This window comes from Pelobates fuscus, chromosome 11 (assembly GCF_036172605.1).
Source record: "Pelobates fuscus isolate aPelFus1 chromosome 11, aPelFus1.pri, whole genome shotgun sequence".
Lineage (NCBI taxonomy): Eukaryota > Metazoa > Chordata > Amphibia > Anura > Pelobatidae > Pelobates > Pelobates fuscus.
In genome coordinates this window covers 10,503,709-10,575,797 of record NC_086327.1, presented here as the reverse complement: position 1 = coordinate 10,575,797, position 72,089 = coordinate 10,503,709, and the positions used below count along the sequence as shown (strand labels likewise).

General features: G+C 43.0%; 2 protein-coding genes across 11 annotated transcripts in view; both read left to right on the top strand.

Annotated features, from left to right (window-relative positions):
- The window catches only part of DDI2 (DNA damage inducible 1 homolog 2), a 24,821-nt gene extending 10,592 nt beyond the window's left edge, over window positions 1-14,229 (top strand). Inside the window, exons 6-10 of one of the 3 annotated variants that reach the window (XM_063436621.1) lie at window positions 355-483; window positions 5,814-5,917; window positions 8,680-8,869; window positions 10,184-10,243; window positions 10,605-10,694. In XM_063436621.1, the coding sequence (XP_063292691.1) occupies window positions 355-483; window positions 5,814-5,917; window positions 8,680-8,869; window positions 10,184-10,200 (440 nt within the window). In that variant the 3' untranslated portion in view covers window positions 10,201-10,243; window positions 10,605-10,694. Of the gene's footprint in view, window positions 1-354; window positions 484-5,813; window positions 5,918-8,679; window positions 8,870-10,183; window positions 10,247-10,604 lie in introns of those variants that run through there. The other 2 variants (XM_063436620.1, XM_063436622.1) reach the window with 2 other exon arrangements.
- Window positions 14,230-32,949: 18,720 nt separating this feature from the next.
- On the top strand, window positions 32,950-69,682 carry PLEKHM2 (pleckstrin homology and RUN domain containing M2). 8 transcript variants are annotated; one of them, XM_063436214.1, is made up of 20 exons: window positions 32,950-33,080; window positions 40,384-40,490; window positions 51,168-51,277; window positions 53,116-53,215; window positions 53,299-53,386; window positions 53,565-53,751; window positions 54,195-54,254; window positions 55,572-55,845; window positions 57,095-57,778; window positions 59,104-59,173; window positions 59,271-59,361; window positions 59,459-59,523; window positions 59,613-59,701; window positions 63,793-63,925; window positions 64,225-64,409; window positions 64,490-64,555; window positions 66,147-66,306; window positions 66,429-66,608; window positions 67,658-67,774; window positions 68,910-69,682. In XM_063436214.1, the coding sequence occupies exons 1-20, from the start codon at window positions 33,021-33,023 to the stop codon at window positions 69,042-69,044; spliced, it is 2,961 nt and encodes a 986-aa protein (XP_063292284.1). In that variant the 5' UTR covers window positions 32,950-33,020; the 3' UTR covers window positions 69,045-69,682. The 8 variants fall into 8 exon arrangements, with proteins under 8 accessions (XP_063292284.1, XP_063292280.1, XP_063292283.1 ...); XM_063436210.1 differs by having other exon boundaries at window positions 55,434-55,845; XM_063436213.1 differs by having other exon boundaries at window positions 53,565-53,766.
- Window positions 69,683-72,089: the final 2,407 nt, after the last annotated feature.

Genomic DNA, 72,089 nt, shown 5'->3' with positions numbered 1-72,089 from the left:
GAATATTGCTTCAATTCTCAAAACAGAGTTTATTGCTGCTACCAAACTATTAATATTTTCAAGCGATTGTATAATGTTACACAATGATATCCCTGCTGCCTATACAGTTATGCTTTATATTAATGTACATATCATTACAGCAGAAAATGCATCCTGTGTTTTACGTGTAAATGTCTGTAGAAAGGCTATTTATACACAGCCGAGTTCTAGTGATTGGCAGATCTGTTACAATATGAACTACACGTACATTACATCTAAATAGAACATGGCACAATTCTGGTTCTGTGTGGGTTAATTGCATAAACAGCATTGCAGATATATTGTTTTGTGATCTTTCAATTTCTTGTGTTGTAGGTGCCCAGATGACCATTATGAGTCAGGCCTGTGCGGAAAGGTGTCACATCATGAGGCTGGTGGATAGGAGATGGGCCGGTATTGCCAAGGGTGTGGGAACACAGAAAATCATTGGTCGGGTACATCTAGGTAAACGTCTTCTAACTACTTTTGTCCATAAATACTGTGTTTTCAAGTGAAAGCCAAGCCAGAGAGATTGCAACCAACAAGTATGTTAAAGGGACCCTTTAAGCACCATAACCATCACTATAGGACAAAAAAAAAATTCCATTTGGTCACACCGTTTTATGGACGGAGGACTACGTGGCACCCAAAGTCTACCCCTGGGCATCATGATCCGGAAACTCTCTCTTCCTGTTCCACTGCAGTAGAACAAAAAAATAATTACATAGATATTCCCCCATCGAAAACTTGCATGCATTCAATTATGGATTTTTCATTGGGGTTATATCTAAATACAGCTTGTAAAACCAGCGTATCTCTTGTCTGCAGCCTTTTCAAGTCCTCCCCTTCTAATCCTAGACTTTCTGTGGCTGTCCAATCACAGACTTCCAATGCAGCTCAATGAGAAGTCTGCAAGGCAGGTGCTCTGGGCAATTGCTGTCTCTTGAGTTTATCTCCACTGGGCTAAACAAACCAGGAAGTAAAAGGACCGGGTGTCTGATTGCCAGCTAGGGGGTATAACCAGGTTTATTTATAAAAGTGCCAAATGAAAAAAAGAGAACACTTCACAAATCAAGCACTTCTGCAAGCTAAAGTGCTTTAGGGATTCAGGGTGTCCCTTTTAATTGTTTTTTTGGGAGCCGTGCATGGAGTCTCTCACTGCTGGCCTGTAGTAAAACTTTGCAACATTTTAAAAGAGGACAAATAGCAGCTGATTTGATACAGGCTCACCTACAGCATTATGAAGATAAAAAAGGGCTGCGCAAATGGACAATATAAAAAAAATAGAATTTTGGAACAAACAAGAAATAAGTCAATGTGATAGTCCTCACAAATAATAGTCTCTTCATAGTAGACGTTTTAGTCTTTAGTACAACAAGTATAATTGTAGAAAGTAATACAGGCACTCCAAGTGTTCCAAAAGATAGGCAATTTTATTGGACCCAAGATCCAAGAAACGGGGGCGGAGCCGAGCACCCAGACTGAGAGGTTGTGCTGAATCTCAGCTCCTGCCTAATCCTGCACTTTTAGGGGGTAATCCCCCCCCAAAATCTATCATGACGGGAACACCCAGGGGAATCACCTGATACCAAAATCAAGCATGCAACCCCCCGGGGACCCGACAACGTAACCCGAGGTCTGCCGGAGATCGAGCAGCGGGGAGACAGTCGCTCGCCGCGCTGACTGACCTGGACATGGATAATTTGGGGTACTCACCTCCTACCCCCCCTCCCCGTATGGACCGATGGGGGTCATCTCGGTCCACATTAAGCAACTGGAGAGGCAGTAAAAAGCAGCAACACCAGGACAACCGAGCACATGGCATACCTAATATGGCGGCGGTGAGCGCGCCGTGCAAGACATCGGGGTGCCGGATTGCTCGGCCACACTAAATGCTATATTTTGAAGCCTTTTGGGCGAAACTGGAGATCCGGGCACGGCAGATCAAACTCAAAATAAGCCTAAACAACGAGACACTCAGGCAACCCAGCCGCAACTGCTTCTTACCCACACAGGGCCTCAAGATGGCGCCGCAGAAGGAAATGTCCTCTGCACAAAAGCCACTGCAAGAGAGGTAACCTAGCCCCAGACCGCAACCACAGAGTGCTATGAACCCTCCACATACCCGGTACCCGACCGCACTCTTCTTCCGAGCTGGGAGCTCACCTGGAGGTAGCTCTCCACCACCACCCATACACCCAGGGAGATGCCGGGACCTGGTGGAACCCTGGGCCCACAACCCTGATGATGTGGTCAATGGACATGTGGTAGGGACCCCTGCTAAGGCCTCGGACCGAAGACACACGGCAATACTCAGAAGGAATAGGAGAAAAACCGCAACAAGGAGGCTCAAGCGACCGGATGGTCGGAGCGGGCAGGCAAAAGAAGCAGGACAGCCTCTTAGCAGAGTGCGGGCTAGAGGGAGCTTCCCCCCACTGCCTGATGGACTGGCTCTCGTTTCTTGCACTGCCATCCCACCCTGTCGTGTGGGCTGATTGCTCAAGTAGACGACTGCAATGCCCATCACCCTAGACTCCTACTAATAATTGCAAGTGTTATAACCTTTACCAAAACTGGTGCTAGATTTGCAAATGTCACATGAGGCCTAAGCCTCATCGCATAAGACTTAGCAAAGTTTTAATAATTGTGTGTTTCCTTAGTTAATCACATAAGTATAGCCTATGCTAATTAACATGTTACTCTATGAGGAAGTACTAGCTAAGCTTTGTGTAATTAGTTGCTTATAATTTTGACTTAATCAGATGCGCAGTTTCCTATGCCTAGGCCCAGAACCCAGTGGTATAACGTTCTCAATTCATGCAAGACTCAATGTTTAACTACACAGACACATCTGCCTAGAAATTTTTAGTCTGATGTCACTAGCCTGTATAGTTACACGAAAAGTCATAAGCTTGTAATCAGCGATTCGGAACACCAGAGTATAGCATGTCTTGGATAGCAGTCTATGTACCTTAAATATACACTACTACTAACTAATCTATCCACACTAACCTGTTTAATTAACTAGTATAATGTACCCACACTACATATATTGTTACTAGAGCAACTTAAAGGAACACTATAATCACCTAAATTACTTTAGCTAAATAAAGCAGTTTTAGTGTATAGATCATTCCCCTGCAATTTCACTGCTCAATTCACTGTCATTTAGGAGTTAAATAACTTTGTTTCTGTTTATGCAGCCCTAGCCACACCTCCCCTGGCTATGATTGACAGAGCCTGCATGAAAAAAAAAACTCGTTTCACTTTCAAACAGATGTAATTTACCTTAAATAATTGTATCTCAATCTCTAAATTGAACTTTAATCACATACAGGAGGCTCTTGCAGGGTCTAGCAAGCTATTACCATAGCAGGGGATAAGAAAATCTTAAACAGAACTTAGGCAATAAAGAAAGCCTAAATAGGGCTCTCTTTACAGGAAGTGTTTATGGAAGGCTGTGCAAGTCACATGCAGGGAGGTGTGACTAGGGTTCATAAACAAAGGGATTTAACTCCTAAATGGCAGAGGATTGAGCAGTGAGGCTGAAGGGGCATGTTCTATACACCAAAACTGCTTCATTAAGCTAAAGTTGTTCAGGTGACTATAGTGTCCCTTTAAGTATTACCTTGACAAATGTACCTTACAGTTATGGGTGTGTTAACAATCTACTTATTCTTTAAAAAAAAAAAAATAGGCAGACTCTTCATGGAGATGATATCAACTGTACTGTTATTCCCCCGTTTGGAATGTATTTTAATTGTCTCCCATTCTTTCTTATGTTCCCATGCAACTATATGCGTCCAATAAAAGAAAGAACCAGAAATCAACGTTTCGACCCCTTAGGGCCTTTGTCAAGCCCTAGGGGGTTGAAACTTTGTTTTTTGTTTCTTGGGTCCAATAAAATTGCCTATCTTTTGGAACTTTTGGAGTGCCTGGATTACTTTCTACAATTATACTATAAATTTGGGCTCTTTGGTACTTGGACTGATCCAAGAGCACCCTAGGATTCCAGAGCAAAAGGCTGAGTGCAGTTCCACTACCTGTATATTGATGTTTTAGTACAACAAGGACTTTTCTTTGGGTAGGGCAGCTGTCTTTTTTCTTCTTGTTGATGTATATAGAAAGACAAAAGCAGAACGGGCGGAAATAGTGTAATACGTCAAATCTAGTTATGTAATAAAAAAATGACAGTATCACACTCACATTTTATAGAGCCTTAGCCATCTCTAGCGTGTATATAATCCCCACTTATAGGATATATTAGAGGTGTCCGTTTGGTTCACGAAGACACGAACCCAGGAAGAAATAGATAAGGCGACAAATAGTGTTCTCAATAAAACAAGTGATGTATATGATAAAAATAGTTAAAACTGACAAATTTAGAGCAGACTAATTTCTCTATGATGACAGTGTTGGTGGTTTGATCCCCATCTAGGATTGTTTTGGAGTAGAGATAAAAGATGCCAGGAAGTATGAAAACCATATTAAAACTGAATAAAAAAGATAATTGGCACAGCACACAAGTGTAGTGATCTAAATCCTTTAATAGTTAAAATACAAAGTGGCAACATCCATTAAGGCATTTACACCAGTATGGCTTTTTCAAATGGAGTAAAAATATACACCTGGCTAAAAGGGGTTTATATAGGCATAAAACCACTTAAAATTGGCACCAAAAACACAGTGTAACAAGTGGGCCAATGAGCTGTTAGCGTAGACTAAACATAGATTAAAACAGAATAAAATACATATGTATGTATTAAGAATAGTAAAAGGGGCCCAGGTATATAATTTATTATTAAAAACAAGCATTCGGAACAAATAGGAATAAACAAACCTTTTTTTTTTTTGTGGAAAAGCCCAGGCGCGCACAGCCTTATGGCGGCTGTAGTCTTAGGGAATGTGCATCCTTGCAGAGTGACGACTCGCGACAACGCCCCAGGGGGGCAGTAACATATGAGCACAGCATGTGAGCCCAAATAATGGGTGTCAGCAAAGTAAGAACTAAGTTGAAACAAATATTGAAAAAAACAGGTAAACAGTCATCTTGGTGGGGGTGGGGGAGATAGAGGCCAATAGTAGCGGCCATACGCCTACATCAACCTATACAATAGCATCAAAATAATGAAATTTGCTTATTAGGATGTGTCTAGGTTAGGAAGTGGGTTTCAGGTGCTGATTAATCTTCAAATAAACAGGGCCTTCTACCATACATTGAAAAGGCCTCAATAAACCGTTTAAGTCCATAGAAAGTTGGTCATGTTAAAGGGACACTATAGGCACCCAGACCACTTTAGCTCATTGAAGTGGTCTGGATGCATAGTCACAGGTCCCTTAACCCTGCAAAAACCTGGTGTAACTCTATTTTCAGGATGTGCTTTGGATGAAGATGTAATGTTTAGCAGGGCTTTGACTTTGGTTATGTAAAGTTCACCTGCTCACTGCTGCTTATTGGGGTTTAAAAGGTGCCTTGATTTCCAGTGATTCCACAGTGATTTCCTTTATGACCTGAAGCATTTGGGCTTTCCAGTGTTAGAATTTCTTAGCAAGTTATATTTATATATGAATTTTATATCACAGAGCAGTTTGTGTTTTGTTTTTCACAGTGCACTTCAGAGTGTTTTTTTTTTTTTTTTGTCTCTTTATAAATCCTATGAATTCAGGTTCTGTCCACATATTTAGCGTATTCTGACTATATATTGGAATGGTGTATTTTGAGCTTGACTTATGTTGTCACTTCTTATGATCCTGTTTCCAATCTCACAGTCTAACATCTTGATCTTGTTTACCAGCTCAAGTCCAAATTGAAGGGGACTTCCTGCCCTGCTCCTTCTCGATCCTGGAGGAACAGCCCATGGATATGCTTCTTGGCTTGGATATGTTAAAGAGACACCAGGTACCCGTGTCTTTAGTGACTTGAAATTGATGTTTAAATGACGGATTACTGATCTTTGCCTGTATATACAGACCTGATAAACCATGACGCCTATTGTAGTGGCTATGGCAGTGGTGTATTTTGGTTTCGTGCTGCCCTAAGCATGACTGAACCTGGGCACCCCCCTAATCTAAATTTGCCCCACACCTTCCTGTCAAGGCTGCACCTCCTCCTGATTAAGAACCCACCCCTTCCTCTTTAGACTCCACCTTTTCCTACTCCTTTTTAAATGGATACTATATTGCCAGAAAAACACAGCTGTTCCCTATAGTACCCCCGCTACCCACTCAGCACTGAAGGGGTTAAAACTCCTTATTCACTTACCTGAATCCAGTGCTGTTGTCCCTCAGCGCTGGGTCAGGCTCCTCCTCCGCGCTTGAATTAGGCTTCCCCATAGGAAAGCATTGTATCAATTCTTTCATATGGGGAATTAGCAGACGCTGGATGTCCTCATGCACAGCGTGAGGACGTCCAGAATCGGGTGACTTTTGCTTGCCAAACCACGCAGAAGTCCTTCTGGTAGACTAGAGGTGGAGTTAACAAATTAAGGTAATTATTGCAGTTTTTCAGAAACTGCAATAATTACACTTGCAGGGTTAGGGGGACTGGGACACTGCACCCAGACCACTTCAATGAGCTGAAGTAGTCTGGGTGCCTATAGTGCACACGTTGTGATCAAAACAAAACGTAAACAAAACCTGGAATTTGTGCTATATGTCTGTTCAGACATAATTCGCCTCTTTCATATTATGTGCACCCACACTTATTATATATCATTTTATTCAGGGGAAACAGGGCATTCATTTAGCATCAAATATTTGGGTATGAAACCTAATTTAATATGAATAAAATATAAAAAAATGGGAGAAAATAAGAATTTAAAAAATATATTTTTTTTAGTTCTACGTGACATTTTGACTGTGAATATCATAACGGTTTGCTTTTACTGCAATAAAATACACATATTTGTTTTCAGTGATGTCTCATGTGTAAAACAGCACCCCCTATGTACAGGTTTTATGGTGTTTTAGGAAGTTACAAGGTCAAATATAGCATGTTACATTTTTCAGTTTTTTCACATTGAAATTCACCAGATTGGCTACGTTGCCTTTGAGATGGTATGGTAGCCCAGGAATGAAAATTACCCCCATGATGGCATACCATTTACAATAGTAGACAGCCCAAGGTATTGCAAATGGGGTATGTCCAGTCTTTTTTAGTAGCCATTTGGTCACAAACACTGGCCAAAGTTAGCGTTAGTATTTGTTTGTGTGTGAAAAATGCAAAAAACTAATTTGAACGCCAATTTTGGCCAGTGTTTGTGACTAAGTGGCTACTAAAAAAGACTGGACTTATCCCATTTGCAATACCTTGGGTTGTCTACTATTGCAAATGGTATGCCAACGTGGGGGTAATTTTCATTCCTGGGCTACCACAGGGTCTCAAAGGCAACGTAACCAATCTGGCGAATTTTAAACTGTGTTTTTTTTTTTTTTTTTTTTGAGGCAGCAGGGGGAGTACCTGTCATTCCAGGCACTCCCCCTGCTGGCATTGCTGTGGATGGCTATGCCGCCCACATGATCGTGAGGTCCTCGCAAGGACCCCGCGATCACATGGCCCAGGAGTGCCGTAACGGGAGCAGGGGTACTCCCTAGGATGCCAAGTGAGTCCCCCCACCGCGATTGCCAGCGTGGAATCGCTGGCGACCAGGTAAGTGAATAGGATGGCGGGGACGTGCTACGCCATCCCCGGCATAGCACGCCCGCCGTCCTTAAGGGGTTAAGCACACACTCTGACAGACACACACACTGGCTGATACACACGGACAGTCACACACACTCAATGACAATCACACAGACGTCATTGACACACACATTCACTGACTGACACACACACTGGCAGATACACACTGACAGTCACACACACAGACATCACTGATTTGGCAGATACACACACACACACACACACGTCACTGGCAGACACAAATTTACTGGCAGACACTCACTCATTAACAGACACACACACACACACAAACAAACACTGACAGACACTAATCAGTCGTCTACGGGAGCCAGAATATGACGTCCTATTCCAGCTCACGTGGCATTGGTAAACTGTGTGCGAGGGAGCAGAGCAGGGAGACCACAGCTCCCTCACCGCCACTGATTCTAACACAGCTGCACGCCTCCCAGCAGCCCCACTGGACCCCAGAGACAGGGCGAACACCCGGAAAGCCGGAGTGGGCTTTGGGGGTGGCATTTTTTGCTGCCCCCTGGTTAGTGCCGCCCAAGGCAAATGCCTAGTTTGCCTTGGTCTAAACACACCAGTGGGCTATGGTGTATTCAAGCAGTTTGAAAATAATAAAGTGACTCTCTGCACTCAAAGCCTGGCTTTTCTGATCCTGAAAGATAAAATGTGTTTTTATGTCCTCATTCCTCAAACACAGCCTTCCACCATAACTACATCATTAAGCTGTTTAGTGTGCCCCATTTCTTAAGCTACAAATTTGTAGTGTGATATATTTGCTGCTCGGCTATCTATAGCTATGTTCACAGCTGTCAGTAGCCAGAGATTTAATGAGTGCACCAGTGCATTATTCTGTTATTTAATGTCAGCACAATTTATTGACCTCTGGCTTTAAATGTCTTTTCTATTAAAGGAAAGCTGGCTTCTAGTACTGTGATTAACTGCAACGCTTTGTTCACTCTCCACGTCTTCCCTAGTGTTCCATTGATCTGGAAAAGAATGTGCTAGTTATTGGCACTACAGGCACTCGTACCAGTTTCCTGCCAGAGGGTGAGCTTCCGGAGTGTGCAAGGCTGGCATATGGGCCGGGCAGGGAAGATATGCACACAGAGGAGATCGCAGACAGGGAATTAGCAGAAGTGTTGCAGAAATCAGCAGAGGAAGCAGGTACTGTTTGTGATCACATTTGTGGTTTGCATGGAATTTAATATGTATTGGTTTCCATGCCGTTCATGTATGTGATGTGTGTACTGGTTTCAATAATCTTCTTGCAAGTTTTTAACGGATTATCTTATTCACTAAACAAGGAAATTACCAGAAAAAGTTTTAGGCCAAAATGTTCAACGTGGAATAATTCTCCAACTCGCTTATTTGTCCTAAATTTGAAAACTCTTTTGTCCCCAAGTTACTGAATAACCCTGTGCATTGCCAGTGATTAGCACTCCTTGGGAGTAAAAAAAACCTTCTACCAATGTTTATCTGCCGGAATAAATTATGTTTCATATAACACGTAGAATGAAGTATTAGTTTGAGTATTTTCATATTGCATGAAGCTGGCAATCCGGTTTCTTTTTTTGTCCTGACCGACAATGGAGCGTAAGACAAAAAATGACATCTCCCGTCCTACGCTCATATACCCTATTCTTTTTGGAAATGTGGAAAATGTTCCACGTGCTATTTCTTGTTCGAGAGGCTTGTGTTGCTTCTCTCATTTTAAACTTTTGTGTTGGTTATTTTTCCCCAATAAAATCCAGAAGGCTTTATTTATGAAACACTCTTTAGTTTGTATAGAGACAGCGTGTAAACATTATATAACAAATTGCCAAGTTTAGAGATCCTTACTTCGTTTACCCACTTTTTGATATTGCACTGACCCAGGTCCTAATTTTTATCAAGTAAACCTGTGCTTTCACAAAGAAATTGCTGTCAGCCAGTCACTAATTTACTGTTGATACTGATGGGACAAGTCCTGCCCATGGCCATAGTCATACATGGGCTTGTTTGTCCAGTAGGAATAAATAAGAAACTGATTTTTTAAAAACAAACTGGTACACTTCCTTGTAATTGTCACAAAACATATTTTCTCAAAAAAATGATTTCTGTGTGTTTATTTACCCAGTGTTCTATTAAATGCATGCTGTGCTTTTAAATCTGGAGAGTTAGTTTAATATCACTACCCCAGTCATATAATATGAACCTTTAACAAAATGTGTGTTTGGCCTGTAATTAACAGACATATTTACATGTTCTATTTTAGTTTTGCTTTCAGAGAATTAGTTCATGTTAATTCCTGGGGTTGTGAAGTTATGATTATGTAAACCTGTGGACATGACACTGACTTTGGTGAATTAGATGGTGGTTCCACACTAGTGCTTAGTGTGGGTTCTGAATGCCAGTCCCATCATCAGTGGATGCTAACCCTGCATGATGCTGTGTTTTCACTTAACATCAGTTTGCTGTTTTATTGTCTAATCCTCACAGACCAGCGAAAACCTTGATGCATGTGTGTGTTTGCTGGAGCAGGAGAGGGCAACGCTACAGGTATTTATGAGAAATGAGTATCTCTGTTACATCTAGACAGTGAAATGATGGCACTTTAAAGGGGTTTTTAACAGATCTGTAAACCTGCAATCCCATGATTACAGGAATATCAATATAATTAGTCCGTGCCTATAGCATTTATTTAGCGCTATTGTACTTCGGAATGTAAGGTAAGCTTGTCACTGGATCTGTCCCTTGCTATGTAAAGCACCTCGAGTCTCTATCTCGCCACATGGCAGGCCACCAGGTCCCCAGATGGTGACAGTGCCACTTTAAGTAGATGCTTCATAATTACGCGGGAGGTAGCTGTCCATTTTTGCTGGGTTAATTAGTCCTTTTTTTTTGTTCTTTCTGTTTATAGATAAAGAAACTACCTCACAGGAAGATCTATCACTGACGGTACCAAGCGATGGACTTCTCCGCCCTGTCCATTTGCCAGGCATAGCTTCAGAACCCGTTGCTCATTCAGCCTCCACGATCTGCTCAGGCCTGTCCACTGTGACAGAGAGCACAGAGCCACCAACAAATCCTCCCATAGTGGAGGCCTCCGGAGCAGAGAGCCTGGACCTCACAGAAGCCGATTTGCAAACTGTGGTCCCTCCTTTTCCTGTTATAGATCTTGTAGCTGGTGAAAATTCAATTGATTTGGATCTTTCTCATATCGCCGGTGCTGATCAGACAGACGGATGTCTGCAAGTTATTGATAAACCTATGTCTACCCCAGAGCATGAGGACCGCTCTTTGCCAGACTCCTCCAATAACAGACCGTCATTAGAACCCATTCAATCTAAAGCTTCACAAAACTGTTCTCCCATGCAAGATCAAGCTGACCAGCTTCAGCTCTGTTTGGATGACCTGCCTAATTGTTCTAGATCGTGTCAAGACTTTGGTGACAGACTGGAAGTGGAAGCACTGTCTGTTGATGCAGAAGCCCCAATGGATGTGGACCTTTCCACAGCTAATTCCATTGATGACGCTGGCCACACAAAACCATCTACTACAAATTGCGACCGCTCTGAGTGCACACCGCAACAAGAAAATGGTGACTCCAACCCGGATCCTTTAAAACCACAAGTCACTTTTAGCAGTGCAACTCACTTTTTGGATGGTGAGGTGTCTGAGGAAGTAAACAGTACTTCCAACGATATCTCCCCACTTCCTTTACACAGTCCAAACCGAGATTTGGAAGAGAACTGCTTTTCTTTGGCTACTGCTTTGAAAGAACTTCACAAACTCTTAGTCATGAGTGGTAAGGGATCCAGCAGAACTCTGCATGAAAAGGCTAGTGATTTTGAAAACACAGATCATGGCATGTATGAGACATCTTGTCAAAATGAACTTCCAAGCAGCCAACTCAACCAGAATGAAGCTGTGTCTGATGCACACCACTTTGCTGATGATGAGGGTGTTTCTTTTGATAAAAAAGATGGTGGTGGATCTTCTGACCAAGGACCAACCACCTCTGGCCAGTTTGGTTGCTTTGACAAACCTAAATCTGCAGAGGGTTTGGACCTTTCTGACTCAAATGATCCTCTAAAAACCAAAGTGGAGAGTTTCACTGATTTTGCTGCTGAGGACACCCCTGACACACACAACAATGAACCTACTCTGAATAACTCAAAGTTTTACATGGAAAATCCAGAGACTACATCCAACAATTTCACACAACATGCTGGGGACAGAATGGTAAAGAGCTCTGATACTAAAGACCTGGTAGGAGATGTAACTGTCTCTGGATTTAACAATGAAACCAACAGGGATCAGGATGACCAGTCAGCTGCAAGTTCCAGCCCCCCTCACTCTCAAATTGCTTTCTCTCCATCTGATATAGAGCGGATTGTAAGTGCAGGCTTTTCATTGCAAGACGCAGTCCTGGCCCTAGAGAATGCAGATGGAAATGCTGATCTTGCTCTGCTAGCTTTATTAGTAAAGAATATTGCTGTCCCCCCCATGATTCCATTAGCCCACGATTAATTGTATTCGGCTAGAATGGACGCCAGGGGTTCAGTGATGGTGAGCTGCTCTCTTGATACTAGATTTGGTGATTACATTATTTTATGCTAGCTGTCTACCTTGAGATCACTAATCGATCAAACTGGAAAATGATTTAACGTTTGCCAGTGTCCCAAGGCCTTGACAAAGTTACCTGGGAGCAATCCTCAACTCTCCGTTTGCTATTCTAGCATATTCTTCTGTGGCCATAAAGGAACCCAACATCGGGGAGCCATTTCCATGCAGACACTGGACCGCTTGCATTGTTTCCCTAAAGATATGAGCTGTGATTTTGCTTTCAATCCGATAAAAGGATGCTGCATTACTGTAGGGTGTACTGGACTTTCTACAAAATAACCAATATTTCTCCTAGAGCCATAGTTTCCTCTGTTCCCTTTTAAAGTGTTGTAAACCTGTAAAACATGTACTTTACCTGTCAGCATTGCCCAGCCAATCAGATTCATCCCCCTCCCATTTGTAGACCTATTTTAATCTTTATTTAATCCTTTGTGATATCCTTCTTATTTATTGATATTCAAATAGCAGTTTAATTGGAATGAATTAAATTTTTCACCTGTTAGGCAGGATTTTTAATATGCTTGAAGGATTATAAGAAATGCTTTGGTCAACTAAACCGCTTTACAGGTGTCTTACATCACATTGTTTACAAATATTTCTAAGACAAATCCAAAATGTACATGAATATATATATATGTGTGTGTGTTGAGTGACATCTACAGGACATAAAGTGACATCGTGGACATGCGTGAAGTCATAATTTACAAGGAATTGTGGGAGGTCCTGCTTAAGGAATATTTCTGGGAGCAAGATTCTACATGTGGAGCAATTGGCAGGAACAAACTTTGTTTCCATGGTAACTGCTCCACTTTTAGCACAGTTCCCAGACCTTTAGGACTTATCCATCTCTTTTTAGTTGTAATATTATTTCCCTTAAACTTTAATTATAGTTTTATTTTCTGTTTAGTCAAGCATCTGTTTTATATCATGGGGGCTCTTTGCGTATAAGTGTTTTTCCAAGGCTCTATGGAACCTGGAAACCCTTTACATTTTTTAGGGAAATCCGTATTTTAAACCGAAGTATATTAAAATTGCCCACCACAGACAGGTGTCGCTAATTGTGAACCAACCTTATGTTAAAACTTTAAAAGAAGTAATGTGTATTCGATAAGGCCTTCCCTACTGCTAGTTTTAAAATTGTTATACTTTCCTCAGGGTTTCTGTCTCCAAGCCTCAAATGATCTGTAAACATATCAGCATTCTGCGTCTGTGCCCTGCCTTTCCTACTGTGCTAAATCATTTGTGAGGTTGCTGCACTGCCATTGAGGTGGAAGGACAGACGTTTTTATTTTTTCTGCCCTGTATTTTCTCTACAGGAGCATGCAATGCACTATACAGCTGTTTTTTCTTAATGGTTATTCATGGGTTAATTGCAGATCCTCTGATTTTAATTTATTTTACGATTTCCTTTTCGTCAGATTCCCTGATCACTCTGTGTACCAGATATGTCTGACTATTCATTGTTTGTTGCAATTGAGCAATTAAACCATAACCACAATTTGTTAATGGTGGTCATCACTAATTGGTCACGGCCTGGGAATATGAATGAATGAATGCATGTCCAGCACTAGGCCCCAAAGCTACAATCTCAGGGCAGAGTTTGAAGCAGAATGTAACACTTGAAATCTTGCATCCATCACTTGTTCTGCCTTTCTGATTTTAGATTCAGTGCCCAAAACTAGTTTAGGTCCCAGGAAAGTGCTGCATTTTGCAGTGCAGGAGCTAGCGCTATAAACCTGGGGCTGTTTTATTGGCAAACAGCAAGGTTTGGAAACGCTGATATTGTTTTGTGCCTTTTCATTGATGGACAGAGTTGGTCTCCGCATCCAAGATTGAAGATTTTAGCTTGTTTGTTTGATGGATTGTGGCTCGAACTGGAAGATTCAGAAGTGTGTAATTAATAAAGATTTTGTTTTTCTGAAAATGTTTTTTTGTGGTTTGTCACTCAGTCCTGTGTCTGCCTTCACTGACTATTCGTTGGATTTGAATGTTCTGCAAGCATTCACATTAGAGCCCTGTTATTTGCATTAACTAGCTTTTTTTAAAAATGCATATTTGTAGTAATACACTACAAAAATAAATGCATATATATATTTTACTGCCTCTTCTAATTATTATCCTAAGTCCCTAAAACCCTCCATCTTCTGCAGGCTATGTGGGGAAACTGACCAACCCTTTTTATCCAGCACTCACTTTCTTGTTAATAAAGGGCAGTATGCAATGTAAAGGTTCATCCAACAAAACTCTCTGCTTTGCAAAAGAAGGCAATCAACAGAGTAGCAGATAGAAAAGTCTACACTAAACTCACTGCTAACCGAAATGGAAAATGAAACTGTTTTTTAGGAAGTGGGTATGGAAGCTGTGTGTATTAAAAGCTTACCGTTTTATTGAAAGGGTAGTAAATATCTGGAATAAACTTCCAGTTGGGGCAGTAAAGGCTAACCGTGATATAGAAAGGGTAGTAGATACCTGGAATAGCCTTCCAGTGGGAGCAGTAACAGTGATATAGAAAGGGTAGTAGATACCTGGAATAGCCTTCCAGTGGGAGCAGTAACAGTGATCTAGACAGGGTAGTAGATACCTGGAATAGCCTTCCAGTGGGAGCAGTAACAGTGATCTAGACAGGGTAGTAGACACCTGGAATAGCCTTCCAGTGGGAGCAGTAAAGGCAAACCATAAACGAATTGGAGAATGTTTGGAATGTACATAAGGCTAATCTAATGGCCTGTAAAATCCTCTAGATTTATAAATGGTGACTAGAAGATGGACAGTCAATAATAAATGTGGAAATCCTTCTCTCACACATAACATGAGTAACAATATCTAGGGTTAGGGACAGAAACAATAGAACAAAGCGCAGTGGGGGATAAGAGGAGATAACTGGCTGAGGACGGGCTTTTATCTGCTGGAACACTCGAGATTCCTCCTAGAAAAACCATTGGTTAATTTACAAATTATTCACTAAAGGGAGAATTCAAAGAGAATTTCAAATTTTAAGGTCAAAATAGCCGAATGTGGAGAAAATACCGTCCGCTATGCTTTCAGCTTGAAAATATGTGTAAATGTGAAAATCAACACAATGGAAAAAGTCTGTGGTAATAGTCAATATGTGGTATAAAAGTCCCAGTCTTTAAATAAGTATTCCCACATGTATACTGATACATTGTGTCTGCCTGTGTCAGAAAACTCCAGCTAGAAGCACCGCCGGGGTTGCTCTGTTGAACAGGCTAGTTTGATATAATTCTAGCAGTTGATTCTTGAACTGTAATGCTGGTCTAAGTTTATATATGTACAATAGTTGTGGTAAAAATACTTAAAGATCATGAATTTGGTCTTAAGTAACGAAATAACGCAGATAATTTGGAAGTTTAAAATGAGCGTATCGTGAGAATGCTGGGGTAAAAAGCTTTTCATGGATCTCGCGCTCCTTCACTCCGGCCGCTTGGACACAGGTAGAATGGAGAAACCTGGTATGAAGTGCCGCTTGCATTCAACTACGACTCGGTAGCCAAGCGATTTTTGCAGCAGATGGCAAAAGTCCTTATGCGTTTCGTGAGTTCAAACTCACTTTATCAGAGTAGATTCTCTATTCTACATTGTGTTGATTTTTATATTTACACATATTTTCAAGGAACATTCTACAATCAAATACCATAACTATTCCTGGAAATGTATTAGATTGTATCTAATGTCTTTCTTTTATCTTATATTCTTGCTTTGAGTAGCGGGGCCTGTCCTTACAGCAGAGTGGTGTCATTATTCTCCGTTATTATTATCTACTCTAATCTGAGGATTTATTATCACCCTAGTTTGATGCTTTCAACTTGGCTACTCTGCTCTTCCATTTGAAATTCACTGTGAATTCGCACTGTAGTCAATAACCCTGATAGTTTTAGCTCGGAATGTAACGTGAATGAGAATATGAACAATATAAATGTTACTGTAAAGATTAATAAAATGGGTTACCTGAGCTTATTAATCCTCTAACTTGTCAGGTTTTCACATTAAAACACATCTTAGTCACACCTCTACAGTAAAACCCAAAAGGTTGATTAGAAATCTGGGGGTCATTTAATAATTGGAATTCCACTGATGTGACGGGCGTTTTGTTAAAGTCTACTTTCGTTTGCAAGTTGTTTGCTTCCTGTAATTCAATGCCTCTGGCCTGCACAACTAGCTGGCCACCCCACTGCTACTGTGTAACTTGGTGGCAGCACTGGATCCATTATTCAAAAGTGAGCAGCCTATAGACTATTTAATTGAACAGAGACCTGGGACAGGGGACTCACAATTCCACCAACAGATAAAACTGTGTGAAAGTACACCTTCTGTGTGTATCAAGGAACTACCACTTGGATCCCTAATCAACCTCTGTATGTAGACAATTATTACAATAGTATCCCACTACTAAAAATGCCTCACTGCTTTGAGACCGTGGCCTGTGGCACGATCTGAAAAAGGCATGCAAGTTTCTCAACTGCTCCAGCTGAAAAAAAAACAACTTAAAACTGAGGGAAACAGCTGCTCCTTGCCTAAATAAATTGCTGACTCTAAAGTACAAAGATAACATGAGGTGTTCATCCTAACAACCATCCACAGTGAACAGTTTGTGGCAAATGGGAAACGAAACTGGTGCCAGTCTGCATTATAACAAGCACATGAGGGGAACTGACCTGTCTGATCAGCTAGGGCTGCACGGATGGAAACAAATGAAAATTAAAATGCATACTTGCCTAGTCATTTTCTTTTCCTGGCTATTTATCATGGCAGCATCACTTATGGGTAGCTCAACCCCGAAACCAGATCAGGACAGGATCAACCAAGAAAAAAAGAGAGGAAATACACTGGAGGCATAAAAGGTCCCACCTCCTTCCATACGCCAGTCCAGTTAAAAAGAAAGTATTTTGAAAAAGGGTATTAATTTTTTAGAAAGGGGAAATTTAGAAGGAAAATCCCAAAGGAACACAAGAAGCAGGTGGTGAGATTTTTTTTACCCAATTCGGGTATTTGACCACCTATTTTTTTATTTTTGCTAAAGACTCTTTACGGTCCTATCATTAATTGATTTGGTAATCCCATCTTTCCTACTCCAGTACTTACTATAGACCTCCGGATCTGGTATCCAGATGGTCTAAGTAAATTATTTCACTATTCTCTATCCCAGCACATGTTTGGGCTGCAAAATAATAAGGGCCATGTAGTTAACTATGGGGCCCGTATGGCACTCTTTTATTCCCCTTATAAACTTTGGCTCACCTATGTTTCTTTGAACCTGAGTGGTGGGAGGCAGAGTGAGAAGACCTCTATAAAAAAGGAATAAAAAGCGCTGAGTTAGGAGAAATTTGTTTCAAGGAAAATATATTATTTCCTATGAATATTAATGAAAATGGGAGACAGAGAATCTATTCTTACCAACTGGCCGCACTGAAAGATATTTTCATAGAGACAGAAAGCACATCACTTTAAGAGCCAAATGAAAAACTGTAACTTTAAGTGAACAGTTCGCACATGCGCAGATCATTCGTTCGAACGCTGAGCCGTTCGTGCCTTTTTCCTATGACAGTTTGCGCCAATTCATGAGAACAGACTATAAACAAACTGAAGTTAGCCAGGGAATCCCTTCAAAAGGAAAACGAACACCACGGCGTTCATGCGGCTAAAACAGGCGGATGAACAGGGAATCACTTACCAGATTGCGAAGCTTACCCACATGGGAACAAGATCAAACTCCCGAACGAAAGAAATACACAAACCTGTGAGTACATGAACTGAGGAAAGGTAGAAATAGCAGGAAGTTTTCCCAAATGAAGAGGTCTGTCTCCCAGTAGCCTCTAGGTTCTGTAGGGGGAATAATATAAGGCTTCTGAAGTACAATGGAGCCTAGTCCTCAGCATGTTGTAAGTCAATCCTTAAAGTAGATTCAAATCACTAGTTTGAACCAGACCCAGTTAGTCCTGCTCATGCAGGCTGTTTACTGGGTCCTTCAGGCACAGAGGCTGAACTGTGCCTGGGAGACCCATTGTACATATGAGAAGGAAGCCAAAAAAAAAAAAATTTGTATTTTTAAATTTAACCTGTCTGTCCGGTTAAGAACAGAAAAAAAGGACTGAGGTATGGAGGGAGGTGGGACCTTTTATGCCTCCAGTCTATTTCCTGTCTTTTTTTTATTGGTTGATCCTGTTTTGATCTGGTTAGTGGCTGAGCTACCCATAAGTGATGCTGCCATGATTGGCCAGGAAATGCATGCAGGGGCATGATCTACGCACCAAAACTGCTTCATTAAGCTAAAGTTGTTATGGTGACTGTACTGTCACATTGATCATGTGAAAGACAAAGGCATGGTATAACAAAGTGGGCATTTATTTAATGCAGATGGCAACCCACATTTCCTTTATTCTATTCAAAAAGGCAGATGCTGAACTGAAGTGTACATTTTGGACATTTTAATATCAGCTAATTTCTGGGCTGCTCACCGAGTGCCACAGCAGGGAACCATCATTACAGCCTAGCAGCAGAATGATTGAGGCAGGTCACTTCTTCCAAATTCCAAGAACCCCCATAAAAGGTGCAGAATGCACTACCAGAGGGGCAGAAGAACTGAAAACTGGTTTTGCTGCCCTGATTTCCCCTCTCAGCCCTTTGCATTGGGGATTCTTTTAAAGTTTCCACACTCAGAGTGAATAGGTTTTGGCATCTGAATGCCGTTTTTTTACCCATTTGATTTAAAAAAAAAAATCTTTATTTTTGCATAAACAGAGATGCGGTTAGACGAAAGTAAAGGCTTTCGCAGAAGCCAAATCACACTGCATGTTTCGTTCGTATTACAGAAAGGACTAATTGACAGACACACTCTCATATACACTGACAAACAATGACATACACACACTCACTGATTTGATACACTGATAGACAGACATACACTATTACTCGGACACACACTGACAGACTCACACTCACTGACAGACATGCGCACTTACTGACCGACACATACACGCTGACTGACCGACACACACACACACACACTCAAATTCACTGACACACTCACTCACACACATTTCCCCCACTCACAATAATTATAATTTTTTTTAAAATATGAAATCCACCCAGCCTCCCTAATTTTGTGTCATATTGATGTCATATTCCGCTCCCGGCATTACTGTGGGTCGCGAGAGAGACAGCTCGGGGGAAAGTGCTCCTTCACTGCCCGCCTGCCCGGGGGAGCTCAAAGGTGGCCAGCCGGCCAGCTCTTCAGCTTCCATCAAACAAGGTATTTGCCTGGGCAAATATTTGGGGCGGCGTTATTTGCCGCCCCCTAGAAATTGCCGCCCAAGGCAAATGCTTGTTTGATGGAAGCTGAAGAGCTGGCTGGCCGGTAGACACATCCCTGCTAGTCGTAACGCTCACAATACAGATAAGAGTCAGGATCATTGATCAAACAAGCTGGTACAGGCCAACGACAGTAATGGATTCGTAAGGATAAGATATTCTGTTCATTGACCCTTCTACCAGGCTGACCCTTCTCTCGGTGAGTGGTAGGTTTACAGCATTCGATGTACTGTACTCTGTTACGATGTACTGTACTCTGTACTCTGTTCGATGGTCCTGCACCTGTTATGCCCCACCCACGCAGTAGGAGCTTGATTGTCGACATGCCACAATCTATCGTCATTTTACTTCAGTTTAAACTTTAGTTACAAAAAAGTAAGTAAAAATCAAAAACCAAAACACAACTAAAAAACAAGATAAGATAACAACAGGCTAACAACCTACGGCTTGGGCGAGACACACTCTTTCCACATTTCCCTATGACCTCCGTCTCTAGTCCTCCCTCCAAATCAACCTCCCTCCTCTTCTATGTACTGCTCCCACATCTCCCAAACCTTGCCAAACTTTTTAGCTGTGCTTCAGACCCTGGAAGTGAGCTCGTCCGTAAGGTTATTATCCTTTATTTTGGCAGTTACCAGTGAGAGAGAGGGTACCTCCGGGCATCACCATTTTAGAGCTAAGGCCCTGCAGGCTGCTAGGTAGATCATATTAAGTAATTGCTGGTTGGGTGAGGCCCTCCGTTGGTATGGAAAGGAGACAGGCCCAGTGGTCTAATTGTAGCTGTCTCTGTATTATTTTATAGCTAAGTCATGTTATTTGGGACCAAAAGGCCTGTACAGAGGGGCAGGACCACCACTTATGGATATATGTTCCTTTCTCTCTGCAGACGTGCCAACAGGTGTCTGTGGGGGGGTAGTTTCATGTGAAACTGTGGTATACCAAGTGGTATACCACCGGAACATGGTTTTGAATGATTACTCTTGGAGGGTTATGCAAATGGGGGATCGGGCTTCAGACTCCCAGATGTCCTGCCAGTCCATGCCCTCCAACGTTTCCCCTAGGTCTGCTTCCCAAAGGTCAGTATACCAGAGCTCGCCACACTTATTGGGACTCTATGCGAAGGTGTTTATATAATGAGGACATCAGCCCCCTGGGGTGCTGCTCTTGGAGGCATATTTTCTCAAACCAGCGGGAGTGCGGCCATCTCTTTAATTTCTTTTTTGGCAGCGAAATCCCGTATCTGGATATAGCGGAAGAAATCTTTAGCAGTTCGATGTGAGAGTTCCTGAAGTCTCTCAGATGTGACTATTTGTTTGTCAATATATAAATGTAGGTATCTTTGGAGACCCATGCGTTCAATACCTTTGAAATCCCTTGCTCTCATTCATGGTGGGAAATCCTTGTTTCTGAGTACAGGCGTCATTGGGGAGGGAAATCTACGAAGAGAGTATTTAGTAGCTGTCAGATCCCATATCCTAATTGAATGAAGTATTGCAGGGCATGTGATCCGTAGGAGTGCCCTATAGTCCTTAGGTAGCCAAATAAAAAATTGGGGAAGGTCTTGTCCCATTAGTAATGAGTCGACTTCCACCCAGCTATGGGTTTTAGGTGGGAAATGCCAATATGCAATTTGTGCTACCTGTGCTGCTAGGTAGTACAGGTATAGATTCGGTAACCCCAGTCCCCCTCTGTCCCTGGGTCGATACAGTAGGTTTATCGCAATCCAAGGGCATTTCCTCTGCTAGATGAACATATCAGTAGATTTTTGGAGGTTTGCTAGGTTGCCCCTTTTAACTGGGACAGGTAGTGGCTGGAACAGGAACAAAATTCTGGGGAGGACGTTCATTTTTACTGAGTGGAGTCTACCTAACCACAATATGGGTTTGTCCGTCCATCTTTCTAGGTCCCGTGTTAGGCTATAGAGCAGTGGTGTGTAATTCTGCTCATAAAGGCATGTGTGCCTAGCCATCAGTCTAATCCCAAGGTATAGGATACTATCAGTTGTGATAGGTAGGTGGTATGTGTCGTGGATCAGTGCCGTGTCCGGGGCCGAGAGGTGGAACGGCAGTGCCATTGATTTTGCAAGGTTTACTTTATAAGTTTATATTTTTTTAGTTGTTTAAAAGTTAAAAATGCTGAGGATGTTCAGGGCCAACGAGGCTGCTAAAAATCTGACTGCTCACTGACTATTTTATAATTCATTTTTTTTGTTTTAAAATTTTATTTAGTTAATCTGGGGTGGTTGGTGTTTTGTAGGAAATTGGGAGTTTAGAGTTATGTTAGTCAGGGGTTAAAAGACACCAAAAAAAAAAATACAAAAAAAATTTACAACATTATTTAAAGTTCTTTTGTAAAAAGTTCAAAAAGCTTAGGAAGTTTGTGCCGGGGAGGCACACAGAATTCTGACAGCGGACGCAGAGGTAACAGACAGTGCCTCAGTTTTACGAAGGTTAACACAGCGATGATTCAGCAGGGCAGAAAGACATTATTCCTCAAGCATTACCCAGATGACTTGGTACCCCCTGATCATTGAGAATAAGAGTTATAGGTCGCGCCACAATAAAAATGTAATAGTATACTGGATATTGAGAAGAGGCACTTCAGGTGATAAAATACAATAAGAAAGATAAAACTAGAAATAAAATAAACTATGTCACAATAGACAAAATAATATAAATGCAATAGTGTACTTACATAAAACAAGAGAAAATGAAATATATAAGTCCTGATTTTAAGGGACCCACTTTACTTGCGGGGACTTAAATATGGAGTGGGACTGCTAATAGTGCAGATCTTGAGGTCTTCTGATCCTCTTAGTATAGTTCAGGATATGCAAATAAAAAGAAGAGCTCCAATAGTGTACACTGTATCCAGCAATGAACAGAACAGAAACTTCACAGCAATGGTATTCCTACTCACCTATATATGAGCTAGTACAAGCTCAGGTGTAGACAGCATTCAGTGGCGTTGATCCCCCACTGGTAGAATATAGGTGGTAGTTGATGGTGTATGACTCAGAGTGAAGGTAGTCTCGATATGCGAGGAAAAAAATACAACAAAGAATAGTGCTCTCTGTATGAAGCAAATGTAGCAATGATAATAGAATAGTATATACTCACATTTAAGTGAGCAGGATGCACTGCTCACTATAATAGCGTGGGTGGTATAATTCCCTTTCTTGGGATTCTTGAATGGGTATGTACACCGGTGTTTTTGATGTCCAGGTTGAAATAAAATACTAATTAAAATCCTATGTACAAAAGGGAGTTATGGCACACACAGAGTATTAATGAGCCAATATTCCTTTAATAGTACAAAATTAAAGAGCAATAAAAACAGCCAAAAGGCGTTTCACCACACAGGGTTTCATCTACTAGCAGTTAAAACAGAAACCTGGTACAGAGTTGTGTATATATAAGCAATAAAAGAATTAGCTATACAAATTTTGGCGCCAAAATGACATCTTTATGAGACATGTAAACATAGATCAAAGTGTAAAGGAATACAAAATACAATAATGACATTGATACAATAATATAAATAATGGGTGAAATGTAACCTGGACATCAAAAACACCAGTGTACATACCCATTCAAGAATCCCAAGGTGGGGATTATACCACCCATGCTATTATAGTGAGCAGTGCATCCTGCTCACTTAAATATTCTATTCTCATTGCTACATTTGCTTCATACAGAGAGCACTATTCTTTGTTGTATTTTTTTCCTCGCATATCGAGACTACCTTCACTCCGAGTCATACACCATCAAATACCACCTATATCCTACCAGTGGGGGATCAACGCCACTGAATGCTGTCTACACCTGAGCTTGTATTAGCTCATCAATAGGTGAGTAGGAATACCATTCCTGTGAAGTTTCTGTTCTGTTCATTGCTGGATACAGTGTACACTATTGGAGCTCTTCTTTTTATTTGCATATCCTGAACTATACTAAGAGGATCAGAAGACCTCAAGATCTGCACTACTAGCAGTCCCACACCATATTTAAGTCCCCGCAAGTCAAGTGGATCCCTTAAAATCAGGACTTTTATATATTTCATTTTATCTTGTTTTATGTAAGTACACTATTGCATTCATATTACTTTATTTCTATTTTTATCTTTCTTATTGTATTTTATCACCTGAAGTGCCTCTTCTCAATATCCAGTATACTATTGGTTTTACTATTACATTTCTATTGTGGTGCAACCTATAACTCTTATTCTCTAGATTTTATCTTTTTGACGATTTGTGAGGGAACGTCATATTTTTAGGTTGCGGCCTACTCTTATTTTACCTTATTTTAGCTTCTCATTGGCCTCCAAGTGCTAAACCCACTACTGTTTACTTATTTCGACCCCCTGATCATTGTACGCCAAATATTACCCATTTCACAGCAAATAGTAATTTCTTCATAATTTAAATAGATGAGCTGCTTATATTTAAATATAGATGTGGCCTTTGAGAGGTAATTTGCAATCATGAGCTGCTATGTTTCAACTTTCCTGTTCAACATCCACATGTACCCTAGCGTGTCTACTTTAAGAAATAAAGTAGGCCTTTGTGGGTTTGTTTGAATTAGCAACCTGATAAAATGTTTCAAAATGGGTCCTGAACCAAGCATCAAACTTCAGTTTGAAAAAACCTGAAAAGGCTGAGTGTCATATTTGCCCCTTCAACTTTCAACTTATACCTGGCACAGGTACACACGGGGCTATTGCTGTACTCAGACAACATAGCGAGGTAACATATTAAAGGGATACTATAGTGCTAGGAACACAAATCTGTACACACAGATATAGACCGGTGTATTGCTGTACTTAGACGACATAGCTGAGCAACATATTAAGTGTTATACTGCAGTAGCTCACATTAGGATTGCAAAACATAAAGTAAGATCTAAAAGTGTGTGTCAGAAAGTGCTTATTACCACTCCACTTGGTACAAACTAGCAAAACAATGACAAATATTAAACAAGATTCTAGATTCTGGCACTCTGTTGAATTAATGATGCCGGTATTGAGGCACACCCACCATAAATGCCTCCATAAAAGACCAAAACAATATACAAAAATGATACCGCACTCAAATACTATCGAATGCTTAAAGTCTTCCTTTATTTTATATATTTATCCACTATGATTTGCCAAAAAATTATAACATGGAATGAGAATATACTTCAATAAAGTGTAGGCAGTGCAAAAAAATAATTCAATATGCTGCCAAATAAAAGAAATGTAGCAAAACAATGATCCCTTTGGTGTCTTATTTAATAAATATTATGCTTTTGTGGGGTAGTTTGAATTAGCAACCTGCTAAAATGCTCCAAAATGGAACACGGACCAAACAACACCATCAATGAAAATTCACACTTAAAAACCTAAAATGGTCAGGTCTGTTATATAGCACTGTAACTTCACAAAATAGTGTCTAGCTCATACATTGGGCATATTGTTTTACTCAGAAGATGCAACAGAGCATAATTTGGGGGATTTTAGAACAGTGGCACATACCAAATGTACAAAATGTACAAAATATGCAGTAAAAATGCAACATGTATATAAAAAAAATGCTACAAAATTGCTTGCATAAATTAGTGAAAAAATGGGCGTAAAGTTAAGGCACAATATACACCATATGAGTTACCCTGCAGTGTCTACTTTCACAAATGGTAGCCATTTGTGGGGTTACTTGAACAGTCAAACTGCTATAATGCCTCAAAATGAGACATAGGCCCATCTAATTAATCTATGAAAATTCTAATCGTAGAAACTGAAGAAGATGTCTGCACCTGCTAGGGATAGGTTCAGTTGAGTAGAACTCCTAAGATGGTGTAAGTGCTGCTTTAAGTGCATGCCAAGCTTCTAAAGCTGTGTCCTTAAGAGGTTAAATAAGGTCTGAGAAAACCTATAGTAGTTGTGGGACATGCAAACAAGACCGGCTGAGGCTGGGTCACAGCTGCTTCAATCCTTCCCCCCACGAAATGCCACATCCCTAGCCAAGTGAGAAGATAGACTGTGGGAGACACGATCAGATAACTCCATTGCCGGCACCTGGCCACAAAAATTACAAACGCAATATACAATATTGCAATGTGTTCCCTTCCCCAGAGGGTACGCAATATACTAGATCCTCTGGGGAAGGGAAAACATTGCAATGCTCACTGGTGGGAATATGTGGATATAACTGTAGGACCCTCAGAAAGCACCAGACCTATTGAAATCTGCTGAAATAAAATAATCTGTATTCTTGAAGGGAAGCTCCAGGTACCATAATCACTATACATGCCTTGGTGTGTTTATGGTGCAAGGCATCTGAGGGTGCAGTTGTCCCAGTTTTGTCAAACTAATTTAAAATTTGTCCCAAAATAAGAATTCCTTGCAGCCCTTGTTACCCACCTCGCTTGAGACAAGATTATTTGTATCTGTAGGAATGCCAGGATCTGAGGAAAACCATGTGTATTAACTGTTATTTATTAAACTGACCTTTTGGGAACTGACTAGGGAATTTTTCCTATTTAGCTATTATCTCCTATAAGTTGCGATTCTATGGTGAATTCCCTGGTTTTATTGAACTGAAAACCATATTGGAAAATTTAGGTCATAATAGCGGATTTTAAAAAACCTTCCAACTCCTCTATAATACTTACCTTTCTGCTGCATTTTTTGCGTTGGGAAGTCAGAGAGCCAGCTGACTATAATTTAGTCTATCGCTGGTTCCCCAATCCAAGGCTTACGCAATGAAGCTGGGGCCTGGGGAAGTTTCTATGATGCGTAAAATGATAATTTAAAACATAACCTTTATTTTACAAATTAAAATAATTAACTGAGTCAAATGTAATGTTAAGGTGCTTATGGCTATTTTATTTTTAGGTTGCATATAAAAGGTGCAATTGTTTGGCATCATCTGTACATGTACCTATTTTGGATCCAAAACACATTCAGTTTGTCTGATAAATAGTGTAGGCGGTCTTGGTTGTACCAAGATGGACTGAAGAATGATGCCCGTCTGGGTAAAGGGGGTAGTACAGTATGGGTTACTTGTGCATACTTTGATTTTGTTACTGGGGTGCCCCCACTACTGCCACATAACAGACCATTGTAAGGAAATATTGAGCAGAATGATGGCGTCTCTGTGCAGGGATTTGACTGTCTTGGCTATTCGCAAATATAAATGACCCCAGCTGGGTGATGTTTCCTCTGCAAGGGTTCAATGGACCCTGGAGACCGCCATGAGGGACGGCCATGCCTAGAGCACTTTGTTTCCCTTTCATTACTCAGTAGATATTGTTAGAGATTTGGTTTATAAATAATGCTAAGTGTGACCCTCTCATATAACAATAAAGACAAAGTTACAACATCCCTCAGTTTCTGTTTGCTGTGGAACCAACGTGAGGAAATTAAGTACGTTCTGGGGGTAAAGTCCATCTTTTATCTGTTTGCTCTGAGATATCAGATCTGTCTTATCAGTTGGAAACCCACCCCCTATCAGTAAGACTAGGTCTCCACAACTAGTGTGCCAGCACTGAGAAATGGAGAAAGATATGGAAGCAATTTGTGTGTCTGTGTGTCAGTGTTTTTCATTGTGGGTATACGTCTATGTGCGTGACAATGTGTATGTGTATCTGTGTGTTAGTGTGTAGCCACAGTTGTGTATGTGGGCATACATCCTAGCATTCAAATTCAAACATTAACACTACATACAAACACACTGTTATAATCAAACACTACATACAAACACAGAGACAACCCCTGCAATCAAACGCCAACACTACATACAAACACACTGTTATAATCAAACGCTAACACTACATACAAACACACTGTTATAATTAAACACCAACACTACATACAAACACACTGTTATAATTAAACACCAACACTACATACAAACACACTGTTATAATCAAACGCTAACACTACATACAAACACACTGTTATAATCAAACACCAACACTACATACAAACACACTGTTATAATCAAACACCAATACTACATACAAACACACTGTTATAATCAAACACCAACACTACATACAAACACACTGTTATAATCAAACACCAACACTACATACAAACACAACCCTGTATTAAAACACCAACATTGTACACAAACACACCCCTACATTCAAACACCAAAACTACACACAAATATACCCCTTCATTCAAACACCAGCACATCATACTAAACACACCTGGCAAATTTACTGTGGTATTTATTGGTGGGCAAACTTACTGTGGTATTTTTTAATGGGCACCTGGCTTGGCATATTTTTAATGGACAAATTGATTGTGGTATATATATATATTTTTTTTTTTGTGGTGCATTGATATACATATAGGTTTGTACTGACATAATAGTTAAGACATATATGACAAGAAATATTTACTGTATAGGTCAAGGATTACTGCACTGATTTTTGGCATTATGATCATCCTGTCTCATAACTAAAGTAGTTAACGAGAAGCTTGCTTGACAAGGTGATTAGTAGGTAAGTATAGGTGATAAACTAGTGAGCGGAAACTGCAACAGAATGTCAGTTAAAGGACCACTATAGTGCCAGGAAAACAACCTCTCTTTCCTGGCACTATAGTGCCCTGAGGGTGCCCCCACCCTCAGGGTCCCCCTCCCGTGGCGCTCAAGGGGGAGGAAGGGGTTAATCCCTTACCCTTTATCCAGCGCCGGGCTCCTCCTCCCTCTTCTTCCGTCATCATCTGAATGCGCATGCGCAGACTATACAAGGGCTGTCAGCATAGTCTGCTATGTAGTTGTGCAACCTTATTTTTGTCTGGCCAGCATGAGAGTCAGGCCCCGCCTCCTTGGTATATATTTAATTGTAAAACTGTTATCTTCTGTCGGGCAAAGTGACACTGTTCTTTGTACATAGTTTTTTCTAGACATGTGCAATTCGTTTCAGTATGAATGTGAATTCGGACAAATTTTGGAGAAGCATCCAAATGTCCGAACCGAACCGTCAAAGTCCCGGATTTCGGAGGTGCCAAACTGAACCGAATGGCCAAAGTGCCAAATTTCTGAAGTGCTGAAGTGCAAAGAAAAGAGAGGGAGGGAAAATTATGTGAATGATGACAGGGGTAGGGGTAGGGTTAGGGTACAAGTAGGGTTATGGTTAAAAGAGCCTTGGGTGAAAAGAGGCTGAGGAGCACTAAGTGGGACTATCATACTAATCATTCTAATGGAGACTAATGTCTTAGGTGAACCAGCTATAGAGGAGGCTATACTCTAATAGCAAAATGTGAATGTACAAGTCATGTGTTTATGGGTACAGATACTACATATACATGTCAAATAAAGGTAAGGATAGGGGATTTTGAGGTACAAGTAGATGTTTTAGGCAAACTGTTAAGTATGTGGATAGAAAAGGTAAACTATTGTGTATTTGATAATGCAAGAACATAAGGTGGAATGTGTTAATCTTTTATGTATGACAATCCCACGAATTCCAGGGTACACATGGTCAGTTTGTTGGTAGTTAAGGTATTAGATAGACCAGCATACAGGTATCTGAGGTACTCATTCTCGTGGTTGTGGTATGGGTGGGGGGACAGTCTCCTGGTGGTTGTGATATGGGGGGCGGAGTCAGTCTCCCAGTGGTTGTGGTATGAGGGGGGTCAATCTCCTGGTGTTTGTGGTATGGGGGGGGGGGGCAGTCTCCTGGTGGTTGTGGTATTAGGGGGTCAATCTCCTGGTGGTTGTGGGATGGGGGGGTCAGTCTCCTGGTGGTTGTGGTAATGGGGAGAGTCACTCTCCTGGTGGCTGTGATATGGTGGGGGGGTCAGTCTCCTGGTGGCTGTGATATTGGGGGGGGCAATCTCCTGGTGATTGTGGTATTGGGGGGGGGCAGTCTCCTGGTGGCTGTGATATGGTGTGGGGGGGGGGGAATCAGTCTCCTGGTGGCTGTGGTACTGGGGGGCTCAGTTCCCTGGTGGCTGTGGTATTGGGGGGGGGGGGTTCAGTCTCCTGGTGGTTGTGGTATCGGGGGGGAGTCTGTCTCCTGGTGGCTGTGATATGGTGGGGGGGGGGGGGGATCAGTCTCCTGGTGGTTGTTCTATTGGGGGCAGTCAGTCTTCTGGTGGTTGAGATATGGTGGGGGGGGGGGGTCAGTCTCCTGGCGGCTGTGATATGGTGGTGGGGGATCAGTCTCCTGGTGGTTGTGGTATTGGGGGTGGGGGTCAGTCTCCTGGTGGCTGTGATATGGTGGTGGTGGGGGTCAGTCTCCTGGTGGTTGTGGTATTGGGGGGAGTCTGTCTCCTGGTGGTTGTGGTATGGGGGGAGGGGGGTCAGTCTCCTGGTTACTGAGGTGTGGAGGGGGGGGGGCAGGGGGTCAGTCTCCTGGTGGCTGTGGTGCTGGGTGGGCGGGGGGTCAGTCTCCTGGTGGCTGTGGTGCTGGGTGGGCGGGGGTCAGTCTCCTGGTGGTTGAGATATGGTGGTGGGGGGGGGGGGGTCAGTCTCCTGGTGGCTGTGATATGATGGTGGGGGATCAGTCTCCTGGTGGCTGTGGTACTGGGGGGGTCAGTCTCCTGGTGGCTGTGGTACTGGGGGGGGTCAGTCTCCTGGTGGCTGTGGTATTGGGGGGGGGGGGGTCAGTCTCCTGGTGGTTGTTGTATTGGGGGGGTCAGTCTACTGGTGGCTGTGATATGGTGGGGGGGTCAGTCTCCTGGTGGTTGTGGTATTGGGGGATCAGTTTCCTGGTGGCTGTGATATGGTGGTGGTGGGGGGGACAGTCTCCTGTTGCTTGTAGTATTGGGGGGAGTCAGTCTCCTGGTGGCTGTGATATGGTGGGTGGGGGGTCGGTCTCCTGGTGGCTGTGATGTGGTGGTGGGGGGGTCAGTCTCCTGGTGGTTGTGGTATTGGGGGGGGGGGGGGGGTCAGTCTCCTGGTGGCTGTGATATGGTGGTGGGGGGGGGTCAGTCTCCTGGTGGTTGTGGTATTGGGGGGAGTCAGTCTCCTGGTGGTTGTGGTATGGGGGGGGGGTAGGGGGGATCAGTCTCCTGGTTACTGAGGTGTTGGGGGGGGGGCGGGGGGGCAGTCTCCTGGTGGCTGTGGTGCTGGGTGGGCGGGGGTCAGTCTCCTGGTGGCTGTGGTGCTGGGGGGGTCAGTCTCCTGGTGGCTGTGGTGCTGGGGGGGTCAGTCTCCTGGTGGCTGTGGTACTGGGGGGGTCAGTCTCCTGGTGGCTGTGGTACTGGGGGGGTCAGTCTCCTGGTGGCTGTGGTATTGGGGGGGGGTCAGTCTCCTGGTGGCTGTGGTACTGGGGGGGTCAGTCTCCTGGTGGCTGTGGTACTGGGGGGGTCAGTCTCCTGGTGGCTGTGGTATTGGGGGGGGGGGTCAGTCTCCTGGTGGTTGTTGTATTGGGGGGGGGGTCAGTCTCCTGGTGGCTGTGGTGCTGGGTGGGCGGGGGGTCAGTCTCCTGGTGGCTGTGGTACTGGGGGGGGGTCAGTCTCCTGGTGGCTGTGGTACTGGGGGGGTCAGTCTCCTGGTGGCTGTGGTATTGGGGGGGGTCAGTCTCCTGGTGGTTGTTGTATTGGGGGGGGTCAGTCTCCTGGTGGCTGTGGTGCTGGGTGGGCGGGGGGTCAGTCTCCTGGTGGCTGTGGTGCTGGGGGGGTCAGTCTCCTGGTGGTTGTGGTATTGGGGGGGGGGGGTCAGTCTCCTGGTGGCTGTGATATGGTGGTGGGGGGGGGGGGTCAGTCTCCTGGTGGTTGTGGTATTGGGGGGAGTCAGTCTCCTGGTGGTTGTGGTATGGGGGGGGGGTAGGGGGGATCAGTCTCCTGGTTACAGAGGTGTTGGGGGGGGGGCGGGGGGGCAGTCTCCTGGTGGCTGTGGTGCTGGGTGGGCGGGGGTCAGTCTCCTGGTGGCTGTGGTGCTGGGGGGGTCAGTCTCCTGGTGGCTGTGGTGCTGGGGGGGGTCAGTCTCCTGGTGGCTGTGGTACTGGGGGGGTCAGTCTCCTGGTGGCTGTGGTACTGGGGGGGTCAGTCTCCTGGTGGCTGTGGTATTGGGGGGGGGTCAGTCTCCTGGTGGCTGTGGTACTGGGGGGGTCAGTCTCCTGGTGGCTGTGGTACTGGGGGGGTCAGTCTCCTGGTGGCTGTGGTATTGGGGGGGGGGGGGGGTCAGTCTCCTGGTGGTTGTTGTATTGGGGGAGGGTCAGTCTCCTGGTGGCTGTGGTGCTGGGTGGGCGGGGGGTCAGTCTCCTGGTGGCTGTGGTACTGGGGGGGGTCAGTCTCCTGGTGGCTGTGGTATTGGGGGGGGTCAGTCTCCTGGTGGTTGTTGTATTGGGGGGGGTCAGTCTCCTGGTGGCTGTGGTGCTGGGTGGGCGGGGGGTCAGTCTCCTGGTGGCTGTGGTGCTGGGGGGGTCAGTCTCCTGGTGGCTGTGGTACTGGGGGGGTCAGTCTCCTGGTGGCTGTGGTATGGGGGGGGTCAGTCTCCTAGTGGTTGTTGTATTGGGGGGGGGCAGTCTACTGGTGGCTGTGATATGGTGGGGGGGGTCAGTCTCCTGGTGGCTGTGGTATTGGGGGGGGGTCAGTTTCCTGGTGGTTGTTGTATTGGGGGGGGTCAGTCTCCTGGTGGCTGTGGTATTGGGGGGGGGTCAGTCTCCTGGTGGTTGTTGTATTGGGGGGGGGTCAGTTTCCTGGTGGTTGTTGTATTGGGGGGGGTCAGTCTCCTGGTGGCTGTGGTGCTGGGTGGGCGGGGGGTCAGTCTCCTGGTGGCTGTGGTGCTGGGGGGGGGTCAGTCTCCTGGTGGCTGTGGTACTGGGGGGGTCAGTCTCCTGGTGGCTGTGGTATTGGGGGGGTCAGTCTCCTGGTGGTTGTTGTATTGGGGGGGGGGCAGTCTACTGGTGGCTGTGATATGGTGGGGGGGGGGTCAGTCTCCTGGTGGTTGTTGTATTGGGGGGGGGGGGCAGTCTACTGGTGGCTGTGATATGGTGGGGGGGGGGTCAGTCTCCTGGTGGCTGTGGTACTGGGGGGGTCAGTCTCCTGGTGGCTGTGGTATTGGGGGGGGTCAGTCTCCTGGTGGCTGTGGTATTGGGGGGGTCAGTCTCCTGGTGGTTGTTGTATTGGGGGGGGGGGGGGGGCAGTCTACTGGTGGCTGTGATATGGTGGGGGGGGGGGGGTCAGTCTCCTGGTGGTTGTGGTATGGGGAGGGAGGGGGGGTCAGTCTCCTGGTTACTGAGGTGTTGGGGGGCAGTCTCCTGGTGGTTGTGGTATGGGGGGGGAGGAGTAACTGTCCCGGTAGGCTCTGTAGCTCCGCCCATGGCCGCGCTGTGTTTACTCCGTTGGCCCCGCCCCCTGACCTCACTTCCGGATGCTCACATGACGGGCGCTGTATGGTCCCGGGAGTCAGGGAGGGCGAGAGCCGGTTACCGGGTACATGGACCCGCGGGAGGTGAAGGACCGGATCCTGGAGAACATCTCCCTCTCCGTGAAAAAGGTACAGGGGGAGGAGCTCACTGTGTGTGTGTGTGTGTGTGTGTGTGTGTGTGTGTGTGTTATATACTGTGTGTGTTATATACTGTGTGTGTGTTATATCCTCTGTGTGTGTGTGTTATATACTGTGTGTGTGTTATATACTGTGTGTGTGTGTTATATACTGTGTGTGTGTTATATACTGTGTGTGTGTTATATACTGTGTGTGTGTGTGTTATATACTGTGTGTGTCTGTATACTGTGTGTGTGTGTGTGTGAGATATACTGTGTGTTATATACTGTGTGTGTGCGCGATATACTGTGTGTGTGTGGTATATACTGTGTGTGTTATATACTGTGTGTGTGTTATATCCGTTATATCCTCTGTGTGTGTGTTATATACTGTGTGTGTTATATACTGTGTGTGTGTGTGGTATATACTGTGTGTGTGTGTGTGGTATATACTGTGTGTGTGTGTGTGGTATATACTGTGTGTCTGTGTGTATTGTATACTGTGTCTGTCTACTGTGTGTCTGTGTGTATTATATACTGGGTGTCTGTATACTGTGTGTGTCTGTGTGTATTATATACTGGGTGTCTGTATACTGTGTGTGTCTGTGTGTATTATATACTGTGTGTCTGTGTGTATTATATACTGTGTGTATTATATACTGGGTGTCTGTATGTATTATATACTGGGTGTCTGTATGTATTATATACTGGGTGTCTGTATACTGTGTGTATTATATACTGTGTGTGTGTGTGTTATATAGTGTGTGTCTGTGTGTGTTATATAGTGTGTGTCTGTGTGTGTTATATAGTGTGTGTCTGTGTGTGTTATATAGTGTGTGTCTGTGTGTGTTATATAGTGTGTGTCTGTGTGTGTTATATAGTGTGTGTCTGTGTGTGTTATATAGTGTGTGTCTGTGTGTGTTATATAGTGTGTGTCTGTGTGTGTTGTGTGTTGTATACTGTGTGTCTGTATTATACACTGTCTGTATTGTATACTGTGTGTATTGTATGTACTGTGTGTCTGTATTATATACTGTGTGTATTGGATGTACTGTGTGTTTTATGTACGTTCTGTATACTGTGCGTATTGTATGTACTCTTTGTCTCTATTATATACTGTGTGTATTGGATGTACTGTGTACAGGTGTATATATGCTATAGTATGTATGTGTGTGTATATATATATATATATATATATATATATATATATATATATATATATATAAAATTTGTGTGTACTTTATGGTTAGACTTTGTATGCATATGTGTGTGTTTATATATAGTATGGGTATACTATGGGCACAGTGGGCATATAATCTAAATATAGAATATAACTTGTGTTGACCACTATGGGTTTAGATACTGTGTGAGCATATCTGTGAACTGTGTATGTACTTGTTATTGTTGTGAGTACTATGTATCTTGTATTTATGTACATTTTGTGGATATGATGTTTGTACTGTGTATGCATTTGCTATGTGTGGGACTTTGCTGTATTTATGTGATGTGTGTGTACTTGCTTTGTTTTTATTGTGTGTACTCTGTTTGTGGTAAATCCCTATATATGTGTAATCACGGTTCAGATTACTTTCATCTAATTTGGCTTAGGACTGTAAGAACGTATACAGACTCTCTCATAGTTTTGCTCGTTGTGGGTCTTACTCTGTGTACAGCCACAATAGTTATTTAGTTCTTGCCCAGTCCAGGTGCAGGTTTGAAATTATTGGGATCATTCACCAAGTCCCCGTGAGTTGGGGCACAATTCTGTGGCTACAATCACACAGTTCAGCAAAATCAGAGCAAAGGAATTGTCAGTGCTTCTTAGTATTCACTGCACTCCGTTCTGGTTTAATCTACTGGAGAGAAAGTGTCCCTTAGCTCTAAAACATTTCTATTTGTCCGACTCCAGTATGACAATGTCCTGCCTGCCGTAAATTAAATTGCAATATAATAAATAGTGTTGATTCAGTTTTAATTTGATGTTGTCGGACACTTTTTTATTATCTGGAGCAGAGTAAGGTAAAGTGTTACTGGCAGAGCCATATTTAGGAAAAGGTACACCGAGCTATCTGTAAAGTAACTCCCATCTTTGCGAGGCATCATATAAGTTGTGCATTGTACCGTTTGATAGGCTCTGTGAATATTGGATCCTGAAGTCGGCTCGTTTCCCCATTGACGGCAAGGATTTAAGTTTATTGTTCGCTTGGCACTATATAGGGAAGTTTAATTAATTATACAGAATGCCAAGGAGTGGTTAAAATTAACACTGAAGTTTTATTTAAATTCAATTCCTACAGTAATGATTAAATGAGTGAATGCTAAATTATAGTACAAGATGGCAGACTAGGAAAAATTCTCCAGTTTGGCTTTGTTTACACCTAGCTATTTTAGCCTTAACTCTGGAATTCACCTTGAATCCCGAGAATTCTCACTTTAGTGAATAACTGAGATTGTATTGTTGTGCTGCCTTTTCGGGTTGAACACTTTGGGGGCTTGGGTACAGGCAAGTTAGGCCACTGGCGTTGCCAATTAGGTGTGACTTTATAGGCACCACTGTTTAATAGCCTACGGACTAACTTTCTTTTTCTGTTGTCCGGCTATTGTATTGACATACTGTGTTTCAGAGGGTTCTTATGGAAGGAGAGCATCTGGATCACAGATCCTATTTTAACATACTGAATAATAATATATTATTGTTTCTGCATAGACTCGTTTTTGTTAGCTGTGTTTGGTTAAATGGCGCTGTCACGTCTAGAGCAGAGTATGAATATATAGAGAGCAATGCTATCATTCATTGGTGGGAATACTGGCCCAGTTACTCTGCATGGCACACACTGTAGGCTGTCTGACCTGTTACAGAATGTCCCTCCCCAGCAGTAACCGTGATTCCATGAAAACAGCCTGGGGTGCTGGGTTGGAGTTTGCAGAACCGGAATAACTGCAGCAATACAATTTAAAAACCCAATAGCAGCTGCCTTACAATTTAAAAACCCAATAGCAGCTGCCTTACAATTTAAAAACCCAATAGCAGTGTGTAGGGCTGTGGGAATGCTTTGGGGCCTGTCCATTGTGTCTCCCCTGGAAAGGTTGTGGTGTTGTTTAATGTTTCCCTCTTTCTGATTTTAAATGAATTCCTAATTGTGCGATGTGATAAAGAAATCCAGGTCAGCAGAAGGTTTGGTAAATAAAAGGTGCATGGTATCTGCCTAATTACACACCCTTCCCACACTCTTTGGATTGCGGTGGACATTGTCTCCTGATACTGCCTGGAAATAGAAAGGTCACTACTGAGGGTCTGAGTCTCTTGTGACTAGCCTGTAATTTGCTGCCTTTTATGGTTACATTCTCCACTGGATCCACAGCAATATATGTACAATCCACAAACACGTGGCCCATATTACGAGAATTCATGTACATCCTGATATTGGGGTTCCGAGAGAATGCGTGTTATGTCATTATAAAAGCTCACTAACCCCCGAAAAGGGCAAATGTGGTGATTTCAGGGTACTTTCCTAAAGTGAGAATTCAAAGTGATTTTCAAATTAATGTCACAATAGCTGAACTGTAAAGATTTGTCAGCCATGCTTTCAATTTGGCTACTTGTTTCTTGAATTAGAAATGTACTTTGATTTCTCCCTTAAGTGACCCTGAAAGTTTTCATGGCAGTTACTTTGTCCGTTACCAATTATATGTGTGTTCAATTCTGCATCCAAATACTCCCTGTCCTATACACACGTGTTGCATGCATGTATTATAAACACTCAATATACGGATAATACGCCCAAAACCCATTCAGGTCTCATTAGGCAGCCTGTGATTCCTCTGCTGTGGATTCTCAAAGCTTCGGCATTTCTTTATTCAGCTGCATACAAAGGTCCTTGTCAAAAATGAGGAACAGCCTTTAACATTAGGAAAACCATAAAGGGGGAAATGCTAAGAGGAAGATACTAGTCTCTGAGCACAATGCTGGCCTGGTGAGCTCCCTCCATTGCTGGTTGTTAGCTTGTCAATTTGAAGGTTTGTGTTAAAGTGTGTTGATCCTAGCAGACGAATCTGGACTTACCAGATCTGGAGCAGTTTGTCAGTATCCTATATTAAATCATCAGTAGGCCTTTCTGTTAACTGATAAATAAAGCATCTTCAGTAATATAGTTATTGTGATGTGCCTGTCTGTTCAACCACTTCAAGTATCCAATAGAAGGAGTAGGGAGCTTTGAGAAATGCTTTGTAATGAAGTGGTTAAATCCAGCTGCTTCATGGGTACATTAGTGTCTTAGACGTAGCTACTTTGGACCCGTTGAATGGACTCCCAGAGGAATACATTAAAAGCTCGTACTGTGCTGCATTGGGGATCCAATTTGTAGCATCTCTTTCTGCTACACAGGTCAAAACCCAGTACCATGTACCAACTGCTAAATGGGATCTGCATGGGTTTATGTCTTATTTGTAACAGAATTTGAAATCGGTAAACTGATTTTAAAGATTCTGACTTTGATGTCCATTTTATACATTGCAAGAACAATCTTGCATCCTACTTTATTTTCTGTCTTATATTCTAGATACGTTCAGATACTAATTGAGCTAAATGTCTTCCTCTTATTTGTAAAGAAGCATTTTCACGAATGTATTTACGAAGATGGGAATAGTGTAAATTGAAAAAGGAGATAACTAAACTGGTGTAATTCTTCAGCAACGCTATTGAACCTGCTCAGTGTTTTTGGACATAAATTCTCAATTTTCTAAAATTGCCCATTCATAGGCTGCTGTAGGGAAAGTTTCAACGTTTAATGAACCCCTTTAATACATGCTTTCGTTACAGCAGAATGGGTTTTCCAGTTGCCCATCTTCAGTTATTTATAAACGTTGCCTTATTTTCTTACTTATTACTCTGTCAAAAACTACACCGTGTAACTATTTATAATCTGCATATGTGATTGTTCATGAGTCCGATTACACATACATACCCAGAGTTCACATAAGAACTAACCTGTACCTTGGGAGCTGGTCTGTGTGCGATAAATTATTCCTCACTTAACCTACACATTGTAGGTAATGTTATTTATTTGTAGAGAGCCAACACATTCTGCAGTGGCTGGTTCACAATCCCCTGAAACTCTGTGAATTTAATTTGTGTGGAATTTAACCCCTTAATGACACAACTTCTGGAATAAAAGGGAATCATGACGGAATATATCCGTCGTCTGTCCTTAAGGGGTTAAGTTCCACACGTGTACATTGTATAGAAGTGAAATTAGCGTAGTCCAGGTTATTCAATCATTTCCGACCAGCAGTAACCCTAGGTGCTCTTTTTAAAGCAGTATTATTTTGTAATCGTGACCGCTATCTGCAGCTTTAAGGAGTGGGGTTAACTCCAAATAAGTAGGCAGCTATTTGTTCCTTGCCTCCCACTCACCAGGCAATCACCGTGACAGTGACTACTACGAAATCCGCACAGGGTTAAACAACAGAGTGGGCACAGCCAGTTTAAAGGTTTGCAACCAGCCACTGGCACTAAGGAAGGAGTACTTTAAAACCTTCTTGGAACAGTCTGCATATTTCCTAAACATGCCTAGAGATTAATAGGAGAGGTCACAAACAAGTTCCTCTCTCCATGTGTGTACACTTTTAAAAGGTTTAGCATAAAAGTGAAGATAAAGGGACACTCCTGGCTCATAACTTCATCACAACAAATATGTTATGGTGCAAGGAGGTCATGACATTTCTTACTTGAAGATTTACCTCATTGAGTAAAGTGAGTGAAAAAGGTACATATTTTTTCACTCTCTTTTCACAAGGGGGAGCTACACTCTCTATATTGTACTCTAAGCCTAGCAGGTAAGAGGTGGCCTGGTTCCTCCTGGCACCATTACAAAAGACCTGTATTGGGTATTTTATAGCATATTAAAAACAAATGTGAGGAAGGCTGAACTTGATGGACGTGTGTCTCTTTTCAGCTATGTTAGTATGTAATTAGTTGTATATCCTGTAATGTGTTTATCTGCATAAATATCTTGACAACATCAGAACAAGTCTTGGTATTTCACTTCCAGCTGTGACTGTTACCAGCAGAGCCTGTTTTATTTTTTTGGTGTGTCTGCGGCTCAGACTGACTCTGCTTCAGGGAAGCTTGCAATCTAACTAGCAGGGAGGGGTTGAAGATGCCTGCTATAAATTTACTAGTAATATTTCGGCCTAAAGAAGGATTTGATAATAAACACACATAACGCCTTGCTGGGAACGCACTTCCTTGTTATTGATTTGAGTTAAAATCTGTTTGCAGTGAGTGAGAAGCTGTGACACCCTTTATTTAGCCTGTTAATGTCCCAATTAATGGCAAGAACGGCGTAGATATATTGTACAATGAGTAAACTGCCAACATCTGTTCACTTGCCCAAGCTGAATTCCAGCTACTATGGCTCTCCTGTACAAATGTGCTTTCTGCCGTTGAAAAAACACTGTAATATTCTTCTTTGAATTATTGTATCCAAAAAGAAAATCAAATCTAAAGTAAATCTGCGTATTGAGCTGTACATGAACGCATGCGCATTAATTCTGCCACAGAAAGCTATGAGATACAGCCAGCCCTGGATTATGTGAGGATCCGAGACAGTCTCAAATCCCTGGGAAATTCTGAAAATGAGAGAAATTGAAAAGTAACTCCATTTACTATACATGTAACACACAAATAATTGTTGAATCCAGCCCAGGGCAGGGTGTACTTAATGGCTGATTTCTGTCTGCTAATGGAGTGGAGGCCTTGGTGTTATCATACTGTCTCTCGACTCACTGTGCCGTACACTCATGTGACTGCTCAGCTGCTAACAGCTGCTTATTGAGCAGAGCCTCCTTTTTGGGAAGTGTTTGAGCTCAGACGTACTTTCATTTTCTATAGAGTGGTTTTGAAAACGTATATAAAGGGTATATTGGCGCTGTGGCAGGCTTATGCAATGGGTGATTATGTTTTGTCATTAAAGCCACATCCGGTGCTTTCACGAACATTATGCTTCATTCTTTCTCTAAGAGGTACCACATTTAGGCTGGAAGAAAGGAGATTTCTTTTCCTGCAGTGACTAAAGGTAGAGGGAAATGATGGCGGCTGCTGCTACCTGGGCTGGATGACTGTGCATTAAAGGAACACTTCAACCACCTTAACCACTACAGCGTGCTGTAATGGTTATGGCACCCCCCAGTGTTAGCAGTCAAACTGTTTTGCTAATGATATGACTATAAAACTGCAATCCGGGTTGGATATCTTTGTGTGTAACTGCCCAGATGATTCCATGCTGTGACGTATCTAATCTACGCCTTATCTATAGCTACAGAGTTACTTTGCTGCCTGTGAAGATGAGACCCCAGCAATCCGAAACCATGACCGGGTGCTGCAGAGACTGTGCGAGCATCTCGACCATGCATTGTTGTACGGGTGAGTTAAGCAGTGTCCTTGTATGTGGGAGACGTTTGTAAATGGCGTTAGATGCTAGGTCACAGACCTGCCCATAGACTGTTACAGCTTACTGTTGATCTCATGGCTCTGCAATTCCATCTAGTGTGGGGGATTTCGTAATATTTCGACACCGGGGCTGCAATATGGTCTGTGTATTGATTGATCCAAATAAGATCATGTGATATAAACAGCCCGTTCCCAATCTTATAACCCCTCCCCCTGTAGCAGTGATTATTAGGTTCACATCCCCTGCTGTGTGTTGGTGGATGTACAGAAAGCTAAAACCGATATTATCCCATTAGTTCTGTGCATTTTGCAGTATGTCTGTTCACTGAGCAAACAGTGTCTCGTATTAGGATTTTACTTTCCTTGTTCAGACCTCTGTTGCTGCCTGTAGTAGTGCTTACTACTTGCTCGTGATACCGGAGAAACTGACGGAAGCCAAGCACAGAGAGATGGACACAGGTTTCTTCAGGAAGGAAGAGATTCTTTATTGGATCACCGATCGGGACTCAGAGGGACTAGCGTCACCAAAATACAGCAAAGTCTGAGTACTGAATACATAGAGTACATTCCTTATATAGCACTGTAGCTCCTCCCACAATTAACTACACCCACACATACCCTTAACCTATTTAATAAATAGAGTCTAAACTCATCCATCCGGTCTAACCACGTGGCTCATCTGATACAAAGGAGAGGGACGCGTAATTCCAGTTCTTACATTCCTGCACCTGGTCAGTACAGTGATAACAGTATCTTATCTACGTGTAATTAACTAACTGATACTACAAACACATATACATACATATGCCTTGTGGCAATCTTAGCCTGCTAAACTTGTATTTTACTGGAATTACATCACATTCCCCCCTTTGATGCCTCTGATATTTCACAATTACTTGAGGCATCACTTAACCTTGGTTTGCATATACCTCAGGTTACCATGAACCAGACCAGACTTATCTTATGATGTGAATCTTTTAACACTCATCTTCCTGCATTGGTTCTCCTTGATCTAGAGCCTTATACTTATATATCGCCATTATCTGTGCAGCAGCCTTCCTCTCTGCTATACTTCCTATCAGGCTTTGCACAGACCTAACTACTAAGGGTATAAGACACGGTAGGAGTAGACACAACAGTAAAATCAGTAGGACTCCACCTACCACTGCCTTAAGCCCTCCAAACCACTCATACCAGTTACCAAACCAACTACTTGGATTGTACCCTTTCCATACCTGAGTAGGCACATGCGCTAGTTTAACCATATGGCTAGTAAGCTCAGCTATTGCTTGCCCTTCGTCATCTATTTGAAGACAGCAATTGCTCAGGTTAAACTTCCCACATACACCTCCCTCTACTGCCAAAAGGTAATCCAAAGCTAATCTATTTTGGTAGACTGCTGTCCTCATCCTGGTGTTATGCTTCGCTAGAAGATTGAGTGCTTGTGAGGTCTCATTAGTAATAATCTCAACCACCGCCTGTAATCTTATAATACGGTTGAGCATATAAATTGGGGTTCTATAACCAAAGGTACCATCTTCTGCCCACGTGGCTGGCCCATAATAATCTATGATACGCTGGGGAGGCCATTCATTATCTTCCCAGGTGCCTATCTCTAAGGGTCCCCTTTTCTTCCTATGATTCACATCATACACTTTAACACCTAAAGTCTCACCTGTTTCAATCGGTAACAAGAAGAAGGATGGTTTGAGCATACCCAACACACATGCCCCTTCCCAGTCCTGTGGCAACTCCGAATAGGCTTTCTTACCACAGATCCAGTACAAATTTGCTGGGGCTCTCCAGGTAGATGTGATGGATAAATCAAACCACACATCCTTTAAACTGGCATATCTAGCAAACGGGTTAGATGGTTCTGAGACATTTGAAGCCGACCACCAAGTTGTATTTTTAGTATCATCATCATAAGCTTTTTGCCCTAGACAAGTTAATTCTCCTACAGAAGTATTATACATTATTCCTTTCCTTGCTATGCAAACATAACCTATGATGGAGGTCTTTAATCTCCACTCAGATTTACCTCTAACACTCAAATGATAATCGGCTTGTGTAGATATTAGTTGGTCAACTGCCTCAGAACCGGACATTACCTCCTTTGCTTCCCAAGGCCATTGGTCTCCCATGTTAGTACCTCCACACACATAGCAGTTGGTAACATTAAGACTACCGGCAATACTTTCAGCTAGGTCAATGAACAGGTTTTTAGCGTTATGGGGGATCTTATTATCTATACTCATCTCTTCATAAAAGGAATGGTATACTTGATGAGTCTGGGAGGATACCGTATCAGTCTCTATTCCTATAAACAATAATGTCCCAGGATCTAAACCCGTCCCGTATATCTGAAACCCAAATAAATTTCCATACTTATCTAGGAACTTGTCGGGGTTATTAATAAGTATATGGACTGGGTTGCATTCCATAGACTTACAATAAGGGCTAGTCGGCAACTTAGTCACTATCATGTCTTTATCTACTGTCTGTCCCCAAGTCGCCCACCCCACACAAGACCAATATGGACAAAAGTTATAGTCTTTATTTGGGCATCTAGGACTCACATATTTATTTTTGCTACTGGGACAAATGTATTTATCGTTAGACCCATACGTCCTCTCCCATCTAAGATCCCCACATACATTCCACGGCTTTCTACCACTTGATATCGCCTTACATGCATCAAATAGCAGAACACCCGAAGAATATACGGATTCTAACACCGTCTTATTAATTAGGGTCCCCTGAGGATCTCCATTCCTGAGAGTCAACCAAATTGTACGAGGTTGATACTCTGGACTGAAGCACTTAGGTTCTCCTACTCCTAAATGGCACACACTATAGTCTATATTTAGGTATCTACATCTTGATACCTCTCCTTTACATTCGTATTGTGAATGCCAAATTAGGGTTTGGGAAATATGGTTACCTGTTCTCGTAGTCTTAATGCATACCTCACAGCTAGGAGTGTCGGTACCTCTACCTTCCTGAATATAAAAACACATGTAAATAAACACAATCAAAAGCACATCTTTCGCCGTCATCCTCAGTCTTCGTCCGTGCGATGGAACCTCAGCTTCCAGGATGTGAGGGCTGCAGGGAATGGAGTTCTGCTCGTCTTCACAGGTGTCCCTTCGAGACTTTCCTGGCTTATACACTATGTGTTGGTAAGCGGACAGGCTTTATTATGGCCTTCTCACTCACACCTGTAACAATAAAATTTGTAATCCACAATAATTCCTCGTTACTCCGACTGAGTAGTGCGTTTCAACCGGATCTTGCAGGGATTCTCTGGATCTGCTGTAATTTGCCAAGAATCGACTGCTGCTGGTTTAACCCTGGAGTGATGTATCCACGGAGTTACTTCGGCTACTTTTATCGCTGTAGGGGTAGACAAAAGAACAACATAAGGACCTCTCCACTTGGGCCCTAACGGTACATTATTCCACTCTTTAATCCACACTTGGTCTCCTGGATGATAACTATGAACAGGGGGATAAATATTCACAGGTAATCTATCTTGTACCCATTTCTGTACCTCCTCCATAGTCTTACCCAACTCTACAACCTGCTGCCGGGTAATTCCTTCTCCCAACTGACTCAAGTCCCCCCTTAAGTTACCAAGTACGGGAGGTGGTCGCCCATACATGATTTCAAAAGGAGAGAGGCCCATCCTTCTGGTAGGGGTACTGCGGATTCGCAATAAAGCTATGGGTAAGAGAACGTTCCACTTAAGTTGGGTTTCCTGACACATTTTAGCCAACTGGTTCTTTATAGTTCTATTCATTCTCTCTACCTTACCAGAACTCTGGGGTCTATATGCAGTATGAAGCCTCCACTTTATACCAAGCATATGAGTCAGTTGTTGTAGGCACTGATGAACAAAAGCTGGACCATTGTCCGATCCTATAGAACAGGGTAGTCCATATCGGGGTATTATTTCTCGTAGCAGGAATCTTACAACTTCTCCTGCTTTCTCTGTACGAGTAGGACATGCTTCTACCCAGCCTGAATAGGTGCACACAATTACCAACAGGTAACGATGTCCACCCGATTTAGGCATTACTGTAAAGTCTATTTGTAGATCGGACATGGGGAGTCCCCCCATAAACTGGACTCCTGGTGGCTTTACTGGTCCTTGTCTTGCATTATTCTTAGCACACGTTACACATCTGCGTACAATGGCCTGAGTCAAGTTGGACAATCTTGGTATGTAGAAATGTTTCCTGAGAGATTCTTCAGTACTGTCTCTCCCAGAATGTGTCCCGTTGTGATAATTTTGGACAATTTCTACCGCTAGTGATGCTGGTATGACTATTCTTCCATCTTCTAGCTGATACCACTTGTTCTCCAAATACTTTCCCGGTTCAGTCTTTAACCACTCCTCTTCTTGAGCTGTATAAACTGGAGTCCATTGGGACAGTGGAGTTGGTATAAGAGCAGCTATATGCCCCACATACTCCTGTCTTCCTGATTCAGCAGCACGCTTAGCTGCACTATCTGCCATCCGATTTCCCTTGGTTACATCACCATCTCCTCTCAGATGCGCTCGACAATGTATGATACCGACTTCTTTCGGCTCCCACACTGCTTCCAATAGTTGTAGGATTTCAGCTGCGTACTTGATTTCTTTGCCTTCTGAATTCAGTAGTCCTCTTTCTTTATACAAAGCTCCGTGGGCATGAGTGGTTAAAAACGCATACTTAGAGTCCGTATAGATATTTACTCTTAAACCTTCAGCCAATTGTAACGCTCGTGTTAGTGCTATTAATTCTGCCTTTTGTGCTGATGTTCCTTTCGCCAGTGGCCGAGCTTCTATCACCTTGTCTATTGTTGTCACTGCATATCCTGCATAGCGGATCCCTTCTTTCACATAACTACTGCCGTCGGTGTAATATTGAACATCGGGGTTCTGGATGGGAAAATCACGAAGATCTGGTCTACTTGAAAATACTTCATCCATTACTTCCAAACAATCATGTTGACTTTCAGTAGGTTGTGGCAAAAGGGTAGCTGGATTTAAGGTGTTTACAGTCTCTAAATGCACTCTTGGGTTTTCACACAACATTGCTTGATACTTGGTCATACGGCTGTTACTAAACCAATGATTTCCTTTGTAATCCAACAACGTCTGTACTGCATGTGGGACTCGTACATAAAGTTCTTGACCCAGAGTGAGTTTATCGGCTTCAGCTACTAGCAGGGCGGCTGCAGCTACGGCTCTTAGACAAGGTGGAAGTCCGCTGGCCACTGCATCCAGTTGCTTAGACATGTAGGCAACAGGTCTTTGCCATGATCCCAAGTACTGTGTCAATACTCCCACAGCCATTCTTCTTTGCTCGTGTACATATAAGTAGAATGGTCGTGTGTGATCAGGTAGACCTAATGCTGGGGCACTCATCAAAGCCTTCTTCACATCTTCAAATGCCGTTTGCTGTTCTTGGGTCCATAAGAAGGGGTCGTGCTCTGTACCTTTGATGGCTGTGTACAGAGGTTTTGCCAGTATCGCATAGCTGGGAATCCATATCCTACAGAAGCCTGCTGCCCCCAAGAATTCTCGCACTTGTCTTCTATTCTTGGGTATTGGTATTTGGCAGACAGCTTCTTTTCTCTCTGGCCCCATAATCCTTTGACCTTCAGAGATATGGAATCCCAGATACTTGACAGTTGGCAAACACAACTGAGCCTTCTTCCTGGACACCTTGTATCCTGCCTTCCAGAGAATATGTAGTAGATCGTGCGTTGCTTGCTGACATTTTTCTTTTGTAACTGCTGCTATCAACAAGTCATCTACATATTGTAACAATACACATTCTCCTGGGATAGACTCGAAATCCAGTAGATCTTGACTTAGAGCTGAACCAAATAGGGTAGGTGAATTTTTAAACCCTTGGGGCAGTCTTGTCCAAGTCATTTGGCGTTTTGAGCCCGTTACAGCGTTCTCCCATTGGAAAGCGAAAATACATTGGCTTTCTGCGGCAATTCGGAGGCAAAAGAAGGCATCTTTGAGATCTAAGACTGTGAAGTAAGTAGCCCCGCCCGGAATTAAAGCAAGCAGGTTATATGGATTGGGTACAACTGGATGTATGCTAACAACCGCATCATTGACTGCTCTTAAGTCCTGTACAGGTCGATACTCATCTGTACCGGGCTTTTGAACAGGCAGCAATGGGGTGTTCCAGGGGGAAGTACAGAATTTTAGGATACCATACCGTATGAACTTATCCAGATAGGATTGGATGTTCTTCTTAGCCTTCTGCGGAATGTGATATTGTCTTAGGCTCACTGGATAAACCCCATGTTTCAGTTCAATTTTTATTGGTGGAATATTGCGGGCCAGTCCTGGTGGGTTGTTCTCTGCCCAAACTCCTGGTATGTTAAACAATGTCTCATCACTCCTAGGGTTTTGGCTAGTCGCCACTCTTCTTCCTTTGGTACGGATAAAGTCATAATACCTGAAGGTCCATTAAACTTTAAGGATGTTGTTCCATTTGGTAGGAACGTAATCTGCGCTTGTAATTTTGATAGCATATCACGTCCCAGCAATTGGACTGGACATTCAGGCATATAAAGGAATTGGTGTTTTACTACGTGGCCTCCCAATGTACAGAGTCGACTTTTAAGAACCGGTTTTTCAGCACTTCTTCCAGTTGCTCCTATCACAGTAATAGTCCTTCCAGATGGAGGAGCAACTAGATTAGTCACCACTGAATGTTCAGCACCAGTGTCGATCATGAACGCACTCCTTTTCCCCCCTATTGATACATCGACCATAGGCTCCGCTCGACCAAGGGGGATGGAGCCCGGTCGGTATCAATAGTCCTCCATGACAGTGTCAGCCAATCCTACAAAGTCCCTACCTTCTCTATCGCGGGACCTTTGCGCTGCTGGAATATACCTGTCTTCCCTAACACTTCCTCTGTTCCCATTACTCCCTCTATAACCATTACTCCCTCCGGGGCCTCCTCTACCTCTCGCTCTACCTCTAAAGTTTCCGTAGCCTGCCCTGGGTTGGTCTCTCTCGTACTGCTCTCTTTGCGGACATTCGTTCCTCCAATGCCCTTCTTCCTTGCAATACGCGCATTGATCCCTACTCAAAGGCTCCCTACTCCATCTATTATTGCCTCTATCTGGGCCCCGTTTATCTACGCCTGCGATCGCTACCGCTAGCATATCAGCCTTTTTACGCATCTTGCGCTCTTCCTCTTTCTTACTTTCTGTATCCCTGTTCATATAGACCTTATTTGCTACCTCCATTAGTTGGGTGATGGACATACCTGCAAACCCTTCTAACTTTTGTAGCTTGCGCTTAATATCTCCGTATGCTTGGCTGACAAAGGCGGAGTTAACCATTCGGGAATTGTCTGCGTCTTCCGGATTAAAGGGGGTATACAAGCGGTATGCCTCCAATAATCGGTCATAAAAGACACTGGGCGCTTCATCGCTTTTCTGGATCACCTCAACTGTCTTCGACATGTTAATGGCTTTCTTTCCTCCGGCTTTCATGCCAGCAATTATAGCGTCTCTATAGGCTCTGAGTTGAACCATATCAGCACCATTTACATTCCAATCGGGATCGGTGTTGGGATAGTGTGTCGCGGCCCATGCTGCTGGATTAGCTTGGTTCAAAGCACGGGCTCTATCTTCTAATGCTTTAATGGCTGCTTGATTTATTCTTGTCCTTTCCTCATTGTTAAATAAAGTCATTAGTAACTGCTGGCAATCAGCCCATGTCGGATTATGCGTCTGTACTATTGAGGTGAACAGATCAGTCATGGCTTGTGGTTTCTCAGTATACGAGGAATTATGGGTCTTCCAGTTTAAAAGGTCGGTAGTGGTAAATGGGACATATACGAAGACTGTGTCAGCGTGTGCCATTGGACCTGCGGCATCGATATAAGCTGACCCGGGATTCAGACGAAGAGGCATCTGATAGTGCTTTAATTGTTGGGCACCAGTCAACTGTCGGGTTTGGATGGGGCTACGTAGAGAGGCGTCAGTCATGGGTTCCGGTCGGGGAGAGATAGGGTATGGGGATGTGGGAGGTCGGTTTTGGGAAAAGGTCGTAAATAAAACACTTCGAGCCGAGCTAGATGAAGCTTGACCGGAAGTCTGAAGTGGCGCCAAATCAGGATATTCGTTTCTAATGGGGGTGGATTCTGGTTCCGGAAGGGGAGATTTAGTACGAGGGGGGGTGGATCCTGTACTGGAGGAGGAAGCGGAAGTGGATGAGGGTAATGAGGGGAGGGGTGCAGGACTTCCTGCGTTTGCGTCACTTCTTCTTAACGGAAAGTAAGGGGGCGGCAAAGGGATCTCGGACTCAGGGGGCGTGTCCAAAATGGGCCTAACACCAGTCCTAGTGGACGAGCAAGTCCTAGCTACCATGAGGCGACACTGCTCCTCGTGGCATGTCTGGAGCCATTTTGGCGAGTCATTTACGGCCTGTCTCCAACAGTCAATATAAGGAAACTGGCCGTAAAGTTCAGGCCTACCCGATACAGCCACGTGTAAGCGCTGTACCAGAGTTGGATCCAAACTGCCACGTGGCGGCCATGCCGCAACCAAAGTAGGCCACTCCCTAGTACACAAAGTGACCAAACGTACAGGAGACATCTTTACCCCAAAATCACAAACTTTGAATCCCTTTTTAAAATTCTTAACCATACATCCTAAGGGATCCGGAATCGTTGACTGCGACGCACCCATACTTAACAATGGAACGTCGTCGACAACGAATACTATACACGCGTACTATTCAACAGTCACACCCGTTTCCTCTGGCAACAGCACCACGTGGTACGGTTACCAAGTGAAACGTACACAATAACAATAAACACTCAGGGAATTCCCGTACACACACAGCTGTTACACCAGTCACTATATAATCAATATTATGCCCTTTGGCGTAACTATACAGTCACCCACGCTATAATTCTCTATATACGAATTACCCGTCTATAACACACCCCAGTAACATCGTCTTTTACAAATAGCGGTTACAGTACGGTTAGCATAGGTCAAAGCACAAGTTAAGGTCACAATACAATTATTAGTGGTTATGGTGTTAAACATGCAATGGACGACAATGATTAGTACTTATTATACAATGTCAGTAAATATACAGGGTTATGGTACCGTGCACTATAATACAGCAACACACTATTAACACTCTCGCTAGACGGCTGAGCTCGCGCTATCTAACAAGATATACACTTTACTAAAACAATCGTTAACACATTTACAATTCCCAACTAAACTATTGGCCAGTACCTTGAATGGACTACCTAAAACTATATACACCCGTTTTGGTTAGCCACACTGCCCAATCACCACATATATAGCGAGCTAGAGAACCGAATTTACACAGGCGCCTCTTAGTCGCACTATCAAAAGTCTAGTGGGTTCCAAATTTACACGCCTTCCCACTTAGCCCAGATAGGATGAGAACTAGCGAACCGAATTTACACAGGCGCCGCTTAGTCTCCCGGTCCCTCCGACCTAGCGAACGTAATATACACCCTAGAACGCTAGTCTAGACAAGACACCGGTGTCCGGCTAGGGCTATTTACACCAGGACCCCGCCTGACTAACCAAATCAAACGGTCTGACTAAAGAGCGTTCGATCGAGCGGTGCGCCTTCGCTCCTTCCCTCCGACAGAGGGGGCAGATACACAGATTCAAAACCCCTTTGGGCCTACCGCACAATCGGTATACCCCTAGTGGGTCCTGCCGTCTAAAACAGCAGTTGTCTTACCTCCTCGTTCCTGAACCTGAGTTCACACTCATCGACGGGGACACCCCAGCACTTCTCACGTAGAGGCCGATGATCTCCTGGACAACAGACCAGTGGCGCCGAGACGAAGGGAGGTCCACGCAGAAGTTCAGGGGTGCAGCCGTAGAGAACGTGGGCAAAGATAGACCGTCTCACGCCTCTGCCTCTCAGCTACCGTTGAACGATGAGCTTCCCGGCCAATGCACCAAATGATACCGGAGAAACTGACGGAAGCCAAGCACAGAGAGATGGACACAGGTTTCTTCAGGAAGGAAGAGATTCTTTATTGGATCACCGATCGGGACTCAGAGGGACTAGCGTCACCAAAATACAGCAAAGTCTGAGTACTGAATACATAGAGTACATTCCTTATATAGCACTGTAGCTCCTCCCACAATTAACTACACCCACACATACCCTTAACCTATTTAATAAATAGAGTCTAAACTCATCCATCCGGTCTAACCACGTGGCTCATCTGATACAAAGGAGAGGGACGCGTAATTCCAGTTCTTACATTCCTGCACCTGGTCAGTACAGTGATAACAGTATCTTAGCTACGTGTAATTAACTAACTGATACTACAAACACATATACATACATATGCCTTGTGGCAATCTTAGCCTGCTAAACTTGTATTTTACTGGAATTACATCACACTCGGGATTTGGAGTTATTGTCCCTTTGCTCACAGTTTTTCCTTCTTGTATTGATTGAGAGTTTTTGTGTCTGTACTGACATCGGTTTTTATTTGTGTAGGATACGTAGTTTTTTGTCTGTGCCTGCACTGACGTGGTCACCATGCTTTGTTTGAATTATAATTCTATCTGCTTAGATTTGGACTGACCATCTCCTAATTACAGATTGCAGGATATCTCCTCCGGGTACTGGGTACTCGTCGTTCATTTCACTCGTAGGGAAGCTGTCAAACAAATCGAGCAACAGCAACATGTAGCTACTCACCTTGGCCGCAGTGAGTACCATGTCAGTGAGTGAGTGCCGGCTGCCTGTGTATTTAGTACTGTCACTGAGTGCTGACTGCCTATATGACGAGTACCGTGTCAGTGAGTGCGGACTGCCTATATAACGAGTACTGTGTCAGTGAGTGCTGACTGCCTGTGTAACAAGTACTGTGTCAGTGAGTGCTGACTGCCTGTGTAACAAGTACTGTGTCAGTGAGTGCTGACTGCCTGTGTAACAAGTACTGTGTCAGTGAGTGCTGACTGCCTGTGTAACGAGTACTGTGTCAGTGAGTGCTGACTGCCTGTGTAACGAGTACTGTGTCAGTGAGTGCTGACTGCCTGTGTAACGAGTACTGTGTCAGTGAGTGCTGACTGCCTGTGTAACGAGTACTGTGTCAGTGAGTGCTGACTGCCTGTGTAACGAGTACTGTGTCAGTGAGTGCTGACTGCCTGTGTAACGAGTACTGTGTCAGTGAGTGCTGACTGCCTGTGTAACGAGTACTGTGTCAGTGAGTGCTGACTGCCTGTGTAACGAGTACTGTGTCAGTGAGTGCTGACTGCCTGTGTAACGAGTACTGTGTCAGTGAGTGCTGACTGCCTGTGTAACGAGTACTGTGTCAGTGAGTGCTGACTGCCTGTGTAACGAGTACTGTGTCAGTGAGTGCTGACTGCCTATATAACGAGTGCTGACTGTCTGTGTGACGAGTACTGTGTCAGTGAGTGCTGACTGCCTGTGTAACGAGTACTGTGTCAGTGAGTGCTGACTGCCTGTGTAACGAGTACTGTGTCAGTGAGTGCTGACTGCCTGTGTAACGAGTACTGTGTCAGTGAGTGCTGACTGCCTGTGTAACGAGTACTGTGTCAGTGAGTGCTGACTGCCTGTGTAACGAATACTGTGTCAGTGAGTGCTGACTGCCTGTGTAACAAGTACTGTGTCAGTGAGTGCTGACTGCCTGTGTAACGAGTACTGTGTCAGTGAGTGCTGACTGCCTGTGTAACGAGTACTGTGTCAGTGAGTGCTGACTGCCTGTGTAACGAGTACTGTGTCAGTGAGTGCTGACTGCCTGTGTAACGAGTACTGTGTCAGTGAGTGCTGACTGCCTGTGTAACGAGTACTGTGTCAGTGAGTGCTGACTGCCTGTGTAACGAGTACTGTGTCAGTGAGTGCTGACTGCCTGTGTAACGAGTACTGTGTCAGTGAGTGCTGACTGCCTGTGTAACGAGTACTGTGTCAGTGAGTGCTGACTGCCTGTGTAACGAGTACTGTGTCAGTGAGTGCTGACTGCCTGTGTAACGAGTACTGTGTCAGTGAGTGCTGACTGCCTGTGTAACGAGTACTGTGTCAGTGAGTGCTGACTGCCTGTGTAACGAGTGCTGACTGTCTGTGTGACGAGTACTGTGTCAGTGAGTGCTGACTGCCTGTGTAACGAGTACTGTGTCAGTGAGTGCTGACTGCCTGTGTAACGAGTACTGTGTCAGTGAGTGCTGACTGCCTGTGTAACGAGTACTGTGTCAGTGAGTGCTGACTGCCTGTGTAACGAGTACTGTGTCAGTGAGTGCTGACTGCCTGTGTAACGAGTACTGTGTCAGTGAGTGCTGACTGCCTATATAACGAGTGCTGACTGTCTGTGTGACGAGTACTGTGTCAGTGAGTGCTGACTGCCTGTGTAACGAGTACTGTGTCAGTGAGTGCTGACTGCCTGTGTAACGAGTACTGTGTCAGTGAGTGCTGACTGCCTGTGTAACGAGTATGAATGTAACACTAGAAAGCTGTATTGCTTCTCTATGGATAACTCTTTCCCTATCTTATGTATTCCTTTCCATTCTCCTCTGTCTCTGTACTGGACAGGCCGGGCCTGGTTATACTTGGCGCTGAACGAGAATTCTTTAGAGAGTTACCTGCGGTTATTCCATGAGAATCAAAGTCTCCTGGAGAAATATTACTACAAGTAAGTTGTGATGAAGTGATATTTGTGTCCTGAACCTGAGCATTCTCTTCCTGCTCTGATAGACAATTCTCTCTTTCTCCCAGGAATGCCCTAGTCTGCAGCCATGACCATCTCGCCCTCTTCCTCACACTGGTCTCAGGACTGGAATTTATAAGATTTGACCTGGAGCTGGTGCGTTTGCTGAATAGGACTGGGAAGGGTTAACTTTTACTAACATGTAGAATTTTAACCCCATCCATATTGGGATAATGAACATGGGGTGTGGGGTACAGTGCAGATGTCTGATGGCGTATTTGGGGTGATTCAAGCAGCACATTGAGACTTCTTGCCCGTTGAATCTGTTTTTCAGGACGTGCCATACCTGGATCTCGCCCCTTACATGCCCGATTACTACAAACCGCATTATCTCCTGGATTTTGAGGATCGGCTGCCCAGCTCCATGCTTGGTTCAGACAGCCTGTCACTCAACTCATTCAACTCTATTAATTCTGCCAACTTGGAGTGGGATGACAGCGCCATTGCTCCGTCCAGTGAGGGTATGGAAGAACGCTGTATGTACCTGTATTTCCTTCTTGGTAATTGTACTAGGGTCACAAGCCGACATTAAATACTGATATTGTACCCCATGCTCCTCTGCCAGTATTGATTGGGAAGCGATTCCTAACAATAAACTGGATCGATGTGGGTAAGGGGGGGTCTGTGAAATGTCTGATCTGCCATCGTCATGTATCCTGGTGCAGACATTTTTAGAGATATGTAATGTATCTGGTAACTTGCTGTCATTTTCCCTTTGTCCTTAATTTTGTTTCTGAGCCAATTTTATGTATGTTCCCCCTGTTGGTCCTCTCCTGTGACATTGCTTTGGCCTAGAAGTGGGTATTGCAGCCACCCAGTGGCGTGATGTTTTAGGTCCCCTAGATGGGTGCTCGGCCGCCCCTGGCTTCTTTCTAACGAGCTGTTTTGTCCCTGGTCTCTATAGATTATGATTTTGGAGATGCTTATTCTGCAGTGCCGTCCATACCCATCACAGATTGGGAAGGTGGGGACAAGACAACCATTCTCCTCTGACCACTTCCTGCACTCTGTTTGCTCTCTCTCTCTCTTTCTGCACTCGTTGCTTATTTCCTTCATGTTGCATGATTCGATTATTTGGAATTACAGAAGTTTTATGTTTTTAGAATGATAAAGGGCATTACACATTCTGCTGTTGACATTCTCTGATCAGACTCAAGCAATTGTTGACATACAAACCAAACATTTAAATATAGATTTATCATTATCATGTTTTTATAGGTTGTTAGAGTTCTCGGTTTATTTTATGTAAATAATTAATTGTGATGGAAATTCATTATTTAGTATAAATTCGCTCCTCACTTTCATACTGCCTGGTGTTATATTTTTTCAGTTGAATCCAAAAGTCGTTTTTATAAACCTACAAACTTGTAGACATTCTCAACACTATCAGGCTAACCTTCATTACCACAGCCAGCTGCTCCGGATAGTAAAACTAGCAGGAGGTCCATTGGGGAAGGAATGTCTGCATCTCAGACATACAGTAGTGAAAAAAATCTGGAGTCTGTACAAAGCAGAACATGTAACTATAATACTCTATCCGCAATCTAGTTCAAAAGCCACATTCTCTGCAGGATAGAATTACCTTCTTGGCTAACACTTTGCCACAGTTTGTCCGTAGTGCAAATATTGATCTGTAAAGCATGCACATTAACTAAATTAACTTTCTTATCCTATAACTGGCTTCCTTTCACCAGTCAGGGACTCTCTGAGTGGTGTTCGTACTAACAAAACTCATCTGGTAGCATGGGCGCCTGTGGCATTAACTCAGGGTGATTGGTACTTGTGGTGGGACTGGATTAAGGCTTTAGACATTGCCACTAAATGTATTAAATATTGTAATTTATTGTGCCACTTTGGTATTTCCATTTGCTGCATCATGCACCTAGCACCCAACTGCTGCCTCAGGGATGGTTCTGCAGATCACATCCTGTCGGTAGATTCCTGCTTTACACCTGTTGTTGAGAACATTTGCATGCTGGCTCACATGAGCTTTAGCTTGCACAGCACACTGATTCCCTGGACAGGTCACACATACCAGTAGTTGCAGGCTAATTACTGGCTTTGCCCACTGCTTGTATGCTTCCCTCTGCCCTCAGTAGGTTCTCGCCTGACTTCTCTCCCTTTCTGTGCTCTCCTGTGACAGACCGGGACCTTCACGATGGGGTCAGCTTCTCCTGTCGGGAAGTTGGTGTGCACAATGATCTGAGATCACATGGAAAGCAGTTAAAACATCGGTACAATCCGTTTACACAAGATCTATCATCTTCTGATGTCACCCCAGGGCCTGGAACTACAGAAGACACGCCGGATACCAGTGAGCCCATTACACAGGGTTCTGAGATTGATGTGACTTCCTTGGAAACAACATTATCCTACAGCCAGCCACTGAGGACTGCAGAGCCTACATCAGACAGCACCGATCTCAGCATGCAGGAAGGGGGAGATGGACAATCTACTTCAGAGTCGACACCGGTACACGGCACTGATGGGAGGAAAGAAGTCTCTTTGACTTACACCATGTACACCGACAACAGCTCAGATCTGGAAGTGATCAGGTCAGTGAAAAAGTGGCAGAGCTATTCAGCTTAATATTCAGTTGCCAGGCACACCTAGGAAAGGATTCATATTTTATTATTCCTGCAGAAAACAACTCTCCTTATTTTCCTAAATTCAGTGCTTCCACACACACATTAAGTATTATAGTGGCTGGCTTACACATACAGGACATGTTTACCATACATAATCCATTATAGATGTGGCCAATCCTCCAAATACAGCCTGCTTGACAAGAAGATCCCTGGGCAGTCACTAACACATAGTGTTAACTAAATATAAAATACTTCCCAGTTGGCAGGCACTTATTACGTGGGTAAAAGAAATCCCTGGGAAAATGGGGATTGGGCATAACCTGCAGGGAATATTATGAATACTGAAAAAGTGGTTCCTGGATGCTATGCTTTATTCAAAAATATCACTTTAAGGTGTATTCACTAAACACTGAATTGTAATGAATTAAAAACCAGCTTGGAAAATTCAGGCAGGAGTTGGTTAAACAACTAAAACTGGGTTGCAATGCTATAAAACAAACAAAAAAATATGGACTGGAGGAGGCAGTATCTGTCCTATGATTAGTATAGGTATATATCAGTACATAAATCCAAAACCTGTATTCCTGATTACCATTTATAGTATAATTTGACATGTTGAGTCAGTTAGCAGTGGATTTTGGAACATTCAGTCCCTTGACCAAACTTCCTCAATATCCTGTGTCTAATTCTATAAAGGGAAATGTAACATTGTCCAGCTTTGTTGGGCTCCTGATTTAATCATTCTGTTGTGTATTTTGTAATTATATCTGTTTAATCTCTAATCCATTATATTGGTCTGGTAATCGTTAGTTCTATTAATTTAGTAAATATTCATATGCCTTACTAACATCAATGATTACTGATAGGTGATCACTTACTGCACAAAACAGATGTAGAAGCCAGACACAAGAAAAAGGAAATCCTCATATGAGCTTATAATATAGAATAGGCAACACATTCATACAACATGCTTGTCAAAATTGTCCAAGAACTTGCAATCTGAAAGAGATACAATACTGGTGAACTGTGATCACATAAGGCTTTAATGAAAGTGAAATTGACTTAGCCAGATTAAGTAGATTTGATGCATTAGATTGTGATGGCCTTTGTATGTCTAGCAACGGCTTTGATCTCTTTGACCTAGTAGATTAACAGACTGGCATGGTTTGGTTTGTAGAAATTTGGTAACGTGAACAGTTTCTTGTGTGCTTTCTAGGCTGGTAAAGAAGAAGCGAGGTGGTAAGCGTAGAAGGGGTCGTTCGGAAGAAGGAAGCCAGCGTTCCCTGCTTAGTACCTCTGAGCCTGAGGATCCCGATGCAGAACAGGAAAAATCACCAATTGCTTGCAATGGGAATGCCGAGGAGAAGCCAAGTGACCTTTCAGAGCCCGCACTTAGGCTGGCCAAAATGCAGGACACCTCCATGGAACGTGTTGGACAACCTCTCAGTGAGGTTATAGACAAACTGAATGGTCAGTTGGACCCTCACAGCTGGAGCACCCATCCTGAAACACCAGATCAGTCCTTTCGGACCTGCTCTCCGGGGCAGACACCCGGTGGCCTCCAAAGCCAAGACATTAGCCAGGGTATGCAAGACCCCATGGACTTCTACTACTTTACCCCAGAGAGTCCAGACACTGCTACAACAGGTGGTGGCTACAATGACTCTTCAAGCCAGGGCCAACCAGCACATGTTTTTAGTGGCTCTAAAGATGCTGGACAAGGGGAAGAAGGAAGAAAGGGGCAGGCAGAGGTTGAAGGATCCATAGAGAACTTACCAGAAGAGACACTCCTGGAAAACTCTGTAGGGAAGAGCAGCCCAGAACTTAGTATCGCAGAAGACTCTGGCGTTGAAGAGGGCCAGGGAAGCCCTTCTGATTCTCCACACCCCTGCGAGTTCAGGTACATTTAATACTAACCCCATATGGATTATTTGTTTTTAATCAACTCTAATCCCAGAAAATGTTTAATCAAAGTACTTTGTATGTTAGCAGTTACATGGTTTTCTATCTGCCAGGACAACACATACTATTTTATTTTCGGACATCTTTTAAAATCCTCTAATTATTCCACGTAGTGATCATACTACATATAGCTGCATAGTGTGACCAAATCCACAATATTTCCTTTTAAACATTTGAACTTAATTGTATGTACCAGCTGATTTCTATTGATGCTTTATTCATTGGACACTCCACTCACCTACAAAATATATATTTTAATATTGTGAATAATAAAACAAAAATGGAAATTCACTGTTTCTGTTGTCACTGATAAATCAATTAAAGGATCACTATAGGGTCAGGAACACAAAAATGTATTCCTGACCCTATAGGGTTAAAACCACCATATCGCCCTCCTGGGCCCCTTATGCCTCCATAAATATAGTAAATTCAAGCCTGAAGCTGTAGATCTGCATGTTGTTTGTCTCAGAAAAACAAGCTGTCTGCTGACATCATCAGAAGTGGTAGCCTGATCCAATCACAGTGCTCCTCTATAGGATTGGCTGAGACTGACAAAGAGGCAGATCAGGGGCAGAGCCAACACAATTCAAACACAGCCCTGGCCAATCAGCATCTCCTCATATAGATGAATAGAATCAATGCATCTCTATGAGGAAAGTTCAGTGTCTGCATGCAGAGGGAGGAGACACTGAATGTTTGGATGCATTTTAGGCAGCCATGAGCCATCTGAGGAGTGGCCAGTGAAGATATCACTAGGCTGTAATGTAAACACTGCATTTTCTCTGAAAAGACAGTGTTTACAGCAAAAAGCCTGAAGGTAATGATTCTACTCACCAGAACAAATTCAATAAGCTGTAGTTGTTCTGGTGACTATAGTGTCCCTTTAATGTCAGCAAAGCCCCACTTTATTATACAGAGAGCAAGGCAGACTCCATCTTCACCCACAGGATAAATGTTTCTCATTTATTGATTTGATTTATTTTAATTTATTGTGGAATGATACATCATTCAGAAAAAAAAATCTGTCCTATCCAACTGCTGAGTTCCGCTATGCAGAGCCCTATAGTCTAGGCTCTAGGGCATCCCTTTCAAAAGAAGATCTTTAATGATGGACTATATATTTATCATCAGGCAATGCATGTATTCACATAGCTGATGTCATTTGGAACTAAAAATGTTTGTGACTTTTACTAGTTCTAAGATTTCCATACAATTCTCTGGAACATTTTCTATAATGAAAATATCTGTTTGATATCCTTACAGAGTGGATAATAATCTTCTTCTTTTGCTAATGATTCATGTCTTCCGTGAAAATGAAGAGCAGCTCTTCAAGGTGAGAACCATGTATTTTACAGCATGGGGTTTCATTGTCATTTCCTTTTGCAGTTTGTTGCATTATTTGTATATTGCTCCTTTCTCCCGTCTGGCAGATGTTTCGGATGAGTACGGGCCACATGGAAGGAGACATGCAGATGGTTTATGTGTTACTGACAGACTGTTACATCTACTTATTGAGAAAAGGTCAGGCTATGTCCTCCTCAGTCTTCAGCCAGGCAGTATTCATGTGTCTATTGCTGTTCCTGTTCTCATGTGTTTAACATGTTCCCTTGCCTGACAGGTGCTGCAGATAAGCCATACATGGTGGAAGATGCCATATCGTACAATGAGCTTGACTACATCTCTGTGAGTGGAGCCTCTTCTTATATCCGTGTGAGAATTTTCTTGCTTTTTTTTTTCTATTCTCTACTAAGTGTTTGTTTTCTTGATCATAGGTCGGTTTGGATCATCAGACGATAACCTTCGTGTGCACTAACAGGCGTCGTCAGTTCATGGTGGACACAGCTGATACAAATCTAACAGAGTGAGTTAACTGTTAGATTATAGATATAAAGACATTTGGAAAACCAATGATGGCTTAAAGTCCTGTAGTACTATAATCTTCCACCAGCCATGTTAGCCACTTATTGCAGTCCAGTAACCTTGCAGGGCCAGCTTACTAGGGCTAAATTTCCACTTATTAGTGGTGAATGGTCAAGAGGTTTAATTTCTAAGCACAGGTAAATCGCAAACCTGCATCTTATTTTTACATTTTTTATTTTTTATTGTGCTGGAGGTAACAGAACATTTAACAATGCCACAACGGCATACATAAAAAGGATTATAACACAGTTTTTCACATTTATGGCATGTAAATATTGGCACATTTTTTTAAATAAAATTATAAACAAGCTATGCACACACGTTTGTTTGTAAGATTCAGCAGTTTAAAGTTGATTAGAAATCTAAGCACGCTAGACGTGGTGAGTAGAATGCTAAATGTACTAAGTGAGTGTCATGAGAGTAGGACAACGGTTAAGAACATTAGTGTACTTAAGCACATAACTGCAGAATAATCATAAATACAACAGGAATAGTAATGGAGTAACGCATGTGATTTAGATTGAATATTTCCCATTATACTGTGAAGACTTGGGTGTATTAGGCAACTGCTTAGTATACCACCCCAGGCTGTACTAGGACATGTCAGAGACACCCTCAATCTCCTGTCACTTATGCAAATACGGTTTCTGCTTCAAGGCACAGTATAGGGATAAACATATGGTATAGGCAAGGAAGAGAAAGTGAAATACTATTGCGACAGGCTATTCTGTTATGGTCATAAATGGATATCTCGTTGCTAAACATTGGTAGTATGTATAAACGCATATTGCTTATTGGCTTGTCATCATTATAGGCTTATCTTGTAGAGGTCTCCGGTTAGGTGGGTCTCTGTTTAGGAGGCTGCAGAGTGGCAAATACAGCGTCCGTTGTGGCAGAGGGTTTGGGTATGTGCCTCTGAGAGTCCCGCCTGAGTGCTCGCTGTCAACCTATGCCCAGCATTGGGAATGACGATAGGGGTACTTGGCAGTCCTTTTGGGGCATAGGTAGGGACTTTGTCGCTGGTTTCGGTGGCTGCTGGGATAAGGCAAAATCTAGTTGCGTTAGGTCTGATGCCGGGCCCGTTTGCTTGTCGCTGTGGGTACCTGTAGTTTTATTGTAGGTAGTTGGTGCTCCGGCCCTGGACTCTGAAACTCCCCTTGATGTTGACAGGTTCTGGTGCCCTGATGGGTGTTTGCTTCTTGAAGGTTGCCTAGCGGTGTTCGGTGCCGTGTGAGGATGAGGTGGGACCTGCTTGTCTCTGCGAGTTATCAGCGCTGTTTGGGTCATTCGCTTGCGGGTATGCGGGTGAGGTCTCCGTCTTCAGCGCCATCTTGTGGTTGCCTCCAAGCGGGGGACAGCGCGGCTGCGCCGGGCACGTGCAGGTCCGTCTCTGGGTAAGCTCGCTTGTATGTTGGCCTGTCGCTCTCTGAGTGCCAGTTGTGCCCAAAAGGCGTCGAAGATTGCGTCTAGCCTCTTGAGGACATCGGTCTCCGCTCTGCCGCCATTGCAGTCGCACGTGGCGTCCACCATTATGTGGGCCTGTGCGGCTGGAATCTGCTTGTAAGGCTCCGCCATCCGCGTCTGCCATGGCCTTTCCGTCTGGCGGGGTTGGACCGGGATAACCCCCGCCAGTCCTGTGGGGGGGGGAGCGGGTGATCAGTGGCACAGCGCCCCCGGCGCGGAGACGAGGAGAGCGGCCGCCTTCCCCCAGCCCCATCCACCGCGGGCCGCCATGAGCCGCCCTTCAGGCTTGTGCTTGTGGGAAATACTACTGATAGTTAAGTATCAGGCGATTCGCCAGGCTGCCCCCAGCATGGGTAGCGTACCCCAGCATCTTTTAAGTAATCAAATTAGTGAGTATATCCCCAAAAATGCTTTGGCATTGGAAGCTCCTCTGCCATGCGACCGTCTAGTTTGCAGGTCAGGCCCCGCCCCCCAAACCTGCACGTTAATACACCGCTGTCAGATCTACCTGCAATGTAAGTCAAAATAGCAGTAACACTCCTCACAATATTAGGCTGATATCAAGTATTCTTTTAGACCACTGAGTGTAATACATGTCATAGGTACACTTGCTGGATATTAATGTATTCACCATTGCTACAAAGTGTATTTCAGGGTTTCCTCACTTTTGTCTAAACCTTTAGCTTTAGACCACTGATCTGTATTTGTCAGGTATGTAGATGAGGATAAAGGTCTAGCTGACTGCCTCAATGAATATTTTTGTTCGGTATTTACAGCTGAAAATGAAGGAAAGGGACCTCTGTTAAAAAAAAGGATAAATGAGTCATTTATTACACGTGAGTTTACAGAGGAAGAGGTTCTATTTCAACTGTCAAAAGTAAAGACAAATAAGTCAATGGGACCTGATGGAATACACCCAAAGCTATTAAAATAGCTTAGTGGTGTACTAGCAAAACCATTAACAGATTTATTTAACCAATCATTGTTAACAGGAGTTGTGCCCATTCGCAAGAAAGGTAATAGGGAGGAGTCGGGCAACTATAGGCCAGTAAGCCTTACTTCAGTAGTGGGGAAAGTGATGGAAACCATGTTAAAGGATAGGGTTGTTGAACATCTAAAAACACATGGATTTCAAGATCAGAGACAACATGGGTTTACTTCAGGGAGATCATGCCAAACTAATCTTATTGATTTTTTGATTGGGTAACTAAAATTATAGATCAGGGTGGTGCAGTAGACATTGCTTACCTAGATTTCAGTAAGGCTTTTGACACTGTTGCACATAGAAGGCTTATCAATAAACTGCAATCTTTGAGTTTGGATTCCAATATTGTTGAATGGGTAAGGCAGTGGCTGAGTGACAGGCAACAGAGGGTTGTAGTCAATGGAGTATATTCGAAGCTTGGGCTTGTCACCAGTGGGGTACCTCAGGGATCTGTACTTGGACCCATTCTCTTTAATATTTTTATTAGTGATATTGCAGAAGGTCTTGATGGTAAGGTAGGTGTGTCTTTTTGCGGATGATACTAAGATATGTAACAGGGTTGATGTTCCAGGAGGGATAAGCCAAATGGCAAATGATTTAGGTAAACTAGAAAAATGGTCAGAGTTGTGGCAACTGACATTTAATGTGGATAAGTGCAAGATAATGCATCTTGGACGTAAAAACCCAAGGGCAGAGTACAGAATATTTGATAGAGTCCTAACCTCAACATCTGAGGAAAGGGATTTAGGGGTGATTATTTCTGAGGACTTAAAGGTAGGCAGACCATGTAATAGAGCAGCAGGAAATGCTAGCAGAATGCTTGGTTGTATAGGGAGAGGTATTAGCAGTAGAAAGAGGGAAGTGCTCATGCCATTGTACAGAACACTGGTGAGACCTCACTTGGAGTACTGTACACAGTACTGGAGACCATATCTTCAGAAGGATATTGATACCTTAGAGAGAGTTCAAAGGCTACTAAACTGGTTCATGGATTGCAGGATAAAACTTACCAGGAAAGGTTAAAGGATCTTAACATGTATAGCTTGGAGGAAAGACGAGACAGGGGGGATATGATAGAAATACATAAAGGGAATCAACACAGTAAAGGAGGAGACTATATTTAAAAGAAGAAAAACTACCACAACCAGAGGACATAGTCTAAAATTAGAAGGACAAAGGTTTAAGCATAATATCAGGAAGTATTACTTTACTGAGAGGGTAGTGGATGCATGGAATAGCCTTCCAGCTGAAGTGGTAGAGTTTAACACAGTAAAGGAGTTTAAGCATGCGTGGGATAGGCATAAGGCTATCCTAACTATAAGATAATGCCAGGGACTAATGAAAGTATTTAGAAAACTGGGCAGACTAGATGGGCCGAATGGTTCTTATCTGCCGTCACATTCTATGTTTCTATGCAGAAAATATGATTTGAGATCAATTTAAGAAAATATGCTTTCTGTTAAACTGACATTTTGATTTTTGGCATGTTAATTTTACGTTTTTATTGAGTGTAATCGTTTAAAATAACATAGTGACCTCTCCCAAGTGGATGTTTTCCTAACCTGTGACTTGATGCTCTTCAGAGTATTCATTGGTGCGTTAGGATCTGCCATGGTTAATGGTTGCCGTGAGCCGCCTTACCCCGAGGTACTACGTGATGCCACTATGGAGAGATTGGCTTTGTCGAAGTTTGTATCACAGGAGTCAAAGCAAGAGGTATGTCTTGACTGTTGTGGGTCTGTAAGATCAGTCACGTAATTATATTCATTTCAAAAAGTAGAGCAACACAACTAGATTGAGTAAAGTAATATGGAAAATAAATTGGCATTCATAATCCTGAAAAGTTAAAAAACTGGAGGAGAAACGTGTTGATGGGGTCTAGCAGATCTCCAGCACACAGGTTTATGAGTATAATGACATTCGGCACTCTCAGGAACTGCTCACTGCAATTACATTATTTTAATGTTACAAGTTGTATGAGATACTGTCACTAAACCTCACTGCTCTTGTCCCAGGCATCCCAGGTGGTCATGTTGTACTATGGGCTGGTGCACTGGGAAGACCCTTTTGACGACTCCCTTGGATCTGGAGACTCTCACTTTAGAGATCAGCCAGTGTCTAAAGAAGGAGTCCTGTACTATAAAGCCAGCACCTCCTATTTAGGCAGGGAAACATGGAAGACATGTTTTGTGGTCCTTAGGTAAGCGACTCAGTCAATTTTTTGCTGCTGTGTCTTATTTATTTTTATTTATTTGACTTTTCGTGCTGTGTATTTTACAGTAATGGCATCTTGTATCAGTATCTGGATAGGACGGATCGCATACCTGTGCAGTCTGTAAACTTGGGGTAAGTTGGGGGTTTTATCTCTCTTGTTCTGCTTGCATTCCATTAAAAAGATTTAGAGTAGCCTTGAAAAGGTCATGTTTGGTATAATGTGCTAAAAATTGGGTGTATTTTGTTTTCTCATTACAGTCCCTTTAACCCCTTTTAAAGACATTAGGACATTTCAAGGCTTTAAAAGTTAGGAAGGCATGAAAGGTCCTTAAGCTTTGATGCAAAAAGGGTTAAACCCCTGCTCATACTGCATGTCAGCTGGGTCCATATTCAGTCACAGTGATAACTTGGAAGCCAAGGTTCTCTGTAAGAACCCAACCTAACAGGGTCTCCCTACATGCCAGCACTGGTCACTATGTGATCGGCAGGGACATGCAGGAGCTGCAGCATGAGAAGGTGCTCACAGATAGTTCTGTACTGTGTTAGCCGAGAAACTTCTCTCCTTATGTCAGTATAGACCTCAATAGAGAGAATCCCTCTGAGTTAGTGTTGGTGTAGGGTAAGGATTAATGTTGTTATGGTTAGTGTAAGGTTTAGTATAGGCATAGCATTAGGTGTAAGGTTGATGTATTTATTTATTTATTTATTTATTAAAAATTCTTAAGAAACGCAGTCTTATTACCCATAGGGTCTCGATGCGCATACCAGCAATCAAAAACAAGCAAAACAATATCCAGCACACAACAGCATTATAATCACATGCATTTGAACCAGGTTAAAAATTTCATGTCATCCCGTATGCCTGAGCAAATAAAACTGTTTTTAAGCTCCGGCGGAACTTCAATAGATCATTCTCATTTTATAAAAATGTAAATGGAAATAAAATAAGTCCAAAATGTCAGTAAATAAACCAAAACATAAAAATGTAAATGGAAATAAAATAGACTAAGCATTTTGGCTGTTAGTCAGCAATACTAATTAGCCCTTATTTTATTTCCATTTACATTTTTATGTTTTGGTTTATTTACTGACATTTTGGATCTATTTTTTTGAATTATCACTAATTTTCTACTTTTGCACTCGATCTTTCTTGTATTGAAAGTATATAAATTCATAAATACCCCAGTTGATCTTGCTATTTCATCCAGCAGATCAAAGGTGGTTTATGATACACACTCTAAAAGACTGGTATATATTATTCATCCAATTTGGGACTTTTATATTTATACTTGGACTATTTGCTGCTATGAAACATAATGCTGTGATTTTATACTGAGTATAACTTTGTCTGCCTGAGTACACACATTTGCATTTTAAGAATTTCCTCATTTTTAGAAATTAGAATTTTATTGTGTAACTATAAGGCATTCTCTTCTTTTTATTGTAAAAGCTCCTGGATAAATTGTATCTTTTCTATGCAGCCATTAATGTCTAAACCATTGGCAACAAAAGTGAGTACACCCCTAAGTGGAAAAGATATAATAAAATATTTACAAAAATATGAGGGGTGTACTCACTTTTGTGAGATATTGTAAATAGAAATCCTTAAATTAAGGGTCAAACACATAGCACTAGGCTTTGTTTTGGATCAGAGGTTGGATAATTGCCTCAATTGTCAAAGGGGCAAATGTTTAAGTGAAGCCTCTGTGGTGTTTTATTTTAGGGGGGAGCAGTGTGGTGGTTGCCGGCGTGCTAACTCAACAGAAAGACCCCACTCTTTTCAAATAATCCTCAGCGACAAACCATCTCTTGAGTTAAGTGCTGCTAACGAAGAGGAGATGGCAGACTGGATGCTGCATTTGTGCCAAGCTGTGTCTAAAGGGGTAAGTTGTCTTATTCTTAACATATGAGATCTTTGGGCAACCCTGTTAGTCAAAATGCTTAGTGGGGACTGTTGGGCCAAAAAGAAAGGTGAAACTACATAATAATGTTTGTGTATCCACAGGTTATACCCCCAGGTATTGTACCCTCTCCTTGTCTTCCATGCTGTGTGGTGCTCACCCAGGACAAACTCATTACCTGTCACCAGGATTGCCAGACCAGCTTCTTCAGAGCTCTAGGCATTACAGAACTGCAAGATGTTTCATCCCTGAGCACAGAAGATCAGAAGGAGTACTGTATTGTGGTGAGTGACCATTAGTATTCTGTTTCCCAGTACCATTTTACAGTATATTTCCCAGTACCATTCTACATTCTATTTCCCAATACCATTCTACATGAGTATTCCATTTCCCAATACCGTTCTACATTATATTTCACCAATACCATTCTACATGAGTATTCCATTTCCCAATACCATTCTACATGAGTATTCCATTTCCCAATACTGTTCTACATTATATTTCACCAATACCATTCTACATGAGTATTCCATTTCCCAATACTGTTCTACATGAGTATTCCATTTCCCAATACCGTTCTACATGAGTATTCCATTTCCCAATACCGTTCTACATTATATTTCCCAATACCATTCTGCATGAGTATTCCATTTCCCAATACCGTTCTACATTATATTTCCAAATACCGTTCTACATTCCATTTCCCAATACTGTTCTACATGAGTATTCCATTTCCCAATACTGTTCTACATGAGTATTCCATTTCCCAATACTGTTCTACATGAGTATTCCATTTCCCAATACTGTTCTACATGAGTATTCCATTTCCCAATACTGTTCTACATGAGTATTCCATTTCCCAATACTGTTCTACATGAGTATTCCATTTCCCAATACCGTTCTACATGAGTATTCCATTTCCCAATACTGTTCTACATGAGTATTCCATTTCCCAATACCGTTCTACATTATATTTCCCAATACCAGTCTACATGAGTATTCTGTTTCCCAATACCATTCTATAAGCTGTCTTTGAATCGTATTGGAAAACTTTAGGTCATCAATTATTAGATAGTTTTATTTTCTGTCATGATTTGAGTTACAAAAGTTCTGCTTTCAGCCCCCTCGTTTTCCATCATACATATAATTTACGATTCACATTTATTCAGAACATATTCATTCTGCTGATTCATATGAAGAATCCTGCACGGTAAAGATATTCTATACCAGTAAACAACATGCAGTAGATCCATAAGAGAGTGCGCTGATCTCTATATTTATTTTTTAACACAATGCATTGTATTTTAAACAAAGTTTTGACTTTGCTTTGCAGGAGTTCACTTTAGATCATGGTCCTTCCCCGCCACCTTGGGTCCTGTACTTCAGCTGCAGACAAGAGCTGGAGAGGTTTAGATCTGCTCTGAGATCTGCCTGGAAGGAGATATACCAGGTTGGGGTCATGCAATAAGTGAATAATGTAGTTTAAGAGAATTCTGCTCTGTAGCTGTAGCATTCATTTCAGAATCCCCTTTCAGACAAACCTTTATCACCAATAAACTGTACATTTTGTTATGCAGCCACTAAATCATTGAGTGTATGCAGATGTTGTCTGGACCTAGTGCTGATATCCGCCAGGCCCAATGTATTGAATGGCTACTCTGCGGCTGATTATAGTGGCTTTAGTGCAATGAGTCTTTGGGCACTGTTCCATTGTTTTCTGTCAAACCATTTTGGAGCAACTTGGCAAAATACAGAGCTACCTATACATGTACAAGCCTGGCTTCTTGCCTTTTGCTCATATATAATGCTGCTGATTATCCCAGTGCTCTTAGTGCCTAATAATAAACTGCTTTAAAATGAGTGAAAAGAAAGCTGGCAGAAGACACCAAAACAACAGCAATGAGTTGTAGTTGGTTTGGTGCATAGAGTTTCTGTCTCTTTTATCATTAGGTGCATATATTATGCAGGCCCTGGGTATAAATCATAAGAGCGGGGCAGATATTGACCAGACCCTGGGTGTAAATCATTAGAGCGGGGCAGATATTGACCAGGCCCTGGGTGTAAATCATTAGAGCGGGGCAGATATTGGCCAGGCCCTGGGTGTAAATCATTAGAGCGGGGCAGATATTGGCCAGGCCCTGGGTGTAAATCATTAGAGCGGGGCAGATATTGGCCAAGCCCTGGGTGTAAATCATTAGAGCGGGGCAGATATTGGCCAGGCCCTGGGTGTAAATCATTAGAGCGGGGCAGATATTGGCCAAGCCCTGGGTGTAAATCATTAGAGCGGGGCAGATATTGGCCAGGCCCTGGGTGTAAATCATTAGAGCGGGGCAGATATTGGCCAGGCCCTGGGTGTAAATCATTAGAGCGGGGCAGATATTGGCCAGGCCCTGGGTTTAAATCATTAGAGCGGGGCAGATATTGGCCAGGCCCTGGGTTTAAATCATTATAGTGGGTCAAATATTGGCCAGGCCCTGGGTGTGAGTAAACACGGAGGTTAGCCAGGTCCCAAGTTTAAAGCTCCGGTTTTGTACATTTATTAGGCAGGTACAATGTGATGGTTCTAACACTGATGTGTATTTTAGGTTGACCTTCCCCAAAGACATATACCTGAAGATGCCCAAAAAAAGTGTGAGGATGCGCTGGCACTTATCCATAGCTCCTGGCAACGCAGTGACAGCCTGTGCCGAGGACGTTCATCGCGGGAACCATGGTGCTGATTTTTAACACAGAGGACAAGTCTCTAAAGCACAAACTATTCCCTGGCCCTCCCCGGCTAGTTCTGGCCCCGGAGTCACTTGGATTGAGATGTTTACATTATGTTCATCCATTGTGTTTTGCACAGTCATGATGCGGGAAGGATTAGTTTCCTTGCCTGCAGCATAGGAAGAACCCGGGGACATTCTAGTCGTACCCTGCAGTGGTAGTGTCCTACAGATATATATGGAGACCTGTGTATAACTATACATATATAAATAAGCCTAGGTGTGTGTATATATCTATATATATATATATATATATATATGCTGAAAACATGCTGCTTTTAACCTGTAATATAGGTAGCTGAGAGGATGCCCCTTGTCCAGTGATAACATCCTCTTGTTTCAGGTCTGATGAGGCAGTGCATGTTCTGTATGCTATAGCAATGCTGGGTATGACCAAGTAAGTGTCAAGCCTCTGCTTTTTGTAAAGCCTAATTCTAACCAGATAATCATGGTAACAGATGTAACATGTCAAGACTGCCACCTCAATCTTGTGTTACCCAGGGGGACAGAGCCTTGTAGTCAATAGCACTGGTCCCCGGGCAGTATTAGGATATTTTCTGTGTGTTTGTCAATGTCTGTAAACCAAGTAGAAGGACAATAGAACTCTATCTCAGGCTCAGGTAGCTGATATGTCCTGTAAGTAACACTCAGAGGAGCGTGCATGTGAGCGTGTGCTCCTCAGTGGTTGTGCAGTTCAGTTACATCTTTCCAAAGTGCTGCTTTTAGGTGAAACCCATCGAGTGCCAAAGGTACAACAAACACAATTCTAGGCTGTCTCCTTTGGAACACTGAGGGTTAACTGTCATTTAAGTTTTAACTAATTTTTTTTTTACAGGGTGTGTATGTTTCAGTGAGTACTTATACAGATAGATGAAATGGAGCATGCTGAGGGCCCTCACTTTGGGGGGGGGGGGGGGGGGGGGTTAGACATTTGCTATAACTTAGTGCTGGGAAGTGTGCTTGGAGTGTAGCCTTAGGGGGCAGTTCACGTTCTTTCTGCCTTACAGTTCAAGATATATTCTAATGGACAAGTTATAAAACCATGTACCATAGATGCTGGCACACAGAATGTATCTTTACAGTGCTTGCTGTGAGTATTGTCTGCAAAAAGAGTATTGAAAAGGTTGGAGTTCAGGGAAATGTCTGGTTCAAATTCAGCTGCACTTGATTTGCCCATACATGTAAATGTGTCTTCAGACACTCAATTTAGTCGAGCGTCAATAGCTGGGTTTAAGCTGTGGTTATGGGGCACTTCCATCAGCACCAAAGATTCTGTAAATGTAATGGTACTTCACTATCTTGCCTAGGGATCCATTATGTCTTAATTCAGCCCCGAGGGACTATAAAAGAGTATTATTTTGTTTTATTTTACTATGTGTGATTTGCTGCATGTTTGTAGAAACATGGCCAGAATGTTACAATCGTTTAAATCCTGGGATGGTCATGTTGTGTTTTACCAGCTCCACACAGATTTTTATAACCTTAGATTACAAATCAAGGACAACTCTGGGCAATGGGAGTTACCCAAACTGCACATGGGCCTGGAATTTACTTTGTAAACATGTAGCGCATGGCACCATCAGTGTAAAGGTGTACTGATAGCGCTGAGTTTCAATTCAATGGAAACTCTGAGGTCTTGCAGTTAATGACAAAGCTGGTTACTGGACTATTCGATGCTCAATCCCATACATATTGCAGCTTGGTAGCTAGCCTGTGTCTTTACTTCGTGGTCTATGAATGGTACATTGAGCTGGTTCTAGCAGAGCACCTAAGGCCCTTTAAGTAATTTGATTTTAGTTTTAAGGTGGATGGATCCATATAATGTTTATATCTGCATGACAGAGCCACCACACTCCTAGATTTGATGAGTCAAACCGCTGCATGTGTGTTCACGTGGGTCCATAGTACCATATTTATCTCTCTGCACTGTTTGAAAGGGGACAATGGCCTTGGTGGAAATGGGTCAAATGTTCCAATTATTAGGATTTGCACATATGGTGCCTCGGATGTGAGCACACACCTGTCTGGTTGTGTTTTCTTGTGTCTGCACCAACTCATGTATGGGGTTTATAAGAATCTAAAAAAGTGACAGTGCTGCCAAACTAAGTGCAATTTGTAACCGTCTGGAACGGTAAATCAAGGCTTGATGGGTTCATGGAAATATTACTGCTGGTGCCTAATCTTATTGTGTTATAAACCCCAATGTATGTCATTGCTTCCTCATTAGGTATGTCTTGCTCCTCCCATGTCGCCTCACCCTCGGTATCCTATTATTTAAATAGACTCATACTTTGTCTATCAAATTGTGATATGTACTATATTACCTACTGCTTGCTGGTTAATCTGTTCCAGAATGCATTGTGCATGGGACATACGCAGGCAAGCAGAATAGGGCATTACTCGGTTACTCCGCCCCTACATTTTTACAGGGGTGACTGACTAATGTGATAGATTGAAGAAAACAAATATTGGGAGGGGTTCAGTTGGACAGGGTCTTGTTAAGTAGGGGAGGGTCCAGTGTAATTTGGGAGAGTATCCTGACATCCCACCGTCATATTTTATCCTAGTTCTCACACTTCCTGTCCTTTTTTAGATTCTTGATAAACTCCACCTTCCATGTTGAAATCTCTCTGTTGTATGTAAATAAACTTTACATAAATATATATAAAATTGCTGAAGTTTGACTACATGTAAATAGATATAATAAAGTTCATAAAACAACCCTTTTAGTTCTCCTAATGGGTTTGAAGTAGGTGACTTGGGCTGTCTCATTTAAGGTGGAGGATTGAAACGTTGGAAAATGGTGACTGTGCCATCCTGGTTAGGTCATCAGTGACACAGAATTTGGCAATGTCTAAACCATGGACTGTTGGATTTCCTTAATGACTATGTTAGGAACTACTTGATTTTAGGGGATCTCTTATCAACATAACCACTATGAGTCTGATGAAGGGCCTTTGGGCATGAAACACGTAAAGCTTAAACTTTTCTGGGTGTTTC

What these genes read in the sequence shown, in the direction of transcription:
- PLEKHM2 (XM_063436209.1), top strand. Translation starts at nt 33,021, where the DNA reads ATGGACCCGCGGGAGGTGAAGGACCGGATCCTGGAGAACATCTCCCTC. An exon ending in CCACACCCCTGCGAGTTCAG is followed by an intron (nt 57,779 to 59,103) that starts GTACATTTAATA and finishes ATATCCTTACAG; the next exon opens with AGTGGATAATAATCTTCTTC. An exon ending in GCTGATACAAATCTAACAGA is followed by an intron (nt 59,702 to 63,792) that starts GTGAGTTAACTG and finishes GATGCTCTTCAG; the next exon opens with AGTATTCATTGGTGCGTTAG.